This window comes from Protopterus annectens, chromosome 6.part1 (genome assembly GCF_019279795.1).
Source record: "Protopterus annectens isolate FY-2018-M chromosome 6.part1, PAN1.0, whole genome shotgun sequence".
NCBI lineage: Eukaryota > Metazoa > Chordata > Ceratodontiformes > Protopteridae > Protopterus > Protopterus annectens.
Genome location: NC_056738.1, coordinates 394,755,455 through 394,827,543, shown reverse-complemented (window position 1 = coordinate 394,827,543; position 72,089 = coordinate 394,755,455).

Genomic DNA, 72,089 nt, shown 5'->3' with positions numbered 1-72,089 from the left:
TGTGGTTCAGCATATGATTTCCCATCTTAGGTCTGTTGCTCAGAATGAGAAAAAAAATCACCCCCCACTATGTACAGTTTAGAACTTCCCTTACACATACAGATTTTTCTAAAAGTTTAACATAAGCAATCTTTTTCCTTTTCAGAATTATCTGCTGACTTACTTGGTATGTACTGTAGGAAGAAGACAATATTCTGTTTATAAACTACAGTACCTATAATAGTGATTCTTCTGTGATTTGTCCCAAATGCCTTTCACTGTGCTTACCTTAGTCAAGCCATTATTCTACTCTGTAAGAGCAGTCTAGTTCTAATGCCTCCCTCTTTACTGAAACATCTGCAGAGTCTTTCACACATTTTGTTACATAGCCTACTGACTGAGCACAATTACAGTGTTTTAACTTCATCTTACTCTGCTCCCCATTGAGCAGTCTAGACTTTTAACTTATTTCCTCAAATACTCCACACTTTTTTAATGAATATCCTTCTCTAATTTAATGCTCAATATTCCCAAACATGCTGTTTTGGCTTGCAGTAATTATTGTATTCTCAGTCCTCAAGTCATACAACAAACTGTTTTCTGTTCTCACATTGAAACCTTTTCATTATTCTATCCACCCCAGACTTTGTCATATTATCATGCCTTGGCACCATGGCTTTCATTATCCACCCACTCCTCCCTCCTTTCACTCTTATTTTCATAATTCCTTTGAATCATATAGATGCAGGGTGACAACTTTGGCCATCATCATCATCATTATCATCTTTATTACTTTAGCTTGATTCCCTTTTTGACCATGTAGCTTTCCCTTTCACACCCAGTACTGACCTATTCATTGTGCATAGGGTGATAACCTTACAGTCAATTTGTTCTCCCTTGGATGAGTCAGGATCCAGAAGTTTTGTTTTAGCCGCAGTATCCCTTGCCACAGCTACGACTTCCTCTGCATACCTGAGTGTAAGGACGCATGTGTACTTCCATACTTGCTGTCCCCAGCTGCAATAGTACATTACTGCAGCTCATGGTCTTCGTCATGAGCCAGCAGTGGCTTGCCGCCCCTGAGGTGGGTGAGCTGGACCTAACTCTTCATTCCTACCTCCATGTATAAATTTGGATTGTCTGGGACTACGTCAGGGCATTATCCCCCAAAACCACAGCGCTGACTCTAGTTACCACTATTTTTAAATAAAACTATCACTTTTTGTATCTTCCTATAACTTAAGATCAAGCAAGGCATAGTATTTTGAATTCCTAAAGCAGACACCATACTTTCACTGTTGTGGTGTATCTGTAATGCATTTTAGATTCATAAACTGACATGACAGACACAGCCATTTGTAAAATGTACTACTCAAAACATATATTTACTAATGCATCCCCCTTTTACTCTATTGCCAGTCTTTCTTCAGCTATGCTTATAGGCTGACGTGCTCTTTCAGTCATTTTTACCAACTCTTGTTTTCTCTTCTCCCTCTTATACCATACAGCTGTGTTACCTCCATGTCACTCATACAAACTTGCCCAGCTCACTGTTGTATATCCCCTGCACATTCTGTTGTTTCTGTTTATTTCTTCATGTTCTACTTTTGATAATTCTGTTCGTTTTATTAAAATTTGCTGCATTCCACTTGATGTTGACACTATTTTCATGTCCTTGTCTGTCAACACCCTGGGTAGAGACTCAATGTATCTTCTAAGAACAAAACATTCATTTTCTGTCTCCACATCATAACTTCACTTCTATTTTTCCACTTCTTTCACTCTGCTTCTTCTCATTGTCCATCTTGTCTGTCCTGTTTCCTTATTTATGATTGGTGGTTTCAAAGTGGAGCCCTAACACTCCTTTAACTTCCTATTGCTCTTCAGTTACTAAATAGCTATTAATTTCTGATGACCCCTTTGGTCATTGGTCATTCTTAGCCTCTTCAACATTGCAGTAACAAAAAAGGTCTAGTCCTGACCTGTCAGATTAAACACCCACTACTGAGCTTCCCAAACTGCTAGCAGCCTATCTAGATAGTGAATGGAACTCAGGGTCCCCAACCAGAATAACTGCCTTCTCAGCTGTCTACAGGTTCTCTCTTTCTGGTACGTATAAAATGTATATTCCTAAATCACCTATACTCTACAGCTTTCACTGAAGTACTCTTTAATTTGCTTTTTATTCCAGCAAAATTCCATTGTCTTATACACAGACAAATGAATCTCCAGAGTATATCTTGAGTGGTTATTTTTTGTGGTCTTTCCCCTGTGCATGTGTAAATGATCTTCTTTATGAAAGTGGACAGAAACTTGAAGTTTTGATCACTATTTATTCAAAGAACCCATTAGGGTACTCCATTTAACCCTCAGTCAGACTAATAATTTGCAAGTCTTGGGACTTCTGAAGGTTCTCAATTTACTTTTCTTCTTTGTTATCCCCTTCAGCACTTCCTTCAGTATTTAAGTCTGCCTTATGCCCATTTTCTTGCTTACCAAATGGAATTTTTTTTATTTTCCTCCCTTCAGTTCAAATTCTCAATGTATATTTGTTTACCGTAAATCCCCAGCTCTTTTTAAAGGAAAACTCCTCCCTAGAACTAAAAAAAAAAACTGTTTTTTTTTTCAGTCTATCTTTGTTTCCTGACCTATTTTAACACCTCAAAATTGTTCTAAGTGCTTTATTTGTAATTTTAGCCTGTTTTCCACAATATGGCTACCGATGGGGCTTGATGTATCAACGTGATTTTGTACTCCCTCAAGCCTTTCTCTTTCTCATAATACTTTGCATGACTCATGCCAGACATAAGGAAGTTACTTTGAATTCTCATGCCATTGACATATAATGGGATTTGAAATAGGGTTACCACCTGTGCCACTTTGCGAGGGACAGTCCCTCTTTGGGCAGTTGTGTCCTGACCAAAAATATTAAAAATGGCAAATGTCCTCAGATTGTAGGACATCATTATGCCCCATATTTTATGTAATAGATGCATAAAATAATTATTTCTGTGTCTAAAATACCTACATGTTACAAGAAACAGGATAAGCAACTAAACTGCTACAAGAATAAGCTTTTATTTAGGCAAAAAAGTAAAGTTATATCCTTTGTACTGACCTTGGGTTTGTGTTGGCCTGTAAAATCTGATGTGTGTCCTGAAAATGTCCCACTATGGCCATTTGAAAAGGTGGCAACCTTAGATTTGAAAGGGTCACTGTTATTTTCTTTACCTTTTGTAAAAGGACTGGTTCTTTTCTGTCTTTAATCACCCTCATTTATGTTTGGCACAAACCTTGTTTTACACTATACTTAGAAGTTATCCAGCCACAGCCATAAAAGTAACTGAATTGCAGGCCTTTGTTCACGGTTTTCTTTTGTAGTCTGAGGAATTGATTCTGCAAACGTCTTTCAGTGCAGTGACAGTTTTAACACCTCTGCAGTAGTGTGGTGGGAGGAGGCTCTCAGTTCCTCTTGAACTACAAAAGAAAACACTAAACAAAGACCTGCAATTTAGTTACCTTTCTGGCTGTAGCTGGATAACTTATAAGTATAGTGTAAATCAAGGTCTGAGCTAAACATAAATGAGGGTGATTAGAGACAGAAAAGAATCAGTCATTTTACAGAAGGTAAAGAAAATAACAGTGACCCTCCCAAATCCCATTATTTATCAATGGCATGGGAATTCAAAGTTACTTTCTTATGTCTGGCATGAGTCATACAAAGTATTAAGGGAAAGAGAAAGGCTTGAGAGAGTACAAGATCACGTTGATACATCAAGCCCCATTGGTAGCCATGTTGTGGAAAACAGGCTAAAATTACAAATAAAGCACTTAAAGTGATTTTGAGGTGTTAAAATAGGCCAGGAAACAAAGATAGAGTGCAACAAAAAACTATTTTTTTAGTTCTAGGGTGGAGTTTTCCTTGAAAGTCTTGCTATGAATAGACATACTTGCCAGCAAAACTTACACCTTATCCATTTTTTCTCCTAGGCTATGTATTTGTGGTAATTGATAGTTTCTGTCACTCTGTTTTTGTTCTTGCAGGATCATCCTTGTATATGCTTGAAATGAGTTTCTTGTCCCAGGTAAAGGCACTCTGTTATCATGAATCTACCATTGCTGGTCTTACTAGAACATGATATTATGAAGCTCTTATTCTTTCCTTCTTCTTACACCTGCTTTATTTTACTTCCCTCCCAGGCAGACACCATCTGTATGTTACTGCAAATACCCATTGCTTGTACTTTATGTGCTCTGTAACCACTACAGCTGGGACTAATGACTATACCTTTGTCCAGTTATATTGCCTTTGTATGTCATTAGTGTAGTCCACAACAGCTATGGGTTTCATATTTAAAGCTAGTCTGCTTGTTAAATCACACATTTCTCTGTATCTTGAAAATACCTAAATGTTCAAAATACAGTCTCTGTATGAAGTGATCCACTCATGAAGTTAGGCAGCATACTTACTCAAAATTCATATATCATGCAACAGCATCACTCCTAAAATAATGAGCGCTTCATGAATAATTGATAGGAAACACTTCACTTGATTAACTTCTTGAAAATTATGAATCTGAATTCACTTAAAGCTGCATATTAAGATAACTGCTGACTTTTTTTTTCTTGGCATTGATATATTCAGGTGAAGCATACAGGACCACAAGCACATGAGGCACATACATTAATTTTTTATGTGAATATCTATCACCAGTTCAAAAGCAGAAGGTTATATGCTTTGGAAGCTGTTAGCAAAAGCAAGTTACTCAAGAGTGAACTCATTGTTATAGTCTGAAAAACAGGATCATGGCAGCTTTCAGGAGATTATCGACTTGATTACCTGATACTAGATTTGAAAACAAGTAACAGTTTCACTTGATAGGTGACACTGGACATAATCCAATAGTGCTATGTTTAGTTTAACAATGGAAGCTCCCACATAAATGGTTGACATCCACTCAGACTGAATTTGCAAAAGTTTTTATCTAGGAATGTAATGTTAAAGATATAACACCCTCTAAAACTCTGTAAGATAATTACATTAGCCTCATTTGTTTTACACACTTATTTATTTGTTTTGCATGTTTAGAAGGACAGTACATTGATCACAATAAACCCTTTGTAGGCACAGCCTGGATATTCATGTTTTTAAGCATATGTTTGGCTAAAATGCTTCCTTTACTTATAGAGCTTACTAGGGTATTAGATTATTACTAGTCTGTCATCTTCTTTTATATCATGTTGACTTAGTTCTAGAGATAAACAAACATCTCAGTATTTATTTTATGCACACTCCCCTTTGGTGACTGCTGTTTTTTAGCCTTATATTTGGAGGTGATCTACATAGCAATGTCTTTAAACAATTCTATGACTAACAGTAAAGTTTAGGTTTAGTTCTAGATAACATGTTTTTGTTATGGGTCATTTGATATGTGTTTCACAGTCAGGTCTCACTGTGATGGACTTAAAAAAAGCAACAAGATTAGAATGTTTTACACTGGAGATTTTTGAGACTTCTGCCTTCCAGCTCCTAAAGACATCCAGCTTCTGCACTTGTTGACATTTCTATTTTCTGATTCATTGCCAGGTTGCTCTAATTAGTGATTTTTGCTGCGTTTCTAGATCACTTATTAAAATCTAGATGCAGTATGTCTGTCTGTCTGTCATACTGAAGCAATTGATCAGCTTGCAACTATGAAAATATACTCTGTACTTGAGGTTCTCCTGTTAAGTACCAATACTCTAGACTGATGGCAATTCAGTGTAGCAATAAAACAATAATTGGTGTATTTTCATCAGTGGATAACCGTACAGTTGATTTGTTCTCCCTGGGATGAGTCAGGATCCAGAAGTGGTGTCATTATCTAGTCAGAGTATCAGAGTTTTCTGTTTTAGCCCCAGTGTCCCTTGCCACATCTTTGCATACCCGAGTGTAAGGATGCATGTGTACTTCTGCACTTGCTGTCCCCAGCTGCAATAGTACACAAGTGCAGATCATGGACATCTTCATGGATCAGCAATGGCTTGCTGCCCCTGAGGTGGGTGAGCTGGACCTAAGCACTCCATTCCCACCTCCTTGTACTGCTAGACAGATTCAGATTGTTTTGGGAAAAGTTAGGGCATTATCTCCCAACACCACAGAGCTGACTCCAGCTACCATTATTTTTAATGAAACTATCACTTTTTTGTATCTTCCTATAACTTAAGATCAAGAACGGCATAGTATTTTGAATTCTTAAGTCAGACACCATACTTTCACTGTTGTAGTGTATCTGTAATGCATTTAGCTTCATAAACTGACATGACAGACATAGCCATTTGTAAAATGTACTACTCAAAACATATATTTACTAATGCAGCCTCCTTTCACTATGTCGTCGGTCTTTCTTCAGCTATGCTTATAGGCTGAAGTGCTCTTTGAGTCATTTTTGCCAACTCTTGTTTTCTCTTCTCCCTCTTATACCATACAGCTCTATTACCTCCATGACAATCTTAGACAATCTTGCAAACTTGCCAAACCACTGTTGTATCTCCTCTGCACATTCTTTTGCATTCACATTCTCTTTATTTCTTCAAGTTCCAATTCTGGTAATTCCCTTCATTTTGGAAACATTTACTGCATTCCACTTGACATTGACACTGTCTTTTATATTTTTGGCTGTCAGCACCCTGGGTAGAAACTGAGTGTATTCTCTAAAAACAAAACATTCATTGTCTGTCTCCTCATCATAACCTCAACTCTAGCCTTCAACTTCATTGGTCCATCTTGTCTGTCCCATTTTTCTTATTTATGATTGGTGGTTTCAAAGTGGAACCCTAACACTCCTTTAACTTTCTATTGCTCTTCACTTACTAAGTAGCTATTAATTTCTCATGACCCCTTTGTTCATTGGTCATTCTTAGCCTCTTCAACATTGCAGTAGCAACAAAAAAGGTCTATTCCTGATCTGTCAGGTTAAACACCCACTGCTTCTTCTTCTTTCAGCTTTTTCCTGGTTAGGGGCCACCACAGAGGATCACCTGTCTGCTCATGATTTGCAGTGGAGTTTTACAGAGTCGAGTTGCCAGCCCGGCACCCAATCTTCCACAGAAGGCACACACACATGCACGCACTCATGCCTAGGGCCAGTTTAGAGTTAAACACCCACTACTGATCATCGCAAATTCCTAAACCACCTATACGCTACAGCTTTCAGTGAAGTACTCTTTAATTTGCTTTTTATTCCAGCAAAATACCATTGTCTCATGCACAGACAAATGAATCTATAGAATACATTTTGAGTGATTATTTTGCTGTGCCCCTTGCTCTGTGCATGTGGAAATGATCTTCTTTATGAAAGTAGAGAGAAACTTGAAACTTTGAGCAATATTTATTCAAGGAACCCATTAGGGGCATTCCACTCAGTTCTCAGTCAGACTAATAATTTGCAAGTCTTGGCACTCCTGAAGGTTCTCCATTTGCCTTTCATTTTTTTATATCCTCTTCAGTTTTTAAGTCTGTCATATGCCTGTTTTCTTTCTCACCAAATGCAAATGTATTTTGTTTTGCTTCCTTCAGCTCAGAGTTCAGCTTATTTTTTAAAGGTCTTGCTATGAACACACATCCTTGCCAGCAAAGATTACACCTTATCCATTTTTCTTCTAGGCTATCTGTTTGTGGTAATTGACAGTTTCTTTCAGTCTGTTTTTACTCTTGCAAGCTCATCCTTGTATACGTTTGAAAGAATTTTCATGTCCCAGGTAAAGGCACTTTGTTATCATGAATCTATCATTGTTGGTTTCACTAGTACCTGACATTATGAAGCTTTTATGCCTTTCTTCTTCTTATGCTTACTTTATTTTACTTCCTTCCCATGCAGACACCATCTGTATGTTACGACAAATACCGATCACTTGTACTTCATGTGCCCTGTAACCACTACAGCTGGGACTAATGACTATACCTTTGTCCAGTTATATGGCTTTTGAATGCTATTAGTGCAGTACACAACAGCTATGGGTCTCATATTTAAAGCTAGTCTTCGAGTTGAATCACACACTTCTCTGCATCTTGAACATCCTAAAAGTTTAAAAAAAGACATCTCTGTATGAAGTGATCCACTCACAAAGTTAGGCAGCATATGTACTTGAAATTCATATATCATGCAACAACATCACTGCTAAAATAATGAGTCTTCATGAGTAATTAATAGGAAACACTTCACTTGATTAATTTCATGAAAATTATGAATCTGATTTCACTTAAAGCTGCATATTTAGATAACTGCTGAATTTTTTCTTGGCATTGATTTATTCAGGTAAAGCATACAGGACCACAAGCACATGGGGCACATACATTATTATTGTATGTGAATATCTATTAGCAGTTCAAAAGCAGAAGATAATACACACGGGGAGCTGTTAGCAAAAGCAAGTTACAGTCTTGAAAAACAGGATCATGACAGCTTTCAGGAGATGGTCAGTTTGATTACCTGATATTAGATTTGAAAAGAAGTGACAGTGTCACTTGGTAGGTGACACTGAACATAATCCAATAGTACTATGTCCAGTTTAGCACTGGAAGCTCCCCCATACATTTTTGCCATCTACTGAGACTGATTTTGCAAGTGTTTTTATCCAGGTATGTTACCTTAAAGAAATATCACCCTATAACTCTGTAAGACAATTATATTAGCACCAGTTTGTTTTATTTATCTATGTATTTATTTATTTTGTTTGTTTACAGGGATAATAAAGTGATTACAATCAATCATATGCAGGCACAGCCTGGATATTCATGTTTTTAAGGATAGGTTTGGCTAAAATGCTTCCTTTAACTTTAGAGCTTGACAATGTTTTTGGAGTATACACCCTGACTATACTGTATTAGCTTCCATGTTACTAGCCTGCGATCTTCATTTAGATCCTGTTGACTTAGTTCGAGAGATAAAGAAATGCCTATTATCTCAGTATTTATTTTGTACGTGCTCCCCTTTACTGATTGCTGGATTTTTAGCCTGTATTTGGGGGTAAAATACATGGCAGTAACTTTAAACAATACTACATTTAAATGTAAAGCTTTGGTTTGATTTAATTGATAGATAGCAGATTTTTGTTATAGGGCATTTGATATGTATTTCAAAATTTGGTCCTACTATGGTGGGCTAATAAAACGAAAATTAAAAATAAAAAACACCAACAACATTTGAGTGGTTTATACTGGAGATGCCTGCTACTTCTACCTTCCAGTTCATAAAGGCATCCAGCTTCTGCACTTGTTGGCATTTCTGTTATCTTGTTAGTTGCCATAGCACTCTAATTATTGGTTTTGCTACATTTCTAGAATCTAAATGTATTTTGTCTGTCTGTCTTATTGAAGTAATGAATCAGCTTGCAACATAGAAAATACACTTTCCCCCGCATTTACTAATCTACCGTGCAGGACTAGTCTAGTCTTGCATGGAAACGCCCGTTTAGGAGCAGGACGGCAACGTGCCATGCATAGTAATGAAGACGCGCTGTCTGAGCTCCCAGGCTTACATGGAGCGTGTATGAGTGCAGGGGGGTGTCTGAGAGCAGAGCTCTCAGAATAAACATGCCCCTGCAATGTTAAACAGCAGAAAGGGTAAATAAATGAGCAAGACCATTCATCATAGGTGTCCACATATCCCCACCAACAGTACCCCATGTGTACACCAGCAACAGAACATAAAAATCAAAAGAAGAAACCCCTGTATTGTTTTCTAAAACTCTGAGTACAGCTAACTGTAGGTGCATGGGTGTGCCCATTGCTTAGCTATGGTTAAAGTAGCCTAAAAGGCTGAAGAGGATAACAAGGACATTATATGCAAATGAAGCATCTCAGCAATAGTGTAGTGGGCAGAGCATTTGCCTAACAATCAGGCATTCCCAGTTCGAGTCCCAGTGCAGCACAGTCTATTTTACATGGCAAAGTATGGTATAAGCAATATTTGTATTGAAAAATCTACTAAATGACATATTTATGAACTGTAGTACTGCAGGAAATGCACATGTGAAGAGTCAGTATCATAATGAATAAGGCAGCAGTAAGCAGGTGTAAGCACAGATAAGCAGTAGTAAGCATATGTAAGAACTAGTGAGCGCATGCAAGTGCATTTGCACGGGGGTAAGCACTGCCGACACAGATTAAGCAAAGGAGAAGCTAACTGGGTGTAAGAAACTGTAACCGGAAGTTAGCAGTGCTTACCTCTGCACAAACCCGCCTACAACCGCTTTAAAGTGCCTTAATCACACCATATCCAATGGCTGGTGTTCTGCTCAGCAACAAAACAAACATCTTCTGCAAGGCTGGAACCCAGGATCATGCACACCAGACACAAAATGATTTACCACTAAGCCATACCAGATATGCATAAATCGTATGGTGTCAGAAACATAACTCCAGCCCAGTCATGCAACAGTACAGAGGATATATACCTACATCTAGATGGACGTGTGTGTGCAAATATATTACTATCTAAATGAATACAATATATCTCTAGATGTAGTCACATATATATATATATATATATATATATATATATATATATATCCAGAAATATGTACATATATATACAAATATATGAACAAATATACATGCAAATGCCGACATCTACACATATATATGTCAACACCTATATGTCCACATATACACAGCAAGTTGCATATATATATATATATATATATATATATATATATATATATATATATATATATAGATATATATATATATATATATATATATATGCAGATATATGTCTCCGTAGGTATATACGGACATAGTTAGAAATATGTAAGCAAATATATATACCCAAAGATGTATATATGGCCAGACATCTGTTGATAGCAATTGTAGATTAACAGAAACATATATATCCACATGCACCGTTAATGGGCTTGAGAGGCCCCAAACAAGATATGTCTCATACAAATTGGCATACCCCCCAGCCAAACACGTCCACCCTGCAATACACTTCCAAGCTCATTGTATTGTATGTGTGTCATTTAAATAGGGATTTAAGTTATTCCTCTGTTATGTTTCACATGTTGACATCACATTCCCCTCTGCCCCACCCACTAGGCAGGCCGATCAGTACAGACCCATCCAACCCAGGCTATCCTCAACCCATACATTCATTACCCACAGTTCCGCTCCCCCCCCCACACTGCACACACGCAGCCACCATCCCTTCCCTGGTTACCGACCCACAGCTACCACACCACCACACATTGCCCTCTCTCCACCCCCCCCCCCCAGGACCCATCCTGTATGTTGTACCGACCCATGTATCCTAGGTCTGGCACACACTGTAGTCCATGCACATAGCCATGGGTACCTCTGTAACTCTGGTTTTAGATGAAAGTTGAATACCCAGTTTTTGGCTGTCCACTGGCTCTAAACTGTACTGATTTTGGCAGAATGAGTTGAGTCTTTAGTCATATATTTAGACCGTTTTTCATTAATTGTGCTTACTAGCAAATCAGTGGCAAATATTTAACGTCTGTAGTTAGAAAACTGCTGAAGATGTGTTTATATTCACACTGTATTGCGTTCGGTAATTGCAGGCTAATGCAGCAGTTATCATTACAGCAAATTTGTAAATTAGCTAAGGAAATATATTCACTGTCCATACTGTTTTATCCAGACCTGTTGCTCAAGGAGTTTTACGTGGTTGTTTGTCCACTTTGTTGATGTATATAGTTTTTTTTTCTGTGTGCCCCTTGCATGCTGCTGGTCTACTCGCACCATGTGCTTTAATACACACGTTTCTCAATTCCATTTGAGGTTTTTTTTCTTTTGAAAACAGAAATGCGGAAATGCTGAAAAGCACATGGTACGAGTTCACCATGTAACAGAAAACTGTACTTTGTCTGGAAAAGCAATGTACTTGGACAGTGCATTCTGTTTTTGAATTCATTGCTTATGTCTCCACAATGGTAATCATGTTTTTGGCCAGCTGTTACCTGCTCATTCCTCTAAACTGTACTGATTCTGGCAGCATTTCTTTTATTTTCCAATTCTGTTTTTTTGTCCGATTACATGCATTTTATAAGGCAATTGTTGATGACTGAAGTAGTAAGCAAGAGGAACAGTTTAGTTTCACTCTGCATGGCCATCGCTAACTGAATGGCAATGTAAAATGTATTCTGTATACCATAATAGTATGAGCAATATATAAAAACTGGCGTTATTGAGGGTTGTTTGGTGCCCCTGTTATTTCCTGCTGTACTGTAGATTCTCAAGACGTTTAGATGTTTTATATTTTTTTGGGGTGCTCTTTATATATATATATATATATATATATATATATGTATATGTGTATATATATACACACACACACACACACACACACACACACACACACACACACACATTTTTTTCTTCTTTTTTATTTGCAATGTGTAACTCCCCAGATGCCAGTCAGCTCACTCCCAGAGCTGGATCCAGCAGTATGGCACAAATAGTCTTCTAGGGGGAAGGGTCCCACTCTGGCCAGGAGGCTTAAACTATTAGTTAAATATGTCTAAAAATAAATAATAAAATGAACTTATGTTACAAGAAAAGGTAGGTGTGTGTGTGTGTGTGTGTGTGTGTGTGTGTGTGTGTGTGTGTGTGAGACAGAGATTTAAAATAGATGTTTTTATATCCAAGAGTAAGTGTATGTGTGTATATGAAAGTATGAAAACCTGTGTATGTAACGTGTGTATCGATGAAAGATCTTACTCAAGTGAACATTCAAGATAAGGGTGTATTGTGTGAATGTTCCTGCTCTTAATCATGTTGACAGTGTTTTGTCTAGGGCACGTGAATGTTTAATACTTGTTATAATAGCCTGTGTCAAAATTTTCCTTCTACAAGTTATTCATCTGCTTCCCGTTCCAGTTCAAGTAGCATTTGTATGAGCAGGACAGGTAGAGTCTGTGTGGCTAACCACTTACATAAGTTATAAAAGGAAAGCTGACTGGTCTGTTATCATATGGTCACCACAAATAAACATCATTAATGGCTGCAGAGACAGTATATGACTCTTTTGACTAGTAAGGGTACAAGCACACAGGTTTTACAAAGGCAAACATATACTTTTACCTTTAGTGAGCTGTACCTAGCCTGTGCACATTACTACGTTCTTTTAACCATATAGCCTTGAAGGAAAGCAGACCAGCAGCAGCCTCTGGGCTTTAGGTATGTTTTTTTAGTTGTCTGAATATGGAGATGTAAGCGAGCAAATAAAACAAGGAACACAGTCAAAGGTTTGCTGATGAGATCCAAATAAGGGTCCGGGTCCGAAATAGATCCAAATAACTTACTATCTCTCATCATAGTGTTAATGTGTTTTGGTGTTTTTAATTACGTGCTATAAATTTTTTTATTTTGGTTGTTGTGGCAATAGAAAGAAATATTATACACTTTATATATAAACTGTTGTTTCATTTTATACAATTTATTTTTTAAACACCTATATTCATCTATTTATATACATGTGATTTTTAAATGATAGATTGTAATTGAATATTTAATGTTTTTTTTTAAATTTAGTTAGGAAATGTAATTGGTTTGAAATTAATTGCTCTTAGACAGAGATTGGTTCTAGACTTCTAGCCACACATATAAGCTCATGCTGTTTAGTTTGGGGTATTTACATCTGATGAAGTTTGTACGAAGACGTACTATCACTTGTCATAGCTTTAATGTGTTTTGGTGTTTTTAATTACGTGCTATAAGTTTTTTTATTTTGGTTGTCGTGGCATAATAAACTGTTCATTCTTATTTCAGACTCGAACCCTTATTTGGATCTCATAAATGAACCTTTGACTGTGTTCCATGTTTTTTTAGTTACTTATGTACATAGATAAAATGCTGCAACACTCCATTCCACCGACTGTCACAGGTGTTCCTTCATACAGTCCATTCATATCTTTGCTGGAAATCCTTGCATCCTTTCACACTCTTCTTGTCTCTCCCAAATGTTCTTCACATAATCAGTTTCTTCTTTCCTGCACATAAACCACCATAACCTGTTCTCTTTGACCCCCTCTGCAAATGAAACTACTTTGGTTTCTGCACTGATGTCCTTTTCTCCTCTTTTCTCTCACAGTGTGAATTCTACCACCCATCTCAAGTACTTTATCTCCATCTCCTCTAATTTACCTCACTGCTCTGCCTTCACTGCCAAGGTTTCTGTACTGTAGAGATATAGTGATTGCATCTCTGTTTGGTACACCTTCCTTTCAATGTCTTCGACATTCTTGTGTCACACAACCCCCTGTGCCAGTTGGCAACAGACCTTCTGCTTCTAGCTTTGACCTTCTCATTCAGACTTCTCTTCTCCTCAACCACCCCTCCCAATCTCTTGAAGTCCTTAACCCATTCTTTTACTTTCCCTTGTATCTCCACTTTCAGCTTCTTCCACTTTCCCCCATTTACTGCCATGGCAACTGTCTTATCTGTACTCAGTTTCATTCCACGTGCCTCCAGTTGTGAATGCCATTGACTTATCATTTTCTGAAGTTCTTGCTCAGGATCTACTTATGTCATGTTGTCCACATATAGCAGCTTTGTTGATCTGCCCCATGTAACCTTTTTACTAATGTAGTTCATCACCAATATGAACAGAGGTGGGCTCCGAACTGAGCCCTGATGCACGTGCACTCCCACTGGGAGGCCTCTCTGAGTCTGAACACAGTAGGGAGAGAGACAGATTAATGGGGCAGTGTACTTTTCTTACTTTAGTCACCTAAACGTAATTTCACGTAAGTTTTATAACTTAACCAAATAGTCAATCAGATTACATAACTCTTCATGCAACAAACAAAACAAGCACAACTCCTCATCAATTCAGGAAAGAAGTTAACCTCAGTATAGGCCAAAAAAAATCCAGAGGACTTACAATGCTCCTTTTTCAGCATCTTTTTCCAGCCATACTGCTCAAATAGTGTAAAATGTTTAGAATCATCTAATCTTACTCATAGTCCAGATCTGTGCAAAACGTAAGAATCAAATGTCAGATGACCGTACCTCTATATTATGCTGTATTATGGTTATAAGTGACATGAGCTGAAAACAATGTACAGCTGTCTCACATTAACTCAGAAACAGACAAAAAATATGATAGTCTCCTTAAACAATTGGTGTAGAGCATGCCTCTCAAATTGCCCCTTATTTTTAGGGACAGTCCTAATTTTGACTCAGATTTTAGCTCCGTTTCTCTTAATCCCTCCTAAAAGTGTTGACTTTTGGAGATAAAAATGGCGAATTAATCTTAGCATGACAGGAATTACAGGTATAGACTTTTTACTTCAGAAAATTTTTTAAATCATATTCTCTTATTCTCTGTCTCAAGTTAATAGCCCTGGATTGTCCCTGATTGAGAGTTATGTGATAGAGGATTATAGCTATGAGCGGTTAATGACGTACTTCCTGCGGTACATGGTTTGATTCCCTTAGCCTTCACTGGTCCACTGTTTGGACTTGACCAAATAGCTTAACCAGAGGTGCTTTTGGGTAATTGGGAATTTGAGCTAGGTTCATTAATGGTTTCCTGGACTGAAAGCTTAGTAACTACCTACACACACACACACACACACACACACACACACACACACACACACACACACACACACACACACACACACACACACACACACACACACACACACAGAGTGCGAGTGTGTGTGTATACACATATGTACATATAATTTATAGCTCTCTCATATATGTATGTATATATGTGCGCATGTGTGTGTGTATGTAAATGTATGTGTGTGTATGTGTGTGTGTGTGTGTGTGTATATATATATATATATATACACACACACACACACACACACACACACACACACACACACACACACACACACACACACACACACCCTGCTGAGTTGCAAAGTTTGTTACAACCAGACTATCAGGCCTTCAGCATTTGTTACAGCCTGCTGAGGTTGTTATTGAACAAAAAACACTTTTTATATATATATATTGCATATAGAGAGAAAAATGGAATGCTTCTTGCAGTACTTTGGCTCTGCTGTGTGATGTTTTTTTTGCTCTTTTGTTAATGTCTCCAAGTCTTTTGGCTTTCTAATACCATGATGGGAATGGACCCCATTCCTAAGTGAAAGTATGATTTAAGTTCTTGAAATTAGTATAGTTTCAATCTTTGATGTCAGCCAGAAGTGTTCTTCGCAGCCCCTGCAATGTGCCCAGTACTGACTCCTCCTGCAATTCATACGGAGTTACATGTATTGGTAACATATCTAAGTAAGATTGTAAGTTCTATTTATGAGTGCCATTGCTTCTACAACTATTGGATCTGTGTGGGTAACCTTCCAAATTGCCCTCATTTCTGCCTGAAAATCTTGGTATTTTATGACTGTCTATCTGCACGTAAGACACCGTAGTCACTGTGTGTAGCAATTTCAATGATCAATGCTATTTTTGTCTTCTTTTCATGGTCTACTATGTTAGGTTTTTGCATATCTGTTTTCTGAACTGTTGGGTGTGGGTGATCCCATGTGATATAAACTTCATCATTTTCTATAATGCTTTGTGGCTCATGTTTCCAGTGTTTTTTAGCTATTTCAGTATTAGAATTTTTGCACAATCCCCAATGCAACAGTCTTGTCACATTAGTATGCCTTTCAGTATAGAATTCTTCTGCCATTAGTGTATTGCAACCAGCAGCAAGATGTGCAATTGTTTCGAATCCTGTTGTACAAAAGCTGCATTTGTATGCTTCTCCCACATGTTGAATAGACTTTGTAAATCAAAATGTACATAGTCCACTTTCCTGGGCCGCCAATATTAGGTTCATAGGTTCATAGGTAAGTACTAGGCTACCTGCCCAAGGGCATTTATAAGCCTAGCCAGAATGTGTTGGCTTTCTCTACCCCCTTAGATTTGTTCCCTGTGCCTCTGTCCAGCAGAGCCATTAGTTCCCTGCGCCACTGTCCAGCAGAGCCATTAGTTCCCTGCACCGTTGTCCAGCAGAGCCACTGCAGTGATCCCCGGGGTAAATTTTATGTTTCCCATCCACCCATCAAGGTTTCTCTTGAAGAGTGTTAGTGAGGGGCTCTGCCTGATGTATATTGGAATCCTGTTCCAAAGCATGGGGAGTCTCTGGGATAAGAATCTATCCCTCCAGCATGTCCTATTTATCATTGTGGTGAGGTTTATATCTCTGGAGCATGTGGCTCTCCGGGATTTATTTTTTTTTAGGTGGAGCATGTCCATCAATTCTGGGTAGGACATGGCCTTGTATGTCAGGCAGAGATCACCTCTGAGTAAGAGGTATGCAACCAAGTACAGCTGGAGTTTCTTGAGTTGGGCTGCATAGGGCATCTGTTTGAGGCCAGTAATCCTCTTGGTGAGGTACTTTTGTGGCCTTTCCAGCTGTTGCAGGTGTCTTGAAAGGTACATCCCAAATGGGGCGATGTATTCTGTGATGGGATTAATGAGTGATGAGTAGAGAGGCACAATAACCTCTTTTGTTCTAGATGCAAACCCTTTTGTGATTAGGTGGGCCACATAGAAGGATTTTCTAACCACCTTGGCAATATGATTATCAAAGGAGAGATTACTATCTACTTGGGTCCCCAGATCCCTTATTACATTTCCTGTATTTAGGGGACTACCACCTATGTGGTAGTTTGCGGGTACTTTGTTTTTTCTAAAGGGGATGGCTATGCACTTTTTGGCATTTAGCTTGAGGCCATGAGACCCATCTGGAGGGTGTCTGTATCAGCTGGAGAATCAATTATGGCCCATAGTTTGCAGTCATCTGCGAACTTGGTCAGCCATAGTCCTCCTATGCTTGCCTGTACCTCTGAAAAGTATATACTGAACAGGAGTGGTCCTAGGACTGAGCCCTGGGGGACGTAACTTGTAACCGGTTTAGAATCGGACATAGAGCCTGCAACTCTCACCATGTGGCTTCTATCCATGAGCCAGTTGGCAACCCATCTCGTGACGTAGGGGTTTATGTTCAAGCTGGTGAGCTTGTCTATAATACTAGAAGGGGGAATGGTGTTGAAAGCCTTTGCGAGGTCTAGGGAGGCTGTGTGGACCTCCTTTCCTTCGTCTAATGCCTTAGTAAGTCCACCAGGTTTAGGAGGCATAATCTGCCCTTAACAAAGCCAAACTGGGTAGGGTCCAAGGTTTGGAGGTTCCCAATGTCTCTGTTAATGAGTTCCATGATGATGCATTCCATTGCCTTGCAGACCAGGCTAGTCAGGCTTATAGGGCGATAGTTCCTGGGGTCTGTTGTGGCTCCACCTTTGTGGAGCGGGATAACTGTTGCTGTGCGCCACTCTGTGGGTATGTAGCCTGTAGAGAGGCTGAGTTTGAACAGTGTGTTTAGGCGAGGGGTTAGTTCATTTTGGAGCTCTTGTAAGACACAGCCTGGGACCCCATCCGGTCCCATTGAAGCTGTGTTTTTGGCTTTGGATAGGGCTGTTTTTAACCTGTGTGTCAGTGATTGATGGGGCCCTACATTCTTCTGGTATGATTATGGGCCCTTTAGGGAGTGAGAGGGGGGTGAAGTTTGCACTAAACATATCTGCCAGAATGTTTGCAATATCAGTTGGTTCAGTGTATTTTGTGCCATTTTGCACTAACTCAGAGCAGATCTGAAAGTTTCGACGTAGGTTCTTGACATAGCTAAAGAACGCTTTGTGGTTATCTTTGGAGTCATTGGCAATTTTTTTTTCGAAACTAGCCTTGGATGATTTAGTGAGGGATTGTAGTTTCTTGCTGATACTGATCAGGGATGTCTTTCCTTCTTGGGATTTTACTCTTTTCTGTAGTAGCTTCCTCCTTCTGTTGTATAGCTTGTTTATGACAGGGGTCCACCAGACTGGTTTCCTTTTCTTGGAGGAGTGAGTCTTGGTTTTACTTGGGATAGCATGATCCATGCATTCCTGCAGATGCTAATAGAGTGCCTTTGTAAAGGTTTCAGCAGCTTGGACAGCATTGTCCTTTAGCATGGGGGCTGTGAACCTTTCCACCTCGGTCTTAAGTAACATGAAGTTTGCTTTTGAAAAGTTTTTCCTGGTGGTTTCCCTGATTGGGGGTGGGGGCAGAATGTGGATATCCAGAGTGATTAGTCTATGGTCTGATCTAACCAGTGAGATGTTGATCTCCGGTGTGGAACACCGGTCGCCCATGTTGGTGATGATCAGGTCCAATATATTGTTCCCTCTGGTGGGGGTGTTGACCAGTTGATCCAGGGTGTTCGAGTTTATAAATTCTAGGAAGCGTTGGGCAAGGGAGTTAGTACTTGAGTAGTTCTCCCAGTTTATGTGTGGTTAATTGAAATCACCCAGTATTAAGGTGTTTGGTAGGACCTTCATATTTCCCAGTGTCTCCAGAAATGCGGAATGGGGGTCCTGGGTCATGGTGGGTGATCTGTAGCAAGCTACAATTCGGATTGCAGTGTTGCCCATTGTCAGTTGCACTTGGATGATCTCTGATGTATTGTGCTGCACCACTAACCTGGAGATGTGGGCATCCTTGATGAATATGGATACACCCCCGCCTTTTGTGTTTCAGTCCTGGTTCTGTGGCCGAAAGGTATGGTATGAGTTATAGCCTAGTAGTGCTGGGGTGCTCTCAGAAGCCTTAAACCAGGTTTCTGTTACTGCACAGATGTCGATGTTCTCCATACTGAGGAGTGTCTCGAGTGTGTGCATTTTGTGGTTTAGACTTCTGGCGTTGAGTAGCATTACCCTCCGTTTTTGGTTACTTGTGCTATTTATGGTGGTGGGTTTGTCTTTTGAGTCTTGCCTAAAAAGGCACTATGGGGGCGGCAAGAGCCTTGGCCAGTATTCGAAAGCCTAAGGGTGACAGGTGCAAGCCATCTCTTGCAAAGCAACGTGGCTTGAGAAGCATGTCATCCCAGGCAGACAGATACTGGATCCCCTTTGAATGACACCAGAAACTTAGACAATTGTTGAAATTGATAATTTTTTCTTTATACTGTGGCATCATTCTTGGTGAGGGCAGTATGCTACTCAGGGTCAGGGTCATACCGGCCTGGGCTACATGATCAGAGAGCTCTTCCATGTCTCTTTTCATGTAGTCCAGGGAGGTACGTCTCAGGTCATTCACACCAACATGGACAATGACAGAGTTGTATTTGTATTTGTTCTGGAGTGACGTGAGTGCTTGTGTTATGTGGCGGATCCTGGCACCTAACAGGCAGCTAACTGTAACCTTCTCCTTGTCCAGCCTAGTTAGTGGTACATCAGTGTGGCTGACTATAGAGTCACCTATTACTAGTGTGTTGGGTATGCTATTTTGCGTTAAGGGCTGTGATTGTGCAGCACACTGATTATGTGAAGTATGTGTTTCATGGTTGGTGATGGGGTGTGGAGGTTGCTTGGATGTGTGCTTTGGAGGTCTCTGTTGCTTTTGCAATTTGCATTAACCTTTCTTTCTTTGGTTTAAATTCACCTGAAACTCCAAACACCAGTGGCCAGCAATGTGCAATACAAAGACACTGAAATCTAAATTAGAATTCAAAGATATTATTTATTCCATATTCTTGTAATAAGTATCTCCAAACCAGTTTCGGCTATCTGGCCTTCATCAGTGGGCCCTCCGTTGTGCAGACGGTTAATTGTTGCTCTTCTCCATTCATTAGGTATGAGGCCTGTTTGGAGGGTAAGGTTAAACAGTGATTGCTGAAGGCCTGATTTGTCGTGCTTCCTGATAGTTAGAAGGCATGCTGAGATATTGCCTGGGCCCAACGATGCAGTGTTCCTGGCCTTGGAGAGAACATTAAGAACCTGTTCCTTACTGGTAGTAGTGGGAGTTATATGTGATGGTATTTCCTGAGGGGAGGTTGAGGTGGGAGGAAGGAGTTAAGTTAGAGATGAATTTGTCTGCCTGTACATTTGCTATATCAGCCAGAGTGTTAGCACTATATATAACAGACTTGTTTTTAGCTTAGGAACAGTTTATTACAATGTTTTTCTCAAGTCATGTAGATATCACTCACACCTCTACAGAAATATAACTTAACTAAGGTGCTACAATGTCAGAATGGTTATGCTTAGCTATGGTTGTGTGAGGATATCAGTGTTCTCTGTGCAAGCTTGGCTAGCCGTATATTTCTGAATGATTCTAAATTACCCTGTATTATAGATGCCAGCACGACTAGCTAAAATTTTGTAAATAGGTTTATTTATTTTATTTTTATTTATTTTTTATTTTACATTTGTTGACCGGGCTAGTCTAACTGGAGATATTTCCATTTTCAGTAGAGGCCCGGGGAGAAAAGCTCCACAGGGAATACAATAAGGCAAACATACTAGTGTTTTAAAGAAAGTTTTGAGACAGAAACTAACAACTCTACAGTTACTCATTATTACTAAGTGAGTTAATTACTGACTCACATAGTTACAGTCACAAAAAAATACTTATATAAATATAAAATACTAAGTCTGATAAAGATAACTAAATGAAATAAATACTACCACACAAAGTTAAACTCAAAGACATCTTATAAAGTTAAAAAATACTTTGTAAGATAATGATAAGGTAGGAAGTATTAGAAAAGAGAGCTAAGAAATGAGAAATTAGAAGAGGTAAGTTGTAGGAAGGAGAGCAAGTAAGATAGTTAGCAAGCAAAGAGAGCCAGTAAGACAGTCCGTAAGCAAAGAAGTAATAGGAAAACAAGTGGCAGAAGAAGAGGAAAGCCTGGTGGATGATAGAGTAAGTAAGAAGTAGGAGATAGTAATGAAGAAGAGTATAAGCAGTGGAAGGATTAATCAGGTTTACTACAGGTGCAAAGTTTGTCTTTTGATTTTTCCCTCTGACTTAATTCAGATGTTTGAATCAAACATTGGGGTGAGAGTGTTTGTGTGTGTGTGTGTGTGTGTGTGTGTGTGTGTGTGTGGGATGGGTTCAAGCAAGGGGTGAGAGTGTGTGTGTGTGTGTGTGTGTGTGTGTATGTGTGTGTGTGTGTGTGTGTGTGTGTGTGGGGATGCAAGCAAGGGGTGAGTGAGTGTGTGTGTGTGTGTGTGTGTGTGTGTGTGTGTGTGTGTGTGTGTGTGTGTGTGTGTGGGGGGGGGTGGGATACAGGCAAGGGGTGAGTGTGTGTGTGTGTGTGTGTGTGTGTGTGTGTGTGTGTGTGTGGTTGGTGGGATGCAGGCAAGGGGTGAGTGTGTGTGGGGGGATGCAGGCAAGGGGTAAGTGTGTGTGGGGGATGCAAGCAATTTGGTGTGTGTGTTGAGGGGATGCAAGCAAGGGGTGATTGTGTTTGGGGGGGGGTGCAAGCAAGGTGTGTGTGTGTGAGGGGGATGCCAGCAAGGGGTGAGTGTGTGTGTGAGGGGATGTAAGCAAGGGGTGAGTGTGTGTGGAGGGGATGCAAGCAAGTGATATGTAAGGATTAGTGCACTAAATTGGTATTACTAAGGACACAGCAGCAGACATGACCACAGTGTTTGATTCATAACAAACTGGTATTGTGTAATCAGTATATGGCTGTCATTTTTTATATCACAAAAACCTGGAATTTTAACAGGGGTGTGTACACTTTTTATATCCAGTGAGTGTGTGTGTGTGTGTGTGTGTGTGTGTGTGTAAAACAATGTTATGTTAAAGGCAAAACCAAAAATCACTATTAGATATGTAATGAATAGTGATGTGGTGGATATTTATAAGGGGAAAAGCACAAAGGGTGTGTAAGCATGTAGAGAACAGAACAGAATAATCAAAATGAGATTAGACATTGCATACTGTCCTGCAGAAGTCTGCATGTAGCATACCTTTGACGTAGTACATGTATTACTGTTTACATAGAGTGCATTTCAACACGGGTCCAATCTCAGGAAATACATCCCAGCAAACCAAGCTGTCTGTGGGAAATTACAGTCAGCACTACTGTTATGTGTATCATGTAAATAATAAAAGACATAAATGTCTAATTGTTGGCATACTGGTTAGTTCTGTAATCAAAATTTGTACATGGGCATCACAAGACTTTCATATGGTGTGGCAGTGGTGATTTCACTAAGCATGTGATACCTCTACCTTACAATTCTACTTTGAGATACAAGTTAAATTAGTATTTTTTGTCCATTAATACTTTCTCCCCTAGCAGGACCATTCTTTACTGTCTATCTTTAATGTGCTACTTTAGGTGCTCTGATATTCTCTATTAATTCCTACTGTAAGTAGCTCACCTCTTAAGGTTTGGTAAACTTTATAAACAATGTTACCCCAAAAAAAAAAAATGTTTTATTAATCCTTTTACTCAAAACTTTTAACGTACTTAATCGGGTATGTTGGTATGTTACTGTAACAGTACTACATAAATGTTCCTGTATTTGAAATGTTTTACCTGTCTGACATTATCTGTATTGTATATGGTCAAGATTTCTGTCTTGTAAATTGTCTTAATGTGGAGCTTTTCTCCCTGGGCCTCCGCTGAAAATGGACATACATCCAGTCGGACTATCCCGGTCAACAAATGTAAAACAAAATAAAAAAAAAAAATTAACAATGTTCTGTTTACAGCACTGTTAAAATGCGAATATATGAGGCAAACACAATAGCCCAGAGAAAGTAGCTAGTTTTATTTGAAAAACATTGTTTGTGTCTTTCGGCTTTTCCCAGTTAGGGGTCGCCACAGCGGAACTCCGGTCTACTAATGATTGGCAGTAGATTTTTACATGCCGAGTCGCCAGCCCTGATGCACAACCTTCAACGAAGGTACGCCCATTCTCGCATGTCTCCACACAGAAGACGCTCTAGCTGAGAATCGAATGGGACAACGTCTTGCTGTGAGGCAACAACGCTACTGCAGCACCACCACCGCAGTTTATTTGTAAAACATTACGTTTCCAAATACTATAGTTTCATAGGTTCATACGTTGGTACTGGGCTATCTGCCCGAAGGCATATATTAGCCCAGCCACTTTGTGCGGTATTCACCGCCCCTTTAGTAGTTCCCTAAACCCTTGTACTAGCAGCTAGTACCCTTGGCCCCTATCTAGTAGTGCTGTTGGTGTGATCCCCAGTGTGAACTTTGTGTTACCCATTCACTCATCAAGGTTCCTCTTGAAGAGTGATAGTGAGGGGCTCTGTCTTATGTAGATCGGAACCCTGTTCCATAGTAAGGGAAGTCTCTGCGAAGGGAATCTATCCCTCCAGCATGTTCTATTCATTGTTGTGTTGAGGTTTATATCCCTAGAGTGTGTAGCTAAGTAGATTTGGTTTTGCTAAGATGGAGCATGTTCAACAATTCTGGGTTGGACACGGCTCTGTACGTTAGACAGAGATCACCTCTGAGAAAGCGGTATGCAACAGAGAACAGTCTTAGCTTTTTCAATCGTGTTGCTTAGGGCAACTGTTTGAGGCCAGTAATCCTATGAACTATGCATCCCTGTTTCATGACAGGAGGCCATGGTGCTGCATAAATAAGTGTCCCACTGTCAGAAAGAAAAGGCTAGAACTAGGAAACAATGGATGAGTTAAGTCTCCTGTGGTGAGTTGTCAGTCAAAGCAACAACAGGTCAAATTACCTTTAGGACTTTGATAGCTAGGGAGGGGAAGTGTGAAGGGGGAGGCGAGATGATCTAAAGAACTACAAGTAAGGCATGAAAAAAGAGTGCAAACTAAGATCTCTGTAAAGAAGCAGTAAAAATCACTTAGAAAGTCTGTTCTGTATCTTTGTCTCAGTTAGTAGTCACTGAACAGCAGGATATCTTAGTTGAAATTTACTGATTGGTAAGACACCAGTGTATGCATGTAAAATGAATGTAGTCACAGCAGCTTCTGAACACTGAAGCCTACGTGATGTAATGAGTTAAGGACAAACACTGCATTCTGGGATACGTGGAGGTTTATAAAATTTTTGAACTCAGACAGACGGCATTCCATTATAAACTACTATGTACACACAAACACTGCAAGACCAGCAATATACAATGCATATAACAACACTACTCACTCTATCTGTAGGTCTGGAACCTCATACAAATGTGTAGTTGGCCTGTGTCTGCAAGTCCTGCTGTAAGAGGTATTGCAACCTGCTGTCTGTAACACTGCTGCCCACATACAGGAAGGATGTCCTCCATACTGGAAAGGTTAAAGGACAACGCTCACATGAGTCAGTAATTTATAGTACTGGGTTGCCATGACAGTGGTTATCTGAATCACTACACAGCAGGCTGCATGCAGTTAACAACTGTTGCACACTGATTGGTGCAGAGCCGGATCATGTGCATCACTTACAAAAGCCATGCTGCAATCCATTCAAACCAGATCAATCACTCTAGTGGAGAGAGAGAAACAGAGAGTCAGACAGACAGACAGACAGATAGACAGACAGAGACACACACAGAAAAAAAACCTGACAACAACAGAAAGGTGTCACAGCCGTCAGAAAAAAACGGTATGTAAAACATAAATGTATGTAATTGAATGTAGTATGTGGTATAGATTAATAGGATATTTGATGTGGAATGTTTGATATGTAACATCTGTAGTTGTCCCTGTAATGATGTTCTGCTGAACAACTGCTCTGGACAATACTGTCTGTCCCTGTAGGCAGTGGGACATACCCACCAACTGTGCAGATCAGCAATGAATGACAAAGATGTAAGCCATAATATCTGTGTTTGGTATGTTAGTGTGGGCAATAGCTGGTGGTGGAAGTACTGCCGTCATGACAGACACATGGGTGTCAGAGCACACCACTTGCAGGACAGTCATGTTAATGTGTAATGTAGTATGCACAAATACCATAGGTGTATAATGGGCTTACCAGCAATCTCTCACCATATATACCACCCTAATGTTAGTCTGTGTTCACATGTGACACCTGTCTGTGTTGCAGCAAGGCAGAGCAGTGCAGTTGTGAATGAAAGACAGTTACAGAATGAGGACCAGATGTCTGTATGAACCCCACATATAGATAAATATCTGTGTGATATATAATGAGACGTGTATGTCTACAGATACACAGACACTCATATAGATATAGGTATATCAACAACCTACAAGATATATCTACACATATAGTGGCACTGACAATGGCATGCAGGTGAAATAGTCTGTAACAGGCCAGCAAAGATAGTGTCCCGACAGGGAATGTGGCTAAAAACACATAGCACAAAGCGTTGCACAAACACATAGCACAAAGCCTGGTACAATACAACATATGTCCCAATGGTAGGTATGCAGCCGGATTGCATTCTGTGAATGGTTTGTTGTAGCTGATATGGTGGAGGGAGACAAAGATGTGTATTAAGAATTATGGTAACCCTGCTGTATGAGTTGCTCAGACCTGTTTCCATCTTTATGTCTTCCAGGGAAGATGGCCCACACCCATTTGCCAGTGTACAGTGCTGCTGAAACAGAAGTCATCATTGAACATTTGGTACAGCACTATGATCAGCTGTTTGGCTGGACAGCCCATGATCAGCAGGAGAGGATCGCCCTGTGGAATGGTCTAGTTCACAGGGTCAATGATGTTGGACTGCAGAACCGCAGCTATGAGCAGGTCCGGCATGATTGCACCGACCTGCTTCGCCATCTATGTCAGTGTGTAGCTGCCGTATGGAGGGGGACCACCTCACAACAGGGGAAGGGCAACCCACCCATCCATCCCGCACCAGTGTGGAGGAGCTTCTCAGCAGCCTTGTGGCACCTGCTTGCCTGCAGCACCAACAACTGGCAGGGTGCATTGTGGAGGTGGGTGCCACTGACACACCTGCTGAGGAGCGTGCAGGTAAGGCCCCAGGGCACATCAGTACACCACTCTTGTGTATGCATCCACATCTGTACAGGTACATCATGCAAATCTGAGATGTCATATACATAGTCTGTTACTGTGTAGTAGTAATAAACAGTTGTGCATAAGCTGTAGTATTGTGGACTTCTATTGTTGATGTAATGTAATGCTGTACTCACCCTTTATGAATGCCACAACTGTGGCCACTGACATCAACTTTCTCACACTCTTAGGTAGGTCCCTCAAGGATACCACCATGGCAGCAGCCTGTATGGTGCTTATGGTTCATGTTCATGCATGACAATACACTGGGCATGTAATAGTTATGGGATATTCCATGCACACATCTAACACACCTACCCATACTGCATGCTGTACACGTTCATGTTTTGTTGCTGTGAAATGCACTGCATCACAGTAGAGACCATGCTGGGGTATTGGAAGGGTACAACAGACACATGCAAGATAACTAACATCCTATCATTGTGCAATGTGTCCACATGGATGAAAAGTATGGCAGGACACATAGCCTACAGTAGGGACATGTGTGAAACAACACCCTCATGGCTGTATCTGCACATAATCAGGTTAAGTAACTGTGGCAGATATAACCCTGACCCCACAGCAATAGTGACAGCAGTATGTGCACTCCAAGGGATGTGTACATGAGTAGACCTTGCAATCATGCAGAGTTCTGGGACATGTGTAGTGCACTCCCCCACAGCCATGGTAAGGTCTGCTGGTTGTCAGTGTAATAATTTTGTGCTGGTCATACATGAACTGCTGATGTTGTGATCTGTAAAGCAGACATCAGACATTCACAAATGATATCTGTTCACATATCATCCCAGGTATGAGTTGCTCTAACACATAGGGGCTGTGAGCATTGGAGCTGACATAACTGACACTGTACTACATATGCAGCAATGGTTTGTACACCTGTGAGGTATGGTGCACAGTACAAAGCAGGGTGCAGAACAGGTCCACGGTAACACTTTGTACATGGGTGCAGTGTTAACAAGGGGATGGGCCATCACCTGCAACACAGCCCATGCATCACACACATGTATACTGCCGCTAGCATGAAGTCACTATAGTTGCACTGTATGCTGTTGAGCACCATATGTAATGCATGCTGACAGAAGGGTAATGGAAGGACTGTGTGTACAAAAGTTGTGCAACTCCACATGTAGGTGTGTGTGTGTGTGTGTGTGTGTGTGTGTGTGTTGATTGTGTCTGTAAGTGCAATCTGGTGTAGTGGAGTGTGGTCAATGCATGTCAGATGTGTGTGTACATGTGTGTCTGTTTGTATGGGTGTCCATGTATACACAGGCAATAGTGGGATTGATCACATGGCAGCACTTCTCCTTGGGATTGTGCTGTACATGTACATGGAGTGACACAAGAGACACCAGGAAAACCTGTCTGATATGTGAACACAGGACAGCTGATAGCATAGCAAGGTCTGTAGCATGGAACATGCATTGGGAGGGAAAGTACATACCAGGTATACACATCATATTGCCAGCAGCAGATAGATAACTGGCTACCCACGTATGCAGCACTACTAATGCAATGGGAAATTACTAGAGCACATCAGCGAGTGTACCCAGGTATTACTGTTGTCCGCATGATTGGTTGATCATGCAGCAGATGTGGCATGGACTGAGCAAGACTGTAGTATGAGACTCCGGTGTGTGACATGTGTAGTGAATGTAGCAGCCCCGACCATATAGGGGCCATGTACACCATGACTGGACATACACAGGGTAATACTGGGTGACAGCAGTGAGACCATGTACAACCTGTTCCACCCGAGTCAGGGAGGTGATGGAGTAACAGGTCATGTGTTGTGATCACACGTGTAGGCATGAAGAGGAATGATATGTTAATTGGTAGTAGTAATGAGTGTATGTTAGCAAATGTCATGCAGGATGGGGAACATATGTAACTGAATGTGAGACTGTCTGTAAAGCCAGGGAAAGGGAGGTAGTAAGCTGGACTGTCAGTGTGTGTGGGTGTGTGAGTGTGAGTGCGTGTGTGTGTGTGTGTGTGTGTGTGTGTGTGTGTGTGTGTGTGAGTGACTGTGTGTGTGAGTGACTGTGTGTGTGTGTGATTGTGTGTAGGTGTGACTGTGTGAGTGTGTGATTGTGTGTACTGTTATGCAATGCTGTACAGGTCTTAAAGTGTGAATTTGTTTCCCCTACGGGTGGCGAGGTGGGTCAGGTCCCTCCTGCATGCAAACTAAGGTAGGTGTCCATACAGACACGATGATGATGATGGTACTGTTGAGCCACAGGTGGGGTTGTCAGAGACCAACACTGTGCCAACATGTGTCATCACCCTCCTAGCCACCCCAAGCCCACACACAGTTACAGTGCCCCCACAAACCCCATTACAAGTGGCCATAGCAGAGGGACAGTTGGTAGTTGGTGCCAGTGACCAGGAAAGTGTGGTGTCCATGCCAACTGTGTCGGGTCACAGTTCGCATAGCCAGATGTCTGGCAGGGCACCACATCAGAAGATGTACTGTGGTGCTCATGGGAATGCCTCTGGTCATCATGGCAGAGGTGCCACAACTGGTACCACCAGGAGCATGTTTCAGGCTGTAATGGAGGCACATGCATGCATGGAAATGTACACCAGACAGAGCCTGAGGCTGCAGAGGGCTGCTTTCTCATCTATAGGTGGCAACCTCCATGAACTTGCTGCTGCCCTCTGTGAAGAGACTGAGGTCATGAATAGATGGTGGGGTGAGATGGTGGGCCTCCTCGACTGTGGTATGTCCGTGCTTGAATGTGTGGTGGGAATGGTGTGATGAGCATGTGGATGTAGGATGGAGACACCAGCAGCTGGCAGTCAACATGGATGTGCCAGGACACCAAGCTGCTCCCATAGTGGCAGTACTAGCCCCAGCACACCACTGGGGGTGCTGTCCACACCACACCACAGCAGGCCTCATGCATGTGGCCCTGGCCAGTCCCAGGTGGGATATGGTTCCAGCGGACATCTGTCATCATTGGGGAGAGTAGCACCTCAAGGTTTGTACCTGTACATGCCCATGGAACCCCTGGCAGGCACAGTCAGCATGTCCATAGCAGGAGGCAGTGAACTGCACACTCTGCCAGGTATGGTCTGCAGCTGTCCAACAGTACTTGTATAGGGCAGCCACATGGCAGAAATTTGTGCATGCATACCCACACACTATGCAACCACACCTAGGGAGACCCCATACCGACACATGCCGTATCACCATGCCCCAATCAATGAACCAAACCCCTCACCCACACACATGGTGACACATGTATGGACCACTCTCTGCCTCTGGCACACCAGCAACACACCCTGTGCATATGATGATACCTGTGCCACATCCCTGTCATCCATAACATTGATGCAGGAACAGGCTAATATGGTTCTGATGCACACAGTGACTGTAATAGATTGCTGTAATGTACTGCAGTGTAAGATGCTGTCAGGGGTAATGTGTAATGCATAGATGTCAGGTAGTGTAGCCATGCAGCTATGATGCATTTCAGCTGTTAGTAACACTGATTGTTATCTCCACAATGTTATCTGTTTGTGTTATAGGTGTACATGTGTCAGCAGGAGGATGGTCTGCAGTCATATTCCACAAGGGTATGTCACTATGGTGACACCACGGCCGTGACATATCTGGTGTACAGTTGCACACATGTCACAGGTTTATATAAAAGTTATTGCCTGTGCCACATTGACAGGTGGCCTGCTGGTACATGTATAATCTGCACCCTTATGTCACCCCATCCACATACACACACACATCCTTACTTGGCAGCACTGTGACTAGACCCCTACCTAAGTATGTAATACTACTGAACTGTGTGCAATGAAAGCCACACAGTGATCATATGTTACATGCAGAACATCCACAGACATGTACAATATGGTAATGGGGGATTTAATGTTTGTATATGGAGAATACATAATGTGTCATACCATCATATACGCACTGACTGACACATAACAGGCAGACACACATCTTAGAGACCTGGGTGTATTGTTGCTAACTAACATGTCCATGTGTCCAATGTGTTGCAGGTAGGCTGCACACAGCACATATGTAACTGGGCTGTATCCTGTTATCAGTTACCTGTATGGGTGATGGTGACAGTGGTCATCAGAGAGTAGTACGTGGGCCATATACCAGGTGTACCATGGTGTAATATACACACTGGAACCCATCTTGATACTCTGACATACTCGCTATCACACATTGCCCACGACGCCAATACAAACCGTTGCATATCACAACAGTGGTACCACAGGGATATGCATGTAATGCACATGTCACAGGCATAGTAGGGTGTTGCATTGTGATGCCACACCTATGGGCGGCGACAACAATATCTGTACTGCTGTGTGGCAATGGGTATTGTAATAGGAGTATGTGGCCTCGGAATGTTGTACCCTACAGATATGCAGACATGCATGCATACACACATGTGGCAGACCTCAATGGGATTCCTAGGCCTATCGACCCATTTGTACAACACTGTTGTGCTGGTACTGCAAGGCACATGTAGCTGTTAGGGAGAGGAGTGTAACATGCTACATGTCATGTCCAATACAGCAGTGGTCACATCTGACTATGGCAATGGGAGTGGAGGTGGTTGTGAAGGCTGTCATGGAATTTCCAACTACAGGTGTTCTAACACACAAACAATGCTATCCTCAGTAATGCACATGTACACGTGTCAATACTGTGGTGCATTGCTGCAGGTGGTCATAGCTGTGTACCTGGTTGTTGTCCATGGAGGGACTGGATGTGTAGGGGATGTGTGTACATTGGTATCATGCCACCTGCCATGTGCCAGCAGGCAATCTATCAACAGACATCATATTAGTGACTGGCAGGGTGAGAGTGACATGCATCAGCCAATCCTCTGGGTGCCTTCTGCACATGGCCACCAAAGTGATCCAGTTGACATGTATGCAACATGTATTACAACACATAGTGCCTGTGATGGAGACCTATACCCAAGCATGTTCAGTTGATTGTGGTAGTGTAGTGTAGGTACCTGTGGCATGTGGCCCATACAGGGTGATGTCTCGTATATGTGACAGGTAGTACACAGTTGGCCACATGTGTCAGTTTCAATCAAGCATAGGTTGTCTGTATGTATCCCAGCTGGAGACCTGCCATCTGCACATCTCTAAAGGGACTGACAGATACCAGATTGGTGAGTAGCTATGCAGTAGGATGAATGTGTCAACAGATGGATGTTTGACAACAATAAGTATGCCATTACCACATGTTGTAAGCCCTCATTAATATGTGCTCCACCGACAGTACTCTACAGTTACATTCCACATGTCTGATTATTATCCAGTAGGGGATATATGCGGTGACATAGCCCACACACCAGGAGCATGACAGTGAGCCCTCAGAGTGAAGCTATGCCTGCAGGTGTGCTTGTTGTCAGTAGTAATGTTAGCACTCCACCCTTCCCTGAGACAGCACTGTCGACAGTAGTAATGCCATGTTACACTGCATGCCTGTGTGACAGCACATACCCTGGGTTGCTACACCTGCATGTCACATATTCACATGGATAACAGTGCTGTGCAGGCCTCATATACTTGTGTGCCCCAGACATGACACTCAATACCCTTTGCTACTGTAATGAGAGAACATAGACACATGAACTGTACATGGCAGTACATACTCATATTATAGATGTCATTTCCCAAGGTTTGACATAGCCTTGTATGTGACCCAGAGATAGCCTCTGTGTAGACAATATGCCAGAGAGTATAGCTGGAGGATGTCTAGATGGTCTGCATAGGCCATCTGTTTGATGCCTGTGATTCTTATAGTGAGGCATTTCCACTGCCTTCCCAGTTGTTGCAGCTGTCTTGTGAGGTACATACCAAATGTGGCATTGTACTCTATACAGGGTATAATGAGGGATGAGTACAGTGGGACAATTACCCCCTTTTTTCTGGATGTAAAGCCCTCAGTGATGAGGTGTGCCACATAGAAGGATTTCCTTACTGTTGTGGCTATGTGGTTAATGAAGGTGAGACCACTGTCCACCTGTGTCCCTATGTCTGTCAGCACACTTTCGGTGTTTAGTGTACTGCCACCTATGTGGTAATTCATGGGTACATGGTTTGTCCAAAGGGGATAACTATACATTACTTGGCATTAAGCTTGAGCCCATGGCTCTGGCACCAAGCATCTGTTTCTGTAAAGCCATGTTGTAGAATATCCACATCATTTGGGGATGCAATAATGGCTTCCAGTTTGCAGTCATCTGTGAACTTTGTTAGCTAGAGTTCCATAGTGTTGGCCTGTACTACAGGGAAGTAGATGCCAAACAAGAGCTGTGCCAGGACCGACCCTGACATACTTCAATTGTCAATTGTCTGGAGCAGGGATTGGACATGGCTATGTTTACAGTCTGGGTTCCATCGGTAAGTCAGTTGGCAACCCATTGAGTGACACAGGTGTTTATGGCCAGCTTCACATGTTTAACTATGTCTCTAGAGTGGACGATGTTGTCGAAGGCCTTGGCGAAGTCCTGATAGGCTATGTGCACTGCCTTACCCTCCTCCACAGCTCCAGAGACTGAATCAAAGTAGTCAAACAGGTTCAGGAGACAAGATTGGCCCTGCACAAGCCCAACTAGGGTGGGGTACAGTGTTTGCTGGTTGCCAATGTCTTTGTTAATAAGTTGCATGATAATGCATTCCATGCCCTTGCAGATCAGGCTTGTCAGACTGATGGGATGGTAGTTCTCGGGATCCAAGGTGGATTCCCCCTTGTGGAGTCGATAACTGTAGCTGTGCGCCACTCAGTGGGATAGAAGCCTGAGGTGAGGCTATGATTACACATGGCAGTTAGGTGAGATGCAGGGTTATGTAGTAGTTCATGTACTACACAGTCCGAGATGTCATCTGGTCCCATGGATGCTGTATTCCTAGCAGTGGAGTCAGCAGTTTGCACCTGTGTGGCCATGATCACTCGAATTTGGCAACCTTTTGTTACTGAGATGTGCCCTTTAGGGGGTGAGGGAGGCTGAATGTGGCACTAAATTGGTCTGCCCAGATATTGGAAAACTCCTTTGAATCAGCATATTTAATGCCAATCTATTGTAGCATAGAGCAGTTCTGAGCATTGCCGTATAGATCCTGGACATAACTATAGAATGCCTTGTGGTTGTCTTTGGAATTTATGGCAATTATATTTATGTAACAAGCTGTGGTGGGTTTCAAGGGTTAGCAGCTTCTTACTGAGGCTGGTAAGGGAGCAGTTTGCATTTTGGGATTATCCTTTTAACTGCAACAGTGTCTTTCTTCTGTTGTATAGACTGTTCATAGCAGTGGAGCACAAGATTGGCTTCTTTGTTTGGAGGACAGTGTTTTGGTTCTATGTGGGATGGCACAATCCATGCAAGAGTGGATGTGCCCATACAGTGCCTTAGTGTAGGATTCACCAGTTGCACTTTCAGCTCCAATCTCCATGGGTGTCATGAGGTTTGTCACTTCTAACTTGAGTAGCATGGCATTGGCTTTGCCGAGAATATTTATGGAGGATCCCTACTGGTGGGTGGGGGTGGGATGTGGATGTCAACGGTGTTTACCTAATGGTCAGACCTGACCTATGAGGGGTGACCACTGGTGTGGGGCATCTGACTCCCATGTGGTAATGACCAGGACTAGGATATTGGAGACCCTGGTTGGACAATGGATTAGTTGATCCAGGGTGTTGGAATGTATGAGTTCCCAGAACCGTTGGTAAAGGGTGGTGGTACACGAGTTGTTTTCCTAGTTAATGACAGAGTATTTGGAATCACCCAGCATTATGGTGTTTGTTTGTATCTTAATATTGTCCAGTATGTTTATAATGGTATAGTGAGAACCTTGGACCATGGAGGGGGATCAGTAGGCAGCTACAATTTGGATTGCAGTCTTACATAGTGTTAGTTGCATCTGGTGATTCTCAGATGCATTGTGTTTGACACTAGGCTGGAGGTGTGAATGACCTTGGTGAATATGGACACTCCTCCACCTGTAGTGTTGTGGTCTAAGTTTGTTGCCCGACATGTGTGATAAGGATTGTAGGCAGGTATTACAGGTGTGCTCTATGGAGCGTTGCACCAGGTCCCAGTTACTGCACAGATATCGATGTTCCCCAGTTGTAGGTGTGGCTCAAGAGAGTGCCTTTTTAGGTTTAGACTTCTAACATTGAGTCGCATTACCGTCAGTTTTGCATGCTTGTATCCATTCCAGTGGTGGTTTTGTCCTTTGAACCTTGCCTAGATAAGGCACTATGGGGGTGCCAAGAGCTGTAGCCAGTAACCTGAATCCCAGGTTCAACACGTGCAGACCATCTCTGCCAGAGCATCGTGGTTTGTACATCATGTCGCCCCAGGCAGACAGATACTGGATCCCCTTTGAATGACATCAGATGCTAAGTCACTTGTTGAAGTCATTGCTGTGTATATGTATATGTGTGGTATTTGTATGTATATATGTACATATATATCCCCATATATGTATGTGGATATGTATATGGCCATATATGTATGTGGATATGTGTATGTGTATATATCAACATAAATATGTGGATATATGTGCACACATATCTGTTTACCATATGTCCAGTACATGGAGTAGAGTCCTACCTCAGTACCAATAGTCCCAACACCATAGTGCAAGGGGTTGTCACGGATGTATTGCTGGTATATATATACACTGTTGCCACTGTCATAGGGGTGTCTTACCACACATGTTGGGTGTGGGAGGTCGCATCTGCTGTAGAGATGTGCACCATTGCCTACGGACAGACATCCTAGGGGCAGCATAGTACTGACCCACTGCTAGCAATGTAATATTCCTGTGGACTACAGCAGGGATATGACCACTATATGTGGACAGTGTGACACTCTGTGGTCAGTCCAGAAGTGTACACATGTCCCCTTCATGCGAGACATGCAGGCCACACCTCCCAATGTGGATGTTACTAGCCATGTACATGGGTATATCACGGTAATACTGGGGTACATATGCCCACACAGTGTATGCATGCACACACGCCAGTCTGTCCAGACACATAATACCTGGTGCTGCTGAGTTCACATGGCCACATACTACCCAGTAGAGAATGACATACATCTGTACAGCATACCACTTCTTTGTCAGAAATACACAACAGTTATGCTGGCTTGGCAGCAGTATGTCCTACAAATAACTAGACATAACAACACACTAGGTATTTACAGTAGGCTGCTAGGCATGTCACAAAGCACTGGGCAAACTACAGATTGACTGCCACAACACTGGAATACATATTGTATGGGGGAATACACATGTACCTGCGATTATAGTGCACTCAACACGCAGGTCACAGCACAGCATAGCAGACACCTGTGAGAAAATGCATGCCCACATCCAATGGCAACACAGCCACAGCCACATATGATACACAAGCTTAACACTGGAGCGGCATGTAACATCAGATAGAACAGGACGGAGAACAATAGTGTCTGCCACAGACTGTACAGAGCCCATGTGTCATAAGTGCAATACACATACAGTCGTCAGTCATCCTATCCCACGGGTCTGCAACCTGTGGATCTGGAAACACATGTGTCTCTTCAACCCTGCTGTAGTGGCTCCTTGTACCTCTGAGGATTAATGGACATAATACCGCACAACACACACACACACACACACACACACACACACACACACACACACACACACACACACACACACACACACACACACACACACACACACACACACACACACACACACACACACACACACACACACACACACACACACCAATCCCAACATAGGAACACAAGTATGGATATATGCTAGGTATTGTTCTTATACACATAGTTATATTATATTTAGTATAACTGTATATGAAACCATATATGCTCTGCTATCTTCATTGTAGGAGTCAGATAGCTGTTGTGCCTCCCAATGACATTAGTTTGGTGGGTGAGGGATTAGGGATGGCTCTTTGGATAGTGAAGGCCGCAGACCCCTGCCATACATACATGGACCACAGTACTGTACACACAAACACAGAATGTCCAGATAATGTCCTAGGAAACAGCCCCTACTACACACAACATGTCCAGCAGTCTGTTATCTGACTGCCTGGTTATCAAGGTATGCTGTCAGTAACTAATGGTGTACAGACCATATTGCACCATATATATGTGGGCTTCATTTGCACAACACATGTGTGCACCTCTGCAGTCTAGGGGTCAGTGTATGTAACAGTGTGCTATGCCCCTGTAAGGCAGTGTATGGGGGGTATGCACCATAAGTATCCCAGGGTGTGGCAACATGTGAGGACCACCAGTAGTAAGCTGCCTTACGGTATGCGGATGTACATTACCATACATTTCACCTTGTGAACATTGCTGGCCTACTGCTTACTGCCATCAGTGTGATTGTGATAATTACAGTTATGCATTGCTATGTTACAGATACCACCCATAGTGTCAACCCAGGTCTTTTCCCCCTAGGGATTGCATGCAGAGTGTATCTAGAGGCCACTGGGCTATACATCTGCATGACATACTGTGGATAGTTTGTTATGCAGTGGCCACGTCAGTCTTTTCTGTTGGATTACCTGAAGGCCTTGGCATGGACACCAACAAATGTGATTCTTTTGGACTACTGTAATAAAGGCTATGTTTGAGTGTTGCATTACTCTGTTTATATGTATGTCAAAGCATAATCAGCTATATGACATGGCATATACAACTGTAATAGTACACAACTGGAACTTTCCTATGTATACCAATCTGTGTGTTGTGTTACATCCATTGACTTCTCTGTGGGTATATGTGTCAGGCAACACTTGTCTGTGGTATGGGTGACTCATACAATGTCCATCGGATGAGGTTGCAACTGTAGGGATACTGGCTGTTCAGTATGGTGTGCACCCTCTGATTATGTATCTTTCTAGGCATACCTCTGTGTGTGTCTGTGTAGTTACATATATAGCTATATATATATATATATATATATATATATATATATATATATATATATATATATATATATGCATATATGAGTATCTGCATACATGTGTCTGTGTATAGATATCATAGGACTGTTCATTGCTTACACATTGTACATTCACTATGTTAACCAGACTGTACTGCATGATATGTTATCAATACCTGCCTGACATAATACAGGTGGGATAGCTTACTGTTAACATCTTGTTGCCATGTATTGTCAGGTCCTGGTTATGGCATTTGCAACAGTTGGTATTGTATTGCAGGGGGAATATCAATACATGCAAGACATATGTTGCTTGAGTCCCCTCACCCCCATTAACAGTGCCTGTGTTCATATATGTCTCTGTTATGTTCTCTATGACATCTATACATATATATATATATATATATATATCTGTATACACACACACACACACACACACACACACACACACACACACACACATATATATATATATATATATATATATATACACACAGGTTCACTTTATAATTTCAAAATACTGAAATACCGAATTTCAGTATTTCAAAATCATGAAGTCGAAGACTCAAAATTGCGAAAGTGCATAATCACGAATTTAGATATCTTGAATTCATGGTTATGGCTTATGGTATGTGGCGTGTGGTGCTGGGAGTGTATTGTGGTTCGTGTTGTGTATGGATGTAGGTGCAATTGAAGGTAAGTGAGTGTTTTGTAAGGGTGTTGTGTGGGAGTTTGTGTGTGTCTGAATGTGTGTAAGTGTTGGATGTGTTCATGTATGTATATGTGAGATGTTTGTGTGTGTGCAAAGGACTGTGAAATGTGTGGGTGTGTGTTTCCTTTTTGTGCGATCTCGGAGTTAGTATATATAAGTAGGGGGTGCAGGGGGGCTTGCCCCCCTGCTTACATGTAGTGTCGGTTTCTTTGCTTGTGTTTTTGTGTTTGTGCGTGTTTTGTTTCTTGTATTGTAGGTTGGACGATGTATGTGTTGTGTGGTGTATGGTGTGTATGTGTTTGTGATTGTGTTTTTCGTGATTGTGGCTTTCGGGATTATGGATGTTCGACTTTATGATTTCGAAATACTGAAATTCGGCATTTCAGTATTTTGAAATTATATAGTGAATCCAAATGCATATACATATATATATATATATATATATATATATATATATATATATATATATATATATATATATATATATATATTGACATATATTTGTAGACAGATTTATATAGCTGTATGCATAGAGAGAGTGAGGTATATATATTTATATATATATATATATATATGTACACAGACACATATATCTTGATGTTAAAGTACATTTTCTGTACTGTTGAATGATTGTGCTGGATGACATGTTTCTGAAGCCATGAGATGTATGTATATCTGTTATGGCTTAGTGGTAATTCATGTTGTCTGTGGTGTGTAGGGTCCTGGGTTCTAGCCTTGCAAACACTGTTTAATTTGTTGCTGGGCAGAACATGAGCCGTTGGGCACAGAGTGATTATGGCACTTTAAAGCAGTTCTAAGCGGGTGTGTGCGGGTTTGCGCAGGGCTAAGCACTGCTAAGTTCTGGTTACAGTGTCATACACTCAGTTGGCTTCTATATTGCTTAACCTGTGTAGGCAGTACTTAGCCCCATGCAAACCCACTTACAACTGCTCAAAAGTGCCTTAATCACACTGTATCCAATGGGCCATGTTCTGCCCAGCAACAAAATAAACAGCTCCTGCAGGACTCAAACCTAGTACTCTGCACACCATAGACAATGTGATTTACCATTAAACCATGCCAGATCCAAATAAATCTGATGTTTTCAGAAACATATAATCCAGTCCAGTCATGCAACAGTACAGAGAATGTATACCAACATCTAGATGTATGTCTGTGTACATATATTAATATTTAAACAGATACAACATATCTATATATGTAGGTATATATATTTCTGAATCTATATACATATATATCAATATATATGAACATATATACATGCAAATACCTGCATTGACACATATATGTGTCTACACCTATATGTCTAAATATACACAGCAAGTTACATATGTGTACGCAGATACATATCTATGTAGGTATAGACAGACATAGTTTTATATATATATATATATGTGTGTGTGTGTGTGTGTGTGTGTGTGTGTGTGTGTGTGTGTGTGTTAGCAGATATCTATATCTATATATATATATATATATATATATATATATATATATATATATATATATATATATGCAGGTATATATGACCATAAATCTGTAGATAGCAATGGCAGATTAACAAATGACACATATGTCCTCATACACCGTTAATGAGGTTGAGAGGCCCCACACACTATACGTCTTGTACGAATAGGCACCCCCCCACAGCCATACATGTCCACTCTGCAATACACTACCAAGTGTTGCAGATCCCATAACCAGGACCTGACACAACATGGGCACACAATGTTACCAGTACTACATCCCACCTGTATGATGTCAGGCTGGTATTGGTAACATATTATGTAGTACAGTCTGCCTCCCATAGGAAATGTAAACACCAATCAACAGCCGCAAGCCAGGGAAAACGATAAACACCAAACGGACCAAAAACAATAGACTTCCACTTCTTTTAATTAGAGTAAAAATTAGCACAAACTCACAGGATCAAGGTTCCAGTATAAAACCAAAAACAAAACCAAGTAGGTTAATCGCTTTTCGTCCGGGTTTTACCCGAACTTCTTCAGACAGTCACAGTAAAAATCAAATGGGTTTAAGTAACCTCCTCCTTTAGGTGAACCAATCAAGCTAACAGGCCTGCATTCTCATGTTAAATGCGTACCCAATTTAAAAGAGAAACATCGCCAACCCTTAAAAAGTGAATATTGTGTGTTGCTCCAAAATAGGTGGCTAGTACCTAAGTAGTTGTTTAATTCAACCTCATTGTTCTAGTTGTTCATAAACTTCAGTTCCATGCACACCTTAGATGTTGAACTAGGTAGTGTGTACACCCCGTCTGTACAGAGGGGGGGGGGGGAGGAGGGGAAAAGGTAAAAATCCATCCAATTTATTTCTTCAAGTTACCTGTATAGGTTCCTTAACTTCAGTATGCATGCGATCGAACAGGCTTCGTTAAGTCCAGGTTCTGTGCATGCGTCCAGTCTAAGTTGCCAATTAAGCTCACTCCTTTCTAGTGTCAGTTTAAGCAAACTATCATGGACCCGGCACCCTCCCCTCATTGTCGGGTCAACCTGGGATATGATCTTAAACTTAAAAGAATGACCCGTATATAGATCACAATGATGGGCCAGTGCATTGTTATAATTCTTCTTACTAATAGCATAAATATGCTCATAAATTCGGTCCTTCAGTTTACGGTCGGTCTTTCCGACATAGAATGCCTTACATCCTTGGCATTCAGCTAAGTAAACCACACCCTTAGTATTACAATTGTACGTATCCTTGATATGAAAAGTTTCATTTCTTATCTTAAACCTGTTCTCACTATCAATATAAACACATTGTTTACAGGACGCTCATTTACGGGTACCCCCCCTTTTACTTCTTTTACCCCTGCAGTTCGTTTCAAGAATTTGTTTCAAGTTGGTGCCCCATCTAAACCTAATAATAGGGTTCTCCCCTATTTTGTTAAAGATGTCCCTATTCAAAGACAAATAAAATCAACATTTCCTGATCACCTTTTGTATATCAAAGGCCACCGGGGTATACGTAAAAGTAAAGGCCAGCAAGTAATTGTTCTTAGTTTTAGTTCCTTTCCCTACCATGGGTCCCTTCCCCAAGTCATGATCAACCAACCCCAATAACTCCTGGTCCAAAAGACTCAATTCCTTAGGTCCAAGGTTCATAGTTCTCAAAGTGGGCTGGTTTAAAATTGGTTTATATACACCTGTTGCCCTCTTCATTGTTACTTCTTTAAAGATGTGGCACAAAAAATTCTCTGGGTACCCCCTGTGTAAAAACATATTGTACAACAATTTACATTCTATTTCAAACTCATCCTCAGTAGTAACCATCCTTGCAGCCCGTACAAGTTGGCCCTTAACTTCTGATTTTTTCTGGTGCAATGGATGTTCACTAGTGAAGTGTAAAAAAGAGTTTGAAAATGTGTTTTTCCTGTAAATCTTTGCAGTGTACCTTCCATTTGAAACTTCCTTATATAGGTCAATGTCTAAAATGTTGATCCTATGTTCCTGAAAATTTTGAGTGAACTTAAGGAAGGGAGTGGATTGATTTACAAAGGCCACCAATTCATCCACTACAGATTTATCACCTTCTAGCATTATGAAAATGTCATCCAAAAATCTCTTGTAAACCCTAACTACCCCAAACAGGTGGTGGGAAAATACAAACGTAGCCTCCCAGTAGGCCATGACTAAGTTAACAAAACTTGCCCCTACCGGGGACCCCATAGCCACCCCAATCTTTTGTAAATAAAACTTATTGTTAAATTGCAAATAGTTATTTTGTAAAATGATGCCAATAATTGTTCGATTAAGAGGGCCTCATCATCAGGAGCCCCCTTTAACCTCATATACTCCACCACCCATTCTACTCCCACCTTGTGGGGTATACTTGAGTACAAATCACAGACGTCTACCGTGAGGAAATTACTTTTCTCGTGGAACGGTACCATGTTGATTTCCTCCAAAAAGGACCACGAATCCTTGCAAATTTGTTTTTCACCCTCTATATATTTCTTCAAAATCGCGTCTGCTACCTTTGCACAAGGGTAGGTGATGGCCTGTCTTCCATCAACTAGTGCTCTAAATGGGGTATCCACCAGGTTCTTATGAATCTTAGGTATACCAAACAGTTGGGGTATTCTTGGGGCTAACATAGTAAGGTAGTGATTCATCTGACTGTCAATCAACCCATCTATGAATAGGTCACCTAAAAACATTTTAATCTTGTTTTGTGCGCCATTCATTTGGTTAATACTCATTTCCTCATAAGTGTCCTACTCTAGTAGTGTTAACATCCTTTTTGTGTAGTCATCCCTGTGCATCACTACTAAGCCCCCTCCTTTGTCTGGCTTCATAGATCTAATCGGGAGCTTACAAAAAGCCATCAGAAGTTGCCTCTCGTGTTGTGTAATGTTACCCTCTTTCACTTGTCAGTTGTAATTTTGAACTACTAACCTGAGTTCATGTTCACATAAAAGTTCAAACAACCCAATAGCAGGGTGTACTGGTGGATTGTAGGTACTAGCCACCCTCAATTTGTTATTACTAAAGGAGGAGTCACCCATTAAGATGATTAAATTAAGCTAACGAATAAAATGTTTAAAGTCAATGAGTAATTCTGCAAGGTTACACCTCCCTGTGAGAACAAAGGTAAAACCTTTTGCCAGCAACTCAACCAACTCAGGTCCAATAAAAAAGTCAGTGTAATTAAAAATCTTAAAATCACCCTTTTTATTCAGGACCAGTTTGTAAGGAACAGATCTTAGTTCATGTTGCTGCGGGTGCTGTACCTCCTTGTTTGTTGGTAGTGCGAGTTCGAAGTCCAGTTGTTCCCTCCGATCCCCCTCCCTCTGTAGTTTTTTTGTTGTTGATGTTGTTGCTGGTAACCAGTTTGGTCCTGTTGGTTCCCCTGGTTAAGGTTATAATTCTGTCCTTATCGTGTCGTTGGATAAATATTGTTCCCATTAGAACCCGCAGTGTCACCAAAGCTAGTAGCCTGGTTTATAAAGTTAGTACTGTTTAACTCATCAAAATTTGTAGAAGGGTTATTCCTCCCATTAGACCTCTTGTCTAGTGCCTCCCCCTCATGGGTGCTTTGGTTGTAAAAAACTGGGGCTCCTGTCCCCCCATTGGAAAGCTACTGTGAAAAGGGTGGTTTACGGTAGGCATACCCACCCTTGTATGCCTTTAAGTCCCTCTGTAGTTTTTAACTTTTACAGCCTTCAGTTTCTCCAACTGTTGGGCAATGGAGACAAAAGTCCTGTTGTAATCGTTTTGGTACTGGTTGAACAACCTATCCATTTTAATGTCCCCCTCCAATGTCCGCGTTTCTTCAGTCAGTTGGTCAATCGTAATTTGGTAATGCTTAACCATTAGCTCCAATAGTTCTAAACCCTGCTTGTTAAAAAGTTCAACTAACTCCTTGTGGAACTGTGAACCCTCAGTCAGGCCCGTTGGATAAATACAATGCCTCAAACTATTGGGAACAATCTGTTCTTTAATACATCTGTTAAGGTAGTTAATTTCTAACTGCAGTTTTTTAATTTTAAATAGTTTAAAGTTAAACTGTTTAAGTTTTTCAACCAAAACTTCCTCGCTTTGATTGTTCCCAACACAGTTTTCTTTGGACTGGTGTTTGTCCAAACATAATTCATCATTCAACCAATAAGCAATGTCATAATTACCACAAACCTGAGAGTCTCGGGCTCCCACTAAGTGGTTATTCACTCCTGAGTTAGAAACTTGATGAAGTCCTCCTTCCACCTCATCGTGTTCTTGCCTCGGGTCCCCCAATGATTGCGGTCATTGTGGTGAACGCTGTCCTAGTCCTCTTTTACCATCATCCCCTTTACCAGTGGAATTATGTTCGGAGGTTAGTTCATGTTGTTTGGTAACTAAATCAACTTTGGCGGTCAATTTGTCTAACCACTCACTCATTAATTCGAGTAGCTGAGTTAAGTTACCCTTTTCCGTACTGTTGCTCAATGTGGAATCGTCCATCCTCCTGGTAACCGTCGGTGTTCACACTAACCAAAACTGCAAACACCAATCAACAGCCACAAGCCAGGGAAAACGATAAACACCAAACGGACCAAAAACAATAGACTTCCACTTCTTTTAATTAGAGTAAAAATGAGCACAAACTCACAGGATCAAGGTTCCAGTATAAAACCAAAAACAAAACCAAGTAGGTTAAGTGCTTTTCGTCACATATAGATAGATATACATGTGACTACACATACACATGCAGTTATATGTACAGTAAGATACATAAGTAGAAGGTGCACACAATATGGAACAGCCACTATGCCTACAGTTATCCCCTGAATGACTGGACACTGTATGGGCCACCCATACAAATAACAATCATTGCCTGCAACATATACCCACTGAGAGGTCATAGGAAAAACACCACACACAGGTTTGCAGACATGGAAAAACTTTATTTGTGTACTATTTCAGTTCTATATGCCATGTCATATAGCTGTTCAGACACTGACAACCATATAAACAGAGTAATGCAACTGTGAACCAGTTACGGTAATACAGTAGTCTGGAAAGTTGCACATCCGTTGCTGTCCAGGCCAAGCCCTTCAAACTGTAGAGCAGTGAAGACAAACTGGGCCACAGGATGCCAAACAATCAACAGTATGTAATGCATGGGTATAGTTCAGCAGCCTCTATCTACACACTGTACAAACTCAGTAGGTGGTAAAGATGTCATGTGACCACATGGGTTGTAACTGCTACAAAACAAGGCATAACTGACATCATCACGAGCACACTGACAAACAGAACAGTTTGCATGGCAGGGGACAGTAGGCTTGCATTAATCAGATCCATGTCAGTAATGGATATATAGGTGAAGTACATGGTACTGTACATCCAGATACCTTAAGGCAGCTCACCCCTGACACCCCCACATTTTGTAACAGCCTAGATCATTTATGGTGCTCCCCCCTAGACTCAATAATTTAGGGCCATATACCACTGATACATACACTGGCCACGGGAGTGCATAAGGGCACACATATTGTGTAGGTGACGCCCACACATATATGGCCCCAACCCCACCGTATGTGTGTGGCATACAACAGCAGTGGACTGATGGCAGCAATGGCAGTGTGATATACTCACAGCCCACTACAGAACAACTACCAAAAGCATGACATATGTGTAAAGCTTGGTATGTAGGTGATGGACAGAGGCTGGAATACAGGCACATATGTGGACAACTGTTGCCATACACTAAGCAAGGTGCTGGTGTTACAGGATAGTCTGTAACATACCCTTAGTCAGGGAATTTAGGTTAGGAACAGACATGGATGGAGCCATGTACCAATAGCATTCAGCACACACATTGCCAGTGTAATATCTGACACAGGACCTGTGTGGTGGACAGACGAGACATGATAGGCATAGCTCTGGCCAGCAAGGGGATAGGCCCATAGTTGTGAGCTATGCAGACAGTTTGCATTCCAAGGTAAACTAGTATGTACATAAACACCCTGTAGCACCAGTACTATACAAAGCATAACACAAATCTACTCGCAGTCTGTCTGTAGCTCCTGATCCTTCTACAAATATGTGGCTGCCCTAAGTGTGCCAGTTCTCCTGTAAGAGGTATTGCTGCCTGCTGTCATTAACACTGATGCCCACACACAGGACGGATGTCCATCACACAGGAAATGTAAAGGGACCATGCACACATGATGTGGGGGTTTATAGTGGGTGGCTGCCATGACAGTGGTCATTGGGAGCAGTACACGTGTGTAATCATATATATATATATGGCTATCTGGATAAGTATATGTACATATATTTCCACCGTATGTCCTGGACATGTAGTGTAGCCCAACCCCAGCCCCTATGATCCCAATGTCATAGCTGAAGGTGACAGGTATGTATAGCAGGTATACTAGTAGACTATTGCTACTGTCATTGGAATTGTCTTTACATACATGGTGTGTGTGGGAGGCCACATCTGCTTATAACATGTGTGCCATTGGCTACTAACAGACATCCTAAGGACATCATTGTACAGTACTGCTGCTAGCATGTAATGCCACTGTGGACTGCAGCAGAGATATTGTCCAATATTATGTGCAAAGTCTGACACACTCTATACAGTCCAGAGGTATACACATAAGCCCTTAGTGCTAAACATGTGTACCATGCCTGACAATATGGATGTAGACGGCCATGTAGATGGGTACAATGCATAATGACTGGTATACATTTGCCAACATAGGTTATGCATTCACACACCCCTATCTGGCCAGACTCATAATGACCGCTGGTACAGGGTTGCCATGGCCACATACTACACACTAGATATTGACATACATCTGCACAGAATCCCACTGCTCTGTCTGACATACATGACTGTTAAGGGAGGCCCGGCAGTGGTACATCTGGCAAGTATCTGCACATGACATCTCACTGGGTAAGTACATTAAGCTGCTAGGCATGTAACAATGCACTGTGCAGGCTGCAGGCAGACTGGCTCAACACTGGCTTACATCTCCTATGGGGAATGCACATGTACCTGCATATAAAGCAGGCCCAACAGGCATGTCACAGCACAGGGTAAGATACACCTATGTGAAAGTGCATAACCACAACCAATGCGAACACAGCCACTGCCACATATGGTTAGCTAGATGATATTACAGTATATGGACTATCTGTTCTACACCATCCTCACATGTGCCACTCACAGACTGACCCTACATATACTGGGCTGCTACACACTTAGGTCTGATGACTGTCTGTGGTATGGGACACGTGTGTGTATGGCCCTAAAACATGTATGACAATACAATACCATACAGTGGAGCAGCATGTAACATCAGATGGGGGAACTACAACAATGACATCTAGCACAGTCTGTACACAGGCTAAAGTACATATTGACAATACACACACTGTCGACATTCACCATAGGTACACAGACCTCAGTACTGTACAAACATCCACAGAATGTCCAGGTAATGTCATGAAATATAACCCCTACTGTACATAACGTGTGTAACAGTCATATATATCACTTGCTTTGTTATCAGATATGATGGCACTAATTATGGTGTACAGCACTTATGCACCACTTCATGCACGACATATGTACAAAGGTTGACAGGGGTGTGGCTGGAACCACATACATAGGGCCAATATTGACATGTTGCTGTGATAACCGTGTACATTTACTGTTGTAACAGGATTTGTTGCAACATATGTCCTATGAGGGATATGATGTCAGTGTCTATCACGGCTTTCACCATCTACAGACTGCAATTCTCACACTACCTTCTGCAGTCCACAGATAGATGCTCCGTGGGTGATACATGAAACCAAAGACACAACACTGCCCAGTCTGCAGATGACCCTGCAGATGGGGATTCCTCATAAACATGGAACTGACATGACAGGTACTGAGACATGTAGGACAGTCATATCCACACACACACTGTTAAACCAGCATTGCTCCAAATGCAGTATAGCAGTACTTACAGTCTGTAGTCAGGCGAGGCACATCCCCCTCCTGTTTGTTGCCCTTTTTCCACAGTGTATGTTGTTAGAGGTAAACCCCAGTCCATCTGAGATGCTGTTTGCCAAACAACAGATCTAGTTCCTGCTCACAGTGAATGAAAAGGGCCAACACCACCATGATGTTCCTAGATATTGGAATGTGTTTCCATGCAATTGGCTATGGAAATGTTACCACAGCTGTTTCACATACAATCAGCTAGGGGAGGGCTGCAATTCATGCACAGGCCATCAACTGATTATGAGCATCACTTAAAATACACATGCTGCTGCCTAAGCAAAGCAGGTGTAGGTCTCCACAACCTCCAGAGAGGGGGTGGGAGAGGCAGACAGAGGCAAAGACATGTAAGGGTGGGTGGGAGAGTAAACCTGAAGCATGTTTGTGTCACACACCTACCAGCACAGGGTATCAAACCCCTGACAACTATGTAGTGCTATCACAGTTTGATGCAGTTATTGGATACGCCACATGGGTTACTTGTGGAGCACTCAGAACATATATGTGATGGTGAGTGACATCTGCAACAGGGATATGGTATCTGTATGGTAGGTGACGTACACGTGCCTGTCTGCATGAACAGGTGCCAGCGTTAACACAGCCACACTCTCACAGGGACACACACACATTGACACACTTGGCAGGGCCAGGAGCACAATTCATCAGTAGTGGGATTGCCACATCACATCACTGTGCAGGTATCACATGCACCACACAGGTCATACGGGGGTTGTATGGGCAAAGGGTATGGGGAGGTGTCTGAAATCAGACAGCATGCTGCAGTATGCCCATGGGGGTTGTAGGGAGTGTGAATGTGAACATACACACCATACAACACACATACAAACACACAGGGTGCCAGTACTGACATGCATGGGTGCATGTCTGCACGGGTGTGTGGTGTTCGACTGTACCAGACAGCTGTACAAGGCTAGGTGATGAGTGTACCTTGGCATTAGGCTGCATGATGATGGTCTGCATTGTGGCTCAGGGTTGTAGTGTCTACATTTGCCCACATAGGTGGGTATTGTATCCCCCATCCAGTCACCTGGGTGACTATTGTGTGTGGCCAATACTGTGCATCGCTTGCCATGTATGTGTTCCTTAGTCCATGACATGGACAGTGTCTGGGATGTGCACACCTCCCACATGCATGTACAGTGACACATGGAACTGTACATGAGGTGTCTGGCCCATGTTGTGAGCACAGATTATCATCAGATGTGCCAGTCCTGCCCACCTGTGGTGGGAACTGGTAATGTCCAGCAGGTTTACCCTGCACCTACATTGAGAGCATGCTAACAGCATTCCCTGGTGTCAGTGGCATTTGTACATACAGGGCATATTGTCAGGCATGGTATGTCCATTGTGGGTCACATGTGATGGCACCACAGGTGATGCAGGTGTCCATTGGGGAACATGGGGGAGGTGCACTGTCTGCACGTACGTGCATATTGGACAGATGGACAGGGTGACATGCCCTCTGTAGCCCACTGCTGTCACTCCATAGTTGCTATCAGTGGCCAATATGCAGTATACTACCCACATATTGGCTGTTGCCTAGGCATGTGTGTGTGTATGAGACATGGGTTGAGAGTGTGCTCTGGGTAATACTGGGGTTGCTAACTGTGATTGCCTGGCCTTGATGTCACATGTATGGGTATGGCTTTGCACCCCAGCCTTTCAGCCATTTTACATCTGTTATCCCTGTATGGTGGACATTGTGATATATAGTAGGGCCACCATATAAGAAATATGCAAAACCAGTTCCACATTGGTCCCAACCACCTCCACACAGGATACAGGTGAGAAACACACACACCTGTCATGTCTGGGAGTAGAACCCCTACCTAACTAGTTTATTACACTCCACAGTTATAGTACGCACCACGGACATTACTGGCATACTCTTTCCCCAAAAGTGTATTTCACAATGACTGACATCAGCAGGATTGCCAAAGTAGGGCATTTGAAATTTACTGTGAGTGACTAGCTTACAGTGCATTGCTCCCTACACAGACAGTAAGACACACAAAATATCCACAACCAACATGTGTGGGTATAGAACCCCTAACAGAGGTCTATATCACACTACAGCATGGAGCTGTTGTAGGACGCACCACAGGGATTACTAGAAAACTCCTTTCCCAAAGGTGGATTTCACAATGAATGACATCAGCAGGATTGCCAAAGTAGGGCATTTGAAATTTACTGCGAGTGACTAGTCTAAAATGCATTGCTCCCTACACAAACAGTGACACACACAATACATCCAGAACTGCCATGGGTGGAGATGGAACCCTACCATGGTTCTAATTCACACTACAGCAGTATGCAGTTACAGGATGCACTACAGAGATTACTGGACTACAGCCTTCCCAGAGGTGAATTTCTAGGTGGGTGACCTCAGCAGCCTTGCCAAAGTTGGGTATATGAAATGTAAGGGGTGTGAGTACCCTAAAAAGCATCGCTCTCTACACAGTCAGACATGCATACAAACAAATGGCAGGTCTGGGGTTAGAATTCCCACCTAACCCCTTTATTGCACTATAGTCATACTCAGTTACAGGATGTGCTATAGAGATTACTGAGCTACAACCTTCTCAGTGGTGTATGTCTAGGTGAGTGACATCAGCAGCCTTGCCAAAGGTGGGTATATGAATTGTAAGGAGTGTGAGTAGCCTAAAAGGCATTGCTCTCTACACAGTCAGAGACAGACAGACATGCACACACAGCTGCCAAGTCTGGGGTTTGACCTCCTACCTAACTGTTTTATCACACTACAACAGTACACAGTTATGGGATGCGCTACAGGGATTACTGGGCTACAGCTTTCCCAGAAGTGTATTTCTAGGTGGGTGACATCAGCAGCCTTGCCAAAGTTGGGTATATGAATTGTAAGGGGTGTGAATACCCTAAAAAGCATTGCTCTCTACACTGTCAGACATGCACACAAACAAAGTTGATAGGTCTGGGGTAAGAACTCCCACCTAACTCCTTCATCACACTATAACAGTCCGCAGTTATAGGAAGTACTACAGAGATTACTGGGCTACAACCTTCCTAGAGGTGTATGTCTATGTGGGTGACATCAGCAGCCTTGCCAAAGGTGGGTATATGAATTGTAAGGAATGTGAGTAGCCTAAAAGGGATTGCTCTCTACACAGTCAGACACACACAGTTGCCAGGTCTGGGGTTAGAACTCCTACCTGACTAGTTTATCACACTACAGCAGTTTTGGGACACGCCACAGAGATTACTGGACTACAACTCTCCCAAAGGTGTGTTTTGCATTGGATGACCTCAGCAGGCTTGTCATAGTAGCGCTATGGGGTGGGCGGTGTGTGCATGGGCCATAACCTATTCATCTAGGGGTGACACGCCACATGCGGCCACACACGGGGTAATATATCACAAGTACATGTATACAGCTAATAGATGACTACTTCCTTGTACAGTCATGTTGCACAGCTGGCACATGCACCACATAGTCTGTGGTGCTGACAGGTACTGGTCGCTAGTATCTGCTGTGAGTGACATCTGCACCTCATGTGTTTGGGGCCCTTTGGCTATGTGCTGGGTGGGACAAGCCTGGATGGCTCCTTGTCACAATCACCCTCTTCCACACATCATCTATGTCCATCTACCTTTGGCTTATTATAGTGTGTTGTCCTTACATATATGTCTGTATTCCTATCCACTGTGTATGCAAGGCATGAGTGGTGCATACTGACAAGTGTCTGCACTAACAATTGCAACTGCCGGATATGTCTGGTCCACTGGTGTTTGCAGACATGGCCTTCATGTGTTTAAGTGTGTGAGCATACCCAGTATGACCTTTCAGTATGTTGTTGACTGACATTGCCTTCATTTCTCTAAGTGTGTGAGCATACCCAGTAAGGCCGTCTGTATTGCATGTGTGGATCAAGTCCAGGTAGTTTGCACTGCAGTGCTGACCTTTGTGTTGACAGGTAGCATGCTGTGTCTGCAGGGTATCCATCGATCATTTGGCATTGACTGTTGCTACATTTCTGCCTAGTGGGGGTGGGGAGACACCTGACTATTTCTATGTTTCTACACAGGATTGGGGGGACACACCTGACTGTTACTATATTTCTATGTAGGAAGGGGGGAGGGCACATCTGACTATTTCTACATTTCTACACAGAAGTGGAGGGGGGGCACACCTGACTGTTACTATATGTCTATGTAGGATGGGGGGCACACCTGACACTTGTACACATTTGCTAGGACTGTAGTGGTATTTCAGGTACTCCATTTCAGTCTGTAGTCTTACCTATCATGCTGGCTAGGGCATACCAGTGTACTACAGTTCTTATCTTTTGATTACCTACATATTAGTTACTGACTTACTAGCCTTCACAACCGACTTCCCACTACCAGGCCTGCTGTAGTCTGTCTGTGTAGACCTGGGAGGTGGTTACCCATAGCCCTCATTCAGAGGTCATAGTACAGCATTTATTTGTGCTTGTCTACACCTGTCCTGCTGGCTGTGACTGTTGTTGTATATGTGACCCCCCCCTCCTAACTGACATATTTGAGTCCCTTATCTTATGGGTGTCCCAGTATTGAGGGTGGTGCTACAGGGCTGCCTATGTCAGATGCACATAGTACACTCTATACGCATGGTTAGGCACAGGTAATGTAACGTTTGGCATCCCTTTTACTGTATGTGAGAGTCAGAGAGAGGTGTTATTCCCTGGGTCCCTCCCCATGTCAGTGTATTTGCTGTGTGTTGCCTCTTTGCCAGGGCCAGGGCATACTGGGCATGCCTCCTTCTGTCTACTGGGGCAGGCTCAGGTTGTTCCTCTCTGTGCCTGTGCAGGCCTTGGCAATGGTGGGGGGGCTGTGTGGCCCTGCCCCATGCTGTTCCTGCTGCAGCTGTTTCTGCATGATCATATTGTGTAGCTTGGCACATACAAGGACGATTTGGGTAAATGTAGTTGGTGAGTATTGCAAGGCTTCACCGGATGTGTTCAGGCACTGGAACTGTGACTTGAGCATCCCAAACACATGCTCTATTATGATTCTTGTTTGTGCGTGTGCCTCATTATGGAGTTCTTGTTCGGGTGTGTGCGCATTTCTGATGGGTGTCATCAGCCACGGCTCCAGTGCGTATCCAGCATCCCCCACTAGGTGACCATGTGGGATGTCCCCATTGGCAAATTTCTGGTACAGATGCATCAGATGCCAGATGTGGGAATCGTGACAGCTTTCAGGGCGGCCAGCACACACATTCAGTATTATGCCCTGGGCATTGCACATGACCTGGCAGTTGATGGAGGGGAAGCCCTTGTGGTTGATGTAAACCCTACCCTGCTCACTGGGTGGTGCTTTTATGGGTATGCGAGTGCAATCTATTGCACCCACTACCTCAGGGTATTCTGCTATTTGGTGGATGAGATGCATATTGCTGGCCAATGCCTCACGGGTGATGGGGAAATATACATGCTCACGGACATGTGCTAACATGGCATCCAGGAACTGGTGGAGTACGCTGGATGCTGATGCCTGTGAAATCCCCATCATATCCCCAGTTGGCCTTTGGAAGGTACCTGTAGCTAGTATTCTTAGGCCTAGACATACCTTGGTGTCCACTGGGATGGGGTCCCCTCTGTTTGTTCTGTGTGTGAGGCTTGGGCAGCACAGCTCCACAATTTGCTGCAGGAGGTCCCTGTCCACCCTATAGCGCTTCACTATCTCCAGCTCATGTAGCCCCTGGTAGGTTACCCTGGGTCTGTACACTCTTCTCCATCTCTTCATTGTGGGTTGGTCAGCAGCATTCACTTCCTCACCACCCTCAGCCTCTTCTACAAGTTGTATGAAAGCTATAGCAGCCCCTAACATTTTGCTGTTGTGAGTGTTAAAAGTTCCCCACTTGTTTACACCGGTGGTATAGAGTGTGGGAAAAACCAGAGGAGTAGGTGTTTGCATAGTTTATAGTAGTGTTCTGGGCTGGGCTGATCTGCTGCCTGTGTAATTGGCTGGTTCTGATGCGTTTCACCTGGCAGCTAAGCTAGTACCCCTTGATTACCTTCCTACTGCTGTTTTCCCTTCCCATTGCCCTTCTGTTTCAGCCCGGGGGTGCGCCACGCAATCGGAGTACTCAAATGTACACACTGCTGCTATTTCCTGGTTTTACTTCCTTTTTCTTCCTGTAAATCCTGGTGCGTGGCATGCACACCCACTTACACTCTGTTTTTTCCAAAGGGGATTACTATGCATTTTTTATCATTTAGCTTGAGACCATGGCTTTGACACCATGCATCAGTCTCATTAAGGCCCTTCCTGAGGTTATCCATGTCAACTGGAGATTCTATTATAGCATCCAGTTTGCAGTCGTTCGCAAACTTGGTCAGTCACAGCCCTTCAGTGCTTGCCTGTACTTCTGAGAAGTATATGCCAAACAGGAGGGGTCCCAGGATGGAGCCCTGAGGCACACCGCTCATTACTGGTCTGGATTCGGACATAGATCCTGCTACTCTTACTTTGTGGGATCTGTCTGAGAGCCAGTTTGCGATCCATCTTGTGATGTAAGGGTTTATGCCCAGGTTGGTGAGTTTATCAATAATACCCGAATGGGGAACGGTGTCAAATGCTTTAGCAAGGTCAAGGTAAGCCGTGTGTACCTCCTTTCCCTTATCTATAGCCTGAGTAACTGTCTCAAAGAAGTCCACCAGGTTCAGGAGGCATGATCTGCCCTTGACGAAGCCGAACTGTGTGGCGTCAAGTGTTTGGAGGTTCCCAATCTCTCCATTTATGAGTTCCATAATGATTCGCTCCATTGCCTTACAGATCAGACTGGTCAGGCTTATTGGTCGGTAGTTCCCAGGGTCGGTTGTGGGCCCACCCTTGTGCAGAAGAACCACCATTGCTGTGCGCCATTCTATGGGCACATATCCTGTTGAGAGGCTGAGACTGAACAGGGTATTCAGATGCGGGGTTAATTCATTTTGGAGCACGCGTATGACACAGCCCGGGACACCATCTGGTCCCATGGAGGCAGTGTATTTAGCTTTAGATAGAGCCTTATTAACCAATGTATCAGTAATAATTGGAGTTACACAATCCCCTGGAATAGTAATAGGCCCTGCAGGTGGTGAGGGATTTGCAATGAACCTGTCAGCCAAGATGTTGGCAATGTCAGTGGGATCACTGTATTTTGTTCCATTTTGTACTAGTTCAGAACAGACCTGAGCATTGCCATTTAGGTTTTTGACGTAACCATAGAAGGCCTTATGGTTATCCTTTGTATAGGTTCATAGGTTCATAGGTAGGTACTAGGCTGTTGGCCCTAGGGCCTATATAAGACTAGCCAAAAAATGTACCCTGGCTTTCGCAACCCAAGAAAATGATTTTCCTGTGCCCCTGTCGAGCAGAGCCACAGAAGTGATCCCTTGGGTGAATTTCCCATTTCCCATCCAATCATCAAGATTTTTCTTGAAGAGTGCTAATGAGGAGCTCTGTTTGACATAGATAGGTAGTCTGTTCCAGAGTATGGGAAGTCTCTGGGACAGGAATTTATCCCTCCAGCATGTTCTGTTTATTGTGGTGACAAGGTTTAGGTCCCTAGAGCGTGTACCTCGGAAGGATTGGGATTTCTTTAAGTGGAGCATGTCCAGCAGCTCTAGGTTTGACATAGCTTTGTATGTTAGACAGAGATCACCCCTGAGTAGGCGATATGCGATGGAGTAAAGCTGTAGTTTTTTGAGACGGTCTGCATAGGGCATCTGTTTGAGGCCAGTCATCCTCTTTGTGAGGTATTTCTGTGGTCTTTCCAGTTGTTGTAGATGTCTTGTGAGGTACATACCAAAAGGGGCACTGTACTCTATAATGGGTCTAATGAGTGATGAGTAGAGGGGAACAATGACCTCTTTTTTTCTGGATGAGAATCCTTTTGTGATGAGATGAGTCATGTAGAAGGATTTCCTGACCACTGTGGCGATGTGATTATCAAAGGAGAGACTACTGTCCACCTGTGTCCCAAGGTCTCTTATCACATTTTCGGCATTAAGTAGACTACCAGCTATGTGGTAGTTCATGGGTACAGAGTTTTTACCAAAGGGGATGACAATACACTTTTTGGCATTGAGCTTCAGGCCATGGCTTTGACACCAAGTATCTGTCTCATTGAGGCCCTTTTGTAGTTTGTCCACATCGTTAGGAGTTTCAATTATGGCTCCTAGTTTGCAGTAATCTGCAAACTTTGTTAGCCAAAGACATTCTGTGTTAGTCTGCACTTCAGAGAAGTAGATACCAAACAGGAGAGGACCCAGGACTGAACCCTGTGGTACTCCACTTGTCACTGGTCTGAAGTCGGATTTGGAATCCGCTACTTTCACAATGTGGGTTCTGTCCGTGAGCCAGTTGGCAACCCATCTTGTGACATAGGGATTTATACCTAGTTTAGTGAGCTTATGGTGTCAAAAGCCTTGGCGAGATCTAGATAAGCAGTGTGAACCATTTTACCCTCATCTATGGCTTTGGTGACTGCTTCAAAGAAGTCAATCAGGTTTAGGAGACATGATCTGCCTTTTACAAATCCAAACTGGGTAGGGTCCAGAGTTTGGAGATTAAAAAATGTCTTTGTTTATGAGTTCCACGATGATACGTTCCATGGCCTTGCAGACCAGGCTTGTCAGGCTAATGGGGCAGTAGTTCCTGGGGTCCGTCATGGCCTGGAACATGCAGGACTACTGCAAGAGCACTCATGCATGTCAAATGAGCACATATGTGGATCGCTCGGCCACCATATTGCCAACATTACCTCTTACGCTAATCATGCACGCCGTCCAAGCTTTTGAGAATCTGGGGGTTTGTGTTTCTTGTGCTCTAGTTAAGTACCAATATTCTTAACTGTTGGTGGCAATCCAGTGCAACAGTAAAACAATAACTGTATTGGTGTGTTTCCATCAGTGGATAATATGTTAAAAATAATACTATCTAAGGTTTCTGAGCAACTTCAGAATGTGTCTCTGGTGATATAAATATTAAATGTTTATCAGAAACAAGTCCTATCAGAAATATTATTTGCCATACTTATCTGACTTATTTTTTCAGGAAAGCTTTCTATTACACAGTAAATTTTGGAATACAAACAGACTACCCTTTTCCTTTCATTTTTTTTGTCTTGTTCATTTTTAGGTTTAAGAGAAAACTGCACTGCATTTAGTTCAAGTTTGCTTAGGCATTTATTTGTATGATCATTCATTCATTTTCAGATACTCGATCCTATTCATGGTCACTGGGGACCTGGAGCTTATTCTAAATGGTAGAACACAGCCACACACACACACACACACACACACACACACACACACACACACACACACACACACACACACACACACACACACTTGTGCGCGCACACATTTTACTGTTGTTTCTTTACTAAAAAATAAACACAACAACAATTGTATAAGAATAAAATTACATATTTGTTAAACAAGAGCCACTTTATTAAGCAAGTAAAGTAATTATACATATGTATTCAATTCAGTTATACAAAATGAATCAAAAGCCATTAGTACAGCAGAATAAATCTGAAACCTGTTTAGATGAAGTAATAAATATGCTCAAAATAACAGTAGTACATTGACTGACAGAATATTGATCAGAAAAGATGAAATGGAAATGGCGTGTATAGTTGACAGTTTGCTGGACAGGTAATAATAAATCAATGGGCAACACCAACTACACCTCTGAACTGTTCAGAATTTTAATGAATGTCTAGATGTTTGCCATTTACTGTAAAATAAATGGCAGACATTTGAGTGTCAGACTTCTTATCTATTTAGTAAACAGTGATTTGCTGTTGGAGGAAGGGCTGAAATGTGTTAGCGGTCCTCAAAGGGATTGCTTTAATGATCTCAGGAACTGTGATAATTATAATATGTTACCAGACATGAAGCATGACTTCAGAAATCAGGGAGCTTAATACTGTGGATTATGGAGGGGAGGGTAGCTTTGTAACTTATTGCCATTTGAAGTAGTTTTGGATAAAGATGTGCATTATTCCCAAGTTCTCAATGCAGAAGTCTGAAAAGTAGTTTCTTAACTGTGACAGAGGAAACAACCCAAAAATTAATCATAATGTTCACAGATGACAGAGCTGGAGACCGATAGGTGTGCTGAAGGGGAAGCTGGCTGCAGAGGAGACACTGAAGGCATAGGGCCATGAATAAATTAAACAAAATGCTAGCAACTTCTGCCAGGTTGGGGGAGGGTTGCCATGAAGAGGAACAGAAGGGTATAAAGAACATTCATGTCCCCAAAATCTTTTTCATATTCCCCAGAAACCACTAATCTCTTTTGTCCATCACAGATGTCATTAGCCCTGAATAATTTCACAGAGGAAAAAATCATACTGATGAGAAACATTTAAGCTTAATGTTAATTCTTTTGAAAACCAAGGGCATAAATAAAAGTCTCATAATTCAAGTGATGGAGAAGATTTTGTCCTATATTGATAGCAAAATATTAAAGAATATGTCAGGGGCTTAATTCACCTCATTAGAGATGAGCATTTAGGAATAGTCATTTACTCACAGATATGAAATAGGGAACATTCTGTCCTGAGTCTTCAACTTCATTTAAGGTATTTTTCTCTGAAGCTCCTACAGTTCTGGGTATGCACGTTACCCCTTCACTGTAGGAACTTCAGAGAAAAATAGCTGAAATGAAATTGAAGACGCAGGAGGGTATGTCTCTTCAGTCATGGTTCTTCCTATTTGGGAGCCTTGTGGAAAAAAAGATAATTGGAAGAAAATTTAGGGACTGAAATAGAGAGGGTAGAGTTGCTCGACATGAGAATAAAAAATGTGATACTGGGATGCTGGCAGAAGATTTTCTGCACTGATTCAGGAAATTGAGGGGAGGGAAATGGAGACAAGAGTATAGAGTAGTGGTGGAGTGAGTGGAAGTCATGCATAGAGTGTGAGGAAAATGAGGTGGGATAGATGTATCATTTCAGTTTCTATAAAATACATTGCAAGAATTAAATCCAGTGTGGTGCATTGTGGGAAGCAATATACTTTTTTCAGAAATGGACTCAAAGAAACATCTTTCATGCATGGTGTCAACTATGTTAACATTTCAGCTTGTTTCTTGTGGGTGGATGGTGTTTTGATGTAGTACTGATGTTACTTACTTGCATTTCCCCCTTACTGTGTGATATTTGTAAATAATGGACAATAAGTGATAAAAATGCTGGGCATTCCTTCAATATTGCAGTTGTAGCCTTAATTATCTTATTTTTTTATCTCAGGAGATCTGAAGTTTTTTTTTAGAATTAGTGACATTGACAGCAGTGGTTTACTGAATATGTATTTCTATGTATTTGTTCCTGACGTGAAAAAAATTCTGTACAAAATAATGCATTAAAAATATTTTATTTTCTTAAAGCAGTACATCCATTGCCGCATTTTCTTAGAGGCGGATCAGAAATTCATGGAGGAGGATCAGGTGAGTTTCCACCTGAATCTTATCCTTCAACTCTGGAAGACAGAGCAGCTCTTCTTTTTCTTTGAACCAGAGAAAGAGAGAGAGAGAGGGAGAGAGAGAGTGAGAGAGATAGAGAGAGAGAGAGAGGGAGAGAGAGAGAGAGAGAGAGAGAGAGAGAGAGAGAGAGAGAGAGAGAGAGAGAGAGAGAGAGAGAGAATGATCGACAGTTCACAAATAAATCTTTTTCAAGTGGATTTCCAAATGGAAAATGTTGTCAAAATTGGTGCAATTAGGGCTGTTGATGATTTCACTGCTTGCTTTTAAAATGTTTACATGGTAGACATTTATGTAACAGATGTTTGGTCACTGGTTCACACACTAATAATAAGCATTATTTTTTAGAATATGACACCAGGATTCAGGTCCCCTTTTTTTGTTTCAGCACATTAGAACTCAGTCATCTCAGCTTTCACCTTTTGATCACCTTCATGGGTTTTTTGTTTGGAATTCTTTTCATTCATAGACCCATCAAAGAGTAATTCCACTGTTATAAGTATCAGTTGATCTATATGTGGGTGGGTGGACTTCCTAAGTGGCCCCTGATTACCATTCCACCAATGACCAAACACCAGCATAAGCATATATTCCCCAGATATTCTTTTCCTAACTGTAACCTGGCTCAAACCTCACATCAAAAGTGAGGGAATACTTCCACCTGAATACAACATTCTTCACATAGACAGATTGTCCAAAAAATGAGGTGGTGTAGCATTGATATTTAAACACCACCTCAATATTCAACTCCTGAACACATCTGCCCCTCACCACAACAATGAAGAAATCCTTTTTGCCAATCTCAAACTAAACCCAAACAAAACAATCAATATCATAGGATGCTATTTTCCACCAGGGCAAAATATTACACCCCTAGAAAATCTCTTGAGCTGGGCTACTCTGTCTCTACCCCAGGAAACCATCATTCTTGGTGACTTTAACATCAACTGGCTATCCTGTAATACCAATCTCCCAACCATTCACATTAATCTCCATGGGTACACTCAACTCATCCAATCCCCTACCCAAATCAACAAAAACCCTAACAATTATACCTTACCTGACTGGATCCTAGTCAACAAAGCTCCTTACTCTTACCTAGCAGGCTACTTACCTGACAGTCTTAGTGACAACTCCCCCACTTTCCTAATTCGGCACCACACAAGCAGTCTGAAGCCCATTATCCACAGGCAAATATGGAACAAGTCCAACTTCAACCCCAACCCCTTCATCTCCTCCCTGCAAAAAATTAACTGGTCACCACTAAAATACCTCAACCTAGATGAGGTGGTCCACTTCTTCAACAGTACCTTCCTCTCCATCCTAAACACCCATGCTCCTGTAAAAAATGCCAAAGTTAGATCCAGGCATGCCCCATGGTTACCAAAGACCACCAGAACCCTAATGAAATCCAGAGATAAGGCCTGGGAGCACTGGTGACTAACAAAAATAACTCAGATAGGCAATCATTCCTTGAACTGTGCAATAAAGCCAAAAAGCAAATAAAATTAGACAAATCTCTCTACTATAAATCCACCCTAAACTTTACCAACCACAACCCGAAGCAATTCTGGTCCATTATTAGCACTATCCTCTACCCAGGGAAGGTTGATACCCCACAGCCATCCATTCCTCCCTCCTCCAGCAGTATTGTTGAATCCTTCAACAAACACTTCACTGAAACTATAACATCTCTAAACAAACAGCACTTCCCTACAACAGCCCCCCTCAGCTCCTAACCCTACACCCACTCCTCTTTTCTTCTTCACCTCAGTACCTACCTCCAACATAAAAAGGTTATTGTCAAAACTTAAACCCACCAAACTCGCAGCTGACAACCTCCCCTCTGAATACTTGAAAATTGCAGCTGATACACTAGCCTACCCAATTTCAATTCTAATAAACCATTCCATAACAGAAGGCTATATTCCCTTGATATGGAAAATATCCCACATCATTCCCTTCCACAAAGGCACCCCCTCCACCGACCTCTCCAATTACCGCCCCATTGCTATCCTCTCCCCTCTCTCCAAGATACTTGAAAAATGTATCAACACCCAGGTCTCCAACTACCTCCTAGCTAATAATCTCCTCTCCAAAACCCAACATGGTTTCAGGCCATATCACAGCACTACCTCTGCTCTGTTCTCCTTCACCAAGACTAAAAGTCATCACAAAAACAATGGCCTCTTCTCTACTGCTGTATTTCTAGATCTCTCAAAGGCCTTTGACATGGTATCTCATGAGTTACTGCTCTCTACTCTCCCCAACCTCTCCTTCTCACAATCAGCCTGCAACTGGTTCTACAGCTATTTACACGGACACCAGCAATCAGTAATCTAGGACATTAACCTATCAGCTCGCCTCCCAGTTACTCTCAGAGTTCCCCAAGGGTCTATCCTTGGCCCTCTGCTATTCTCACTTTTCACTAACAACCTACATACTGCCACCACACAAGCATCACTTATACAGTATGCAGATAACTCTAGTCTCATCTGCTCTACCCACACTCTACCAGAACTACAACAAATCACACAGGAATCATTCTCTTCCATAGAAATTTGGCTATCCAAGTAAGACAAAATTTCTCCTGTTCCAACCTTCCAAAGCCACCCAAAACATCCCCCACTTCAACATTCTCGCCAAAGACAATGCCATCATCTCTTCATCAGAACACACAAAATTACTCAGTGTAGAAATAGACAACAAACTTAGATTTGACACCCACATATCTCTCACAATAAAAAAATTCACAAGAAACTTGGTGCATTATATCAAAGCCGCCAATTCCTGACAAGGCGGCTAGAATCTCCATAGCCAATTCCCAGCTAATCTCTACCCTACTCTATGCACTCCCTGTACTTACCAACCTTAGACAGACAGACCTACACAAGATGGATGCTTGTTACAACAAAATTGCTAAATTTGCCACTGGAACCTCCTACTGCAGCCATCATTGTATCTCCCTTAAAGAACTAAACTAGCTAGAACTCCCACAACTCATTCAATTTAATCAACTCACCCTCGCTCATAAACTTATTAACCACCCCCATAACATTGCTTCCCTTCGAACCCTTCTCCAACCCTATCACTCCACTAGGCCCCTAAGATAAAGCAACAAAAATCAATTCACTGCTATCAAACCCAAAAACTCAACAGGTGAAGCCATATTTTCATGTACCATATCTAAACTTTGGAACAATCTTCCTCCCTCTATAACTACTTTACCTTCCAGCAGCCTTTTCAAGACTGCGCTCAAATTCCACTTAAATTTGCACTGGCTTTGTCCTTCTTCTAATCCAGACTAACACCCCCCTTACCCCCCCCCACGTAGACTCTTAACCCAACTATACTACCGCCACTACTAACCACAGTCATAATTAGCTAGTTGTCATTACATACTTTAAAATCTTGTCTGACAACTTTGTTACTAATATTAACTTAACTTGCAACATTTACTACATATACTGTTGATAATCAATATCTTGTTATTGCATTAAAGCCAACAACCTGTAATGTTGTTTACTATTGCTGCAACTTTGTAGCTCTATTTATCATTTACATGATGTGGAACTTTTCTCCTTGGGCATCCGCTGAAAAAAAGACCGGCATCCAGTCGGAATTTCCTGGTAAACAAATGTAAATAAATAAATAAATAAATAAATAAATAAATATATAAAATCTTTCTGTGTCTGGTTGTCTTCTTCATCTAGCTTTTGCTGTTGGATTGTATATATTTAAATATCCTTGTATAGTCAAAGTGTTGGAGTTTCACTGTTATTGTTGAGATGCATGTAAGTGTTTGTTCAATGGCTGGGGCAAAATGGCAGTCTCAATGCCTAAGCTTGCCATATTAATGCAGTGCATGACATCACAGTGTCCATAGGTGGTGAACATATGTCCATAGATATGGGAACATCAGAGCAAAATAAATTTGAATGGTAGGACAAATTATCCCAATTTTGCACCTAGCAAGGAAGTCCAGATCAACTGATATAGCAAGACTATATCTGATATTTCCTTATACACTCATTTGTTATTGCTAAGCTTACAGCTAGAGACCATGAATAAGTCACATCACCCAATACTGTTGGCAGACTAACAGTGTACCTCATTAAGTAAATTATCCCATATATCCTAGGTGAAAATTTCTGATCTCTAATCCAGTTATCCAGAATGTTTTTTAAGGGTTGCCACGAGAAAGCCTAGGGGATACATTGGGTTATGTATCTGTTATAAAGGCTAGCTGGTAACACTGCCCCTAAATGTAATGGTACAAATGCAACAATGACAGCGATGTGACACCCAGATGGCAGGATGCCTCTCTTGACATTGAGATGGCTGCCACTGATGGGGTTTGAATGCCACCACTGCCAACCATGGCTGAAGTAATAACAAGAAAGTGTACATAAGTTTGTTTCAATAGCCAATGTACAAAGTACAACCTGGTCTCAAGAGCATAAAGGGAATATGCACTGCTGTCCTAGGTATGGGCTTCCAACCTCCATGCCCAGACTGGACTGCACACAAGCAATTTTGACCAAGCACTCCTAGGCCTCTGTCTCACTGCTTTCTCTGTGAACCAATGTCCCCTTTTATACACAATAACTGCATTTTAAACAAAGTTTTCTTTTCACACATATACAATTCCTACGGATCAATGGCAGAATTCTCCAGTTTCTCATAACCTTTTTCCTGGTATGGTAGCACTGCCTGTGCAATGAAAAAGCCAGAGAGTTCCAGTTACCTGCTGATTTTAAATCAAGCCAGTTATGAAATACACCAGTTAATATTTTTTTCTGTAGTAGGTCTTAAGCAGTCTAATTGGAGATAGAGCACACAAACTTTTAACCAATAGTGTAAATAACCAGTGCATAAATATAAGAAATAGATGAATGTCTGCCACAAGAGCTTAGAGGTTAATACATTAACTTAAAGAAAAATAATGAAACTACAGAGTAAAATACCCAATACAAATATTCAGCAGAGGTACTAGAAGCATTAATAAAAGAATTTGCAGCATCTATCACTTGGTTCCTAAGTATTTTTTGGAGATCTGGTTGGTGTGTTTTGTGTGATTCTGCTTTCTTTGAATCCTGAATCCAACCTGGTTTCTTTGTGTTATGTAAGTCATTAAGTATATCAGCAATTACAACAATTACATCTCAAAAGAAATTAATTTATTGGCCTTTATAAATCCAGCTTACTTCAAAGACATTCCGTGTCATTTTATGTTATAATAGAAAACAAAAGGCACAAATTCCTAATTCATGAGAACAACACTCTGAACAAGAGAGAACAGAAAGAAAAATATATTGCATTTCTAGCTTTTTCATTTAGCCTAATGTTACCCCTGGCTTATCATCTGTCATCGCCTTTGGCATTGTTGAAGTGGCAGTGTAGGCTTAGGTCTCTAGAACAGGAGTTTGCTTTACCACAGGTTTGATTTAGGTAAAGGAGTTCAAAGAATGCTGGGTCATTCATAGCACAAGATTAAGCATAGATCACTGAGTAGAAGGATATAGGGTTATAGCTTATAGTTATATACTAGGCTAATGATCACCAGGTTCTTTATAAGCCTAGCCATGCAATCCAGCCCAACTGTGACCCTATGTATCATGGTTGTTTACCAGGACTTGGTATGCTACCCCTAATTCCCACCCACAGCCAGTACATCTGCATTTATACTTACTTACTACCAATAACACATAACACCAGCTACCATGCCCACTACATGTCAACAACTTCTTCTCACAATCCATTGTGATAACAACCACATACATAATTAGATAATTTCCTCTCCCATTTCAAAATTCTACCTTAGACAAAAACAGAATGAGTTCCTTTGCCCCTTTATAAAATAACGCACACAAATCATTATTCTGCACATAACTTGCTGAGTCACCATTTTCTTATAACTACTGCCACCACTACAGAACTGTAGTTATAAGTGCTAAAGCTGAGTGATTACACTAGCAATACTTTACTACTAAAATACTCCCACTTACAAAACTTTACAACTAAATCTCCCAGTATACCGTATTACTTCTTCCTATATTGGCTAACCCTCTACACAATGTCTTCTACATTTAACCCTATCAGTCTTTCTACGATATCTCACTCAAGTACCTCATTGCCAATAATCATCCTTTCAGCCCCACCTCAACTACCAACAGTACAAAATCCCCCAAACAATTACCATAGCCCATAACCTTTACAACATTTCTACTCTTCATCTCTTTAAGTACACAATATTAAATCTGAAAAATTTGTATCCATCATCAGGAACAAAAGCAAAGCTTCAAATAAAAAAGTCATGTCCTAGAATTCTCCTACCCCCTTACTGAAACAGTTTGGAGACATACATCCTAACCCTGATCCAACTTTAAAAGAAACCTTCACCAAATTCCCCAGTACTCCCACCACCCCAATATACAAAAACAGCTCCACAAAGCAAAGGTCTAAAAATCATAAACATTAGCCTGAGAAGCATGTCAGACAAACTCCTTGATTTATATGCTTTTATATCTCATCATACCCAGATATACTAGTTGCTACAGAAATGTGGTTAAATTCCTCCATTAACTCATTCACTCCAGTGGAGCTCAGGAGGTTTGCATTGTAACTTCCAATGGGTGGAGCCTAAGCCTTTTGACAGAATCAAATTATGTCCTTACATTTCAAACAAATGTTCATATTTCTGGAACCAAAGGGATTATAAAAGAAATACAAATGGCAAACTCTTCAGCACAAACTATTTTTACAGTGGTAGTATTCTTTAGGTTCTAGGTCTTACACTGAATTTTATAAGTCACAGTAAATGTAGTAACTATTACATTTGTAATATTTTGTAAATAACTTACAATATCTCAGCAACCACTCAAGTTACACACATACTATCAGCAGCATTGTATTCATCTAGCTGAGAGCTTTCATATGAGGCTAAGGAGTTCTGTTGGTGTTACTTGGTTGTTGAGATTTATTTATTTTATTTTACATTTGTTGACCGGGATAGTCTGACTGGATACATGTCCATTTTCAGCAGAGGCCCAAGGAGAAAAGCTCCAAACACAACATACAGAAAAAATAATACAGGAAAAATCATATTTAGAAAAATGTGAAAATGATAGCTATATAAATGAATGCAATAAAACAATAGTTAATATCTATTTACCTGTACTAGACAGAGGTCAAATATTAAGGCAATTGAGTTTTTCATTGTGTAAGCTTTAAGATGAAATCTTCTAAAACCTTGTACATAGCATGGTTTTGGAATTACTGATGCAAATATGAACAAACAATATTTGATGCCTACAGGTGTCAGTAGGAGTTAACTGCAGAGACACCTGGAAGCATCACTTGGATGTAATGAGTTAGCGCAATGCTTTCTGGAATTCATAAACTCCAATGCCCTAGATCAACTTATCCACACCCCCACCAGGGGCAACAATATCATAGACCTAGTCATTACCAACATGAGTGACCGGTGTTCCACACCTAAAGTCAACTCCTCGTTGGTCCGATCCGACCATAAGCTAATCACCCTTGATATCCACATCCCACCCCCCATTAAGGAAACCACAGTAAAAAATTTCTCCAAAGCCAGCTTCATGCTTCTTAAGACAGAAGTAGTGAACTTCATGACACGCATGCAGATGGACAATACAGTTACAACTGCTGAATCCTACACAAATGCACTCTATAAGCACTTGCATGAGTGCATGGATCGTGCTATCCCAAACAGAACCAAGACGCTATCCTTCAGAAAAAGGAAGCCAATCTGGTGGTCCCCTGCCATAAACAAACTGTACAACAGAAGGAAGAAACTGTTGCAAAAGAGAGTAAAATCCCATGAGTGGAGGAGCTCCCTGGTCAGCCTCAGTAAGAAGCTGAGATCCCTTATAAGATCCTCCATAGCTAGCTACAAAAATAAAATCACCACTAATTCCAAGGACAACCACAAAGCATTCTATAGCTATGTCAAGAATCTCAATGGCAACATCCAGATCTGCTCTGAGTTACAGCACAAAGGCACGAAAATTACAGAACCAACTGATATTGCCAACATCCTGGCAGATAGGTTCAGTGCTAACTTTATCCCCCCCCCACCCCCTAAATGGCCCATATCTATACAGGAAGAATGCAGAGTCCCTGTAATCACAACTACGCAGGTGAAATCTGCACTCTCTAAAGTGAAAATCACAGCATCCATGGGACTGGACAACATCCCAGGCTGCATTTTACACGAACTTCAGAATGAACTGGCTCCCCACTTAAGCACCATGTTCAATAATAGCCTCGCATCAGGCTTTGTGCCCACTGAATGGCACACAGCAACAGTTATCCTACTCCACAAAAGGGGAGCCACCACTGATCTCAGGAACTATAGACCTATTAGCCTGATGAGCCTGGTCTGCCAAGCCATGGAATGTATCATCATGGAACTCATAAAAAAAGACATTGGTAACCTCCAAACTCTGGATCCCACCCAGTTTGGGTTTGTGAAAGGCAGATCATGCCTCCTGAACCTGATAGACTTCTTTGAGGCAGTCACCAAAGCTGTAGATGAGGGTAAGGTGGTTCACACAGCCTATCTTGACCTTGCCAAGGCTTTTCACACCATCCCCCATTCTGGAATTATAGCTAAACTCAATAAACTAGGCATAAATCCCTATGTCACAAGATGGGTTGTCAACTGGCTCACTGACAGAACCCACACTGTAAAAGTTGCAGACTCCAAATCTGACCTCAAACCAGTGACAAGTGGAGTACCGCAGGGTTCCGTCCTGGGACCGCTCCTATTTGGTATCTACTTCTCTGAAGTACAGGCTAACATAGAAGGCCTCTGGCTAATGAAGTTGGCAGATGACTGCAAACTAGGAGCCATAGGCAAGTCCCCAAATGATGTGAACATCCTACAGAAGGGCCTCTCTGAAACAGATGCCTGGTGTCAGAGCCATGGCCTCAAGCTCAATGCCAAAAAGTGCAGTATCATCCCCTTTGGTAAAAACTCTGTACCCATGAACTACCACATAGGCAGCAATCTACTTAACACCGAATGCTTGATAAGAGACCTTGGGACCCAGGTGGACAGTAGTCTCTCCTTTGATAGTCAAATCGCCACAGTAGTCAGGAAGTCCTTCTACGTGGCACACCTCATCATAAAAGGGTTCTCATCCAGAAAAAAAAGAGGTTATCATTCCCCTCTACTCGACACTCATTAGACCCACTATAGAGTACAACGCCTCTTTTGGAATTTACCTCACAAGACATCTGCAGCAGCTGAAAAGGCCACAGAAGTACCTCACAAAGAGGATTACTGGACTCAAACAAATGCCCTACACTGACCGCCTCAAAAAACTCCAGCTTTACTCCATAGCATATCGCCTACTCAGAGGTGATCTCTGCCTAACATGTCAAACCCAGAGCTGTTGGACATGCTACACCTAAAGAAATCCCAATCCCGCCGAGCTACACACTCTAGGGACCTAAACCTTGTCACCACAATAAACAGGACATGCTGGAGGGATAGATTCCTATCCCAGAGAATTCCCATACTCTGGAACAGGCTACCCATCTATGTCAAGCAAAGTTCTTCATTAGCACTCTTCAAGAAAAATCTTGATAAGTGGATGGGAAATAGGAAATACACCCCGGGGATCACTTCTGTGTCTCTGCTCGACAGTGGCACAGGAAAATAACTTTCTTGGGTGGTGTAAGCCAGAGAACCTTGTTGGCTAGGCTTACATAGGCCCTTGGGCCGATAGCCTAGTACCTACTTATGAACCTATGAACCTAAAAAGACAATTAACTTTTTTCAAACAAAAGAGTGGAGTAGCCATTTTTTATCCCAGCCATTAAAACATCTCACCCTATTATCAGAGCCACCTCCAATTCAAGAAAGTAGCAAAAGTTTTAATTTTCTTCCTAAAACTTAACCCCCACAAAAGTCTGTGCATGATTGCTGTAGATAGCCCTCCTGGAAATAACATCAAATTACTTGAAGACATTCTATCCTGGGCATCCAGTAACATACTTTAAGAAACTATAGCTCTGGAAGACTTTAATATCGACTGGCTCCAACTTAATTCTGACATCACAACAGCCAGCATAAATCTTTATCGATTTAAACAACCTATAGACATCCCAACTAGATACAACAAACCCACATATAGAACATCAGTACTAGATTGGATAATAGCATCATACCACAATAACATCTCCAAGACAGGTACACTGCCTGATATTTGAGTGATCATCTGCCCACGTTTGTCAACATGACTTCTAATCACTCCCAAAAAATCATCAATTTAAATTTGTATGTAACTTAACCAAGTTTAATGCACAACAATTCACCTCATATCTCAAGACTTATAACTAGTCAGACCTAAAAACACTTCCACTCGTGGAAGGCCAGACCTAAAAACACTTCCACTCGTGGAAGCAGTCCTATACATAAACATAACTTACCTCACCATTCTTAATGAATGTACACCAAAAAGAAAAAAGAGAGTTAAACTAAACCCAGTTCCATAGCTGTCCCATAACACTAAAGTCTTAATGAAACAAAGGGGCAAAGCCTGGAAAGTACTGCAAATTATAAAAACACAAGGAAAGCTAAATATTTCAAGCATCTAAGAAATAAAACAAAACAAAATATAAGACTAGACAAAAAAGCAACACTATTACATACTGCAAGAAACCCATCAAAACGGTCTTAGACTATTTTGGGCATCCATCTCAAACCTGTTACATTCAAGCCATAAAACACAACCAGACCAGGCCCCTAATGACTCACCAGCACAATTAGCAGAGAAATTCAATAACCACTTCATACAACCCATCTCCTTTGTACTAAAAATAACATCACCTCTGACTACTCCTCGAGCTAAAATACAACTCCTTAGCCACAGATGCCTGCCACCTGAATATCTAAAAATAGCAGGAGAGGCTATCGCCCACCCATTACCCTTTTAATAAATAGATCCATCACTGAATGTCATGCTCCCACCATCTGGAAAATGTCTATTATAGTATCACAGCATAAAGAAGGCTCATTCAGTGACTTAGCCAACATCAGGCCTATTGCAATATTTCCTCTCATATCCAAAGATCTTCAGAAGTGTATCCAAAAACAACTGCTAGACTATCTCATTACTAATAACCTTCTATTGACTAAACAACATGGCTTTCAACCAAACCACAGCACCACCACAGCACTATTACAATTTACTAATACCATCAAGATAACTCTGGAAACCTGGTCTCTTTTCTGTTTTTTGACCTATCTAAAGTTTTCAGCACTGTCTCACACCATCTTTTATTGCAAAGCTTTCTTATCTTGGCTTTCATTCTCCTCCCTCTGCTGTTTTTAACAGTTATTTATCTGACAGATATCAAGCTGCCAAATGGCAAACTCAATACTCCTCTTTTCCTAACAGTCAAAGTTGGAGTTCCACAGGGATCCACACTAGGGCCACGTCTATTAAATGTATTTATAAATGATCTCCACAATGTAGCTGGTCATGCTACACTAATACAGCATGCAGATGATTCAGCTTTGATTTGCTCTGCCCCAACCCTGAATAAATTACAACAAATCACCCAAGAAGCCTTCACATCCGTAGAAACTTGGCTAGATAAGTCTCACCTCTGATTTAAATCCCAGCAAAATCAAACATCTTCTCTTTACTCCTAAGCCATATTCTCAAAACAAAGAACATTTTAATATTATTTCCTCTAACAATACCAAGATATAGATGGTCCCTCACAGTAAACTTTTGGGTGTCACCATAGACTACAGTTTGAAATTTGGGCCACACATCAAAACAGTAACTAAAAAAATACAACAAAAGCTTAGTCTGTTGTACAGAGCAAAGCCATATCTCACAGATAAGGCCAGGGTAACAATCGCAAGAATGTAGTTACTATCCACCTTATTATATGCATCATAGATCTTCACAAACCTATAGTACTCCAGAAAACAAAACATGAGCTGTACTGGAATGAAATTGTGAAATTTGTTACAAACTCTTCCTACCATACTCATCACTGTCATGGCCTCAAAATGCTACACTTGGTCGAACTACCCAATGTGCTACACCAATCCCAGCTTCTAATCATAAAGAATTTAATATATAAAGCAAACAAATGCCCAGCCCTCTAATGCTTAATCCAGCCTGATATTCCAACAAGAATGCTAAGATCCATGGATAAATCACTACTATTCAATACTAAATCTCAGAATACTGCTGGGGATGCACTCTAACTATGTTTCCAAGATCTGGAACCAAATACATCCTCTCCTTAAGAAAATTGAAGAACCCCAGTCTTTTAAGTCACAGCTCAAATAATACCTAAGCCAGTCCTGGATCTGTCAAAGTCTTTATCCTGATTAATTCTTTCCCTGGGATTCATGAAGCTCGGCGCAAGGCCGGCGTAAGGCTTGTGCCGGCCGTGCGGTGTATATATGGAGTAGTCGCGCCATATGCATATTAATGAAGGCGCACAGCCACCACAGCCACGTGCATAGGAAACATGTGCGAGTGCAAGGGGCATATCGAAGTTGCGCAGGGAGGCGTGTCAATGTC